Consider the following 56,716-nt stretch of genomic DNA (forward strand, 5'->3'; position numbering starts at 1 on the left):
ATATTAAATGTAAAGTGTGTTAGAGATTGAATAAGTCTGTTTAGAACATATCAATACTAGTATTTCATCCCGAGATGCTATAAAGGTTAAACTATGGCGTATCTGACATAAGTAGTAAATCTCTTTTGTTGTTTTGTTACTAATGGAAGGTGTCAAAAGCGACCTACAGCTCCTGATAAGTTCCTGCTGTCAATAATGACTCAATGCTGCCATCTAGTGTTGGGACACACTTTACTTTAAAATAAGAAGAAGAAAAAAACGTCAGCCTGAGTATGTCTGACATGACAGGCAGCAATATTTACCACTAAATGCTGCAATGGTAAAGATGAAATACTGTATATGATTATGGGATCCAGGGTGGCTTTGCATAATTCATTTTTGTTATGGGTTAAGTGTGACACTGTAGTCAAGAATTGGCTTGTATGTAAAGGTGTAATCAAATGTTGGCTGAAGCTTGAGTCTGTATATATTACTCCGAGTGTAAGCATGATGTTACAGTATGCCCCTGAGTATGTGTGTGTGATTGTTAGCGTGTGTTGGTTGCAGACTCTTCTCAGTATCAGCTCCTGACACAGAAAACCGAGATGCTCTCATTTGCTGTATTTTACACGCTCTCCTCCGATACCTCAGCTCCACCCGTCTAGCCATGATCTCAGAGTTGAAACAGAGTTCAGCCAAGTTTAGAATTGTTCGTGCTTGTTTTATCAGCGACGCGTACTATATATCCCCCATGAAATACTACAGCCAGCAAGAGATCTAGGGAGCAGGGAAACAATTGAATGGGCATTAATGATTTACAGGTACATATCTGCTATAATACCAACACAGGCGGAGGAAACTGAGAGCAGGATCTGATGACATCATTGATGTTGCCTCAGGTAACACCTTGATCATCAACTATGTATGCTTCTGGCAAAAATATATAAGATAAAGTCCAAGTGAGAGTCGACTATTTACCGGCCTAATGAAGACTAGACCAGTGCTCAGACACTGAGTCAGGATAGGTGGGTCACAGACAGTTTCACGTTTATTAAGAACAAAGACTTTATCAAACATGTGTGCTGTTTATTGATTTGTTAATTTGAAACAGATTGTAACATAGAGTCATTAGTATATGTTTCTGATGCAGCTTTTATTGAGAAGCAGTATAATTTATTTAAGACTCAGTCATTAGTGTAGAGATCGTTTAACCTATTGGATTTAACTTTGTTTGTTTTTGAGTCCTGCATTTTGACAAACCCAAAAAGTAAATTGGCTTATACTTTACTGAGATCCATTTTGTTGTTGCCCTAAAACTTAACTTGCAATAACTATAGTTTAAATAATTTTAGTTTTAGAGATTAAACAGAAATAAAGAGGTCATTTAGGGATTAAAAAAAGCTTCCAAGTCTGATAATCTTTGCAAAAAATCAACTAAGGGCAGCAACTGCCAATTATTTACATAGTTGGTTGATTCATGAAAAAGGTGCTTCTAAGAGCCCAAAGTGACATCCTTTATTCTTGAAACCCGAAGATATCGATTGTGTAATTAAACAAAACAGAGAATAACAAAGCAAAGCAAATTTGGGGCAATTTTACTTAAAAAATACTCAAATGATTAAATGAATGATCTATTTTGTGTAGTTGCTAATCATCAGTCCCTCAGTAGTGACTGGTCTGTGTCAGAAGCAATATATAAAGGTCAGAACAGAAGTCTAGTATAAATTATGCAGGGAACTTTGCAGGTCAGTGAATAATCAATCAAAAATACTTCTGTGTCTTTACAGAAAACAAAACATAATCTATTCTTAGCTAAAACCATAATTTCGAATCAATTTTAAAACAATAACTTCGCAGCTGCACAGACATTCAAACAGCTGCAGTTAACCAGGCTGTTTACAAAGGATGTGACGTGCTAGTGTTTTGAATCGTGCAGGCTAACCAGCAGCACGGATAGCAAGCAAACACCATCCCCTTCACACATTTGGGAGTAACTGTGAGCTTCATGTCCCTATAATATCTGCCACAGTAAGTTTAACTCCATTCACATTCGGTCCGGTATAGCGTTAATTAACGAGGTTGGTTTAGCATAGAACGCGTTAGCTTGCAGTTGCTAACAATAACTAGCCTTAGCAACCTACCGTTATTTCTCCTACAGGAAACAATGATATACTGTAGCCGCATTGACGAATGCACAATGATAATGTTAAGTCATTTATGACAGTGCATGGAACAATTGTCTGTTTGTGGTGGATGATAATAACACACGCCTGCAACGGTTTAACTTTAGCAAATTGTAGCTTAGCGGTGTCGTTGTTTATTAAACATTACGTTAGCTAGGTTAGCTGCTAATTATATGTAATGTCCAAGTAATGTGTGGCCAACAAATGATTAACACTAGGAGTGTTGTTAACCTAACGTTATGAGTGTGGGGCAACACACGTGGTTGATGTTATAAGCTACATGTATAATTATCTTTGTAACGTTTGGGTCACTGTCACTTTAATACTTACTTTGATTTTGGAGTGCGTTGAGGGGTTTCCTCGACTATTCAAATGTGTGTTGTAGTTGCATCCAGGCCTGTCGATTTGTGGTGAAATTAATCAAAGCCCCCAAATTAGAAGTTCAGTAACTTTCGGTGGGTCGTAAAAGTCAACACTCACCTATCGCGATAGCGAGGTGTGGCAGCAAAATCTCATCACCAAGCTTTCCTAATAAATGCTTTTGCAACATCTTCATGGGACGTTTGGTCTGAGCCAGAGCCCTAGAGAGATAATCTCTCTAGGGCTCTGGTCTGAGCTAAGCAACATTTGTACAAGAAGGACAACTGTTGTTTTTGGTTATTCAAAGTTTGCAGTCGCGTCTCCTCGGTTGTGGAAAGTAACTAAGTACATCTTCTAATTTATACTTCTTTATACTTTTACTCTACTACATTTTGGAAGCAAATGTTGGTACTTTTTACTCCACTACATTGCTTTTACAGATTTGTTTACTAGTTACTTTATAAGTTGACGATTTTGACACACAATTTTTGGAAAAACGTTTAAATATGATTGTTTTGTTATAAATTAAACTGTCCAACATTATACTTACTGTAAGTAACTAAATCCATGGGTGGCAAGTTTTTTGGCAAAAAATATAAAAAAGTTTCAGCTTTTTAAATGGGAAGATTTGCTGCTTTTTCTTTAACATACTTAAATATTGTTTAAGCTTTTTCTGCAATGATTATTTTTCTTTCAATACTTTAAAGTACATTTTACTCATCGTACTTCAATACTTTTACCTGAGTACCATTCTCGATGCTGTACTTTTACTTGAAATTGAGTATTTTTGCGTTGTTGTATTAGTACTTTTATTCAAGTAAAGAATCTGAATACTTTTTCCACCACTGGTGCTGCTCACTATAACTGCCTTGACTCTCTGTAGCTGAACTCCAGCACTACTGACCCTTTATTTCTCTATTGCACAGAAGGAGAACGCAATGGAACTCCACAAAATCATCCACAGTGTGATGTACGAATTTATTCAGGCTTACATTCCTGACGCAGATCTCAGGTAAACAATTGCCCAACTTTCGTAGAATCTTTACAAAAAAGTCAGTCTTACAATAACCTCTTTTTTGTTACCGCTCAATGCAGCACACTGGATGATGTTCTTCTGTTTTACATCACTGGAGTCCTGGAGGATCTGGGCTCCGAGCAGAGTGTTGAGGAGAACTTAGACGTGGAGGACTTTGCAGAAATGCTAGAAGCTTACATACCTGGCTTTGCTGAAATTGACAGGTAAACAGGCAGTTACACTGTGTTCTATTACATAACTCCAACGTTTGTTGTTCCTACAATTATGTTTTATATTTGCAGTGTCAAGGTCTGTGAAATGATGTTCAATCTAGCTTCAAAACTGGCAACTGCTCGGACCTCAGGTATTTTTCTTTACATTTTTATTATTTCTAATACATGCAGTACTGTGGCAACTTTTCCAAATGGTTTTTTTATAATGTTGGATGGGGATCATCAGCTAACATTTATACTACAGTATTCTGATGTGAATTTGTTTCCTATGAAGAAATTGTTGAGCTTAAGGCAAGGACAGAAGAGATTTCCTTGAAACCCCCCACCCTGCCCAGTGAACCTCCACCAGCGGAAACGCAGTGCCTTAAAACACAGACAGAGGGCGCCACTGCCAAGGTAATCATTTCAGCACAATATTTCCTTTACTTTAATTTTACGTTTTCTCATTGTGTGACCCACTGTTGATGTAGTTAGCAATAATGTAATTTGGAGCTAATACCTTTGTGTAAATGTCCAGCAACCAGTGTCTAAGTGGGAGTCCCAGGAGCAGCATCTGTTGGAAATGTTTCCAAAGTGCAGTCTGTCCGATGCTCGCAGCGCCCTGTGTATTGCCAAAGGAGACATCGAGGAAGCTGTGCGCCTTATCATAGAGGGTGACGTCCAACTCAGCCAAACTCCTCTTAACGTGAGTAAATGCTACACACTGAAACACTGCCACTGTGTGTGTTATGCAGTGTGATTTGATGGTGTTCTGTTGTCTCAGGTAAACCCCGGGAAGAGTATTTCCTCAGTGCCAGACCAAAAACTTAAAGAGAGCATCCTTGAGAAGTGAGTAGGATTGCTATCATCCTGTGGAGAGTAGAGCTGGCCTCACTTCTTTGTTGCTATTTGTATGACTATGTTTCTTCTCCATAGGTACATGTTGGTTGACAGGGATGAGGATAAAAAAACACACAGGCCTTTGCCCCCTAAAGAGGTAAGTTATCCTCCATTTAAAATGTAATTATACCATAGTTACATATGTTTCATGCATTACAACTAGGGCTGCAACAAACGACTAATTTGATAATCGATTAATCTATCGATTAATGAAACGATTAATCGACTATTCGGACTATTACTGTATGCCTTGCACAATTTCTCAAACGCTCTTATTTAGCCACACTTTTAGATGTAGCTTGAGGTTGTTTTAGGCATGTGGAAACTAACAATGAAGACAATAAAGATGAATACTTGATTCAAAAATACATATATTATTAAATTAACTAAACACATTTTGAACAAAATTAACATTGCTTTTTATTTAAATTAAATAAATAATATTTCACAGCAAAAGAAACAACAGTGTTTTAACAAATCGTATTAAATAATCTGATGACAGAACTGTAAACAGAATAGCTGAAACTTTTACTAAATAAATAACTCAGTTTCCTCTAATCATTAACCCATGTTTGTATAATGTAGTTAACTCCGTGTGTTGCTGCTAGCATACATAACACCTGACGTGGAAACGTTACTCGTGGATGGGGCTACAGAGCTACTAGAAAACGGTGCATTTCTCCGTCTGAATGTGGTGCACTTTTGCTAAATGTTTAGACAAATTGCTCGTGTTACCGCCCTTACATGCTAAACTCTTATTGCACTTTTGGCAACGAGCATTGTCCACATCGAGACGGGTAAAATGTAATCACACCTCGGAGCACGTTCTCTCAGCCAGTGTGTTGCTGCATGTAGCAGCTGCGTGTGTGTAAACTGCCCCGCCCCCTCGCACACAGACGGGGGAGAGAGAGAGATCTCTCTTCTGGATTGGAAAGATCGAAAATACATCATAGACGCATTTTTTTGTCTTTTTGCATATTAAAAACGAGTTGGCGACACTAAGACTGCGATATAATGCTTATGTAGCAATAATACATGACATGTATTTTTTAAATGTCTCCGGTACTGATAAAAACACCAATAACGTTGGAGTTTAACGGCGCGTAAAACACACGTGATGACGTCACCAACGAATCGACGACTGAATTAGTTGGCAACTAATTTGGTAATCGATTAAGTCGATTAGTTGTTGCACCCCTAATTAAAACCCTTATCCTGGTGTTTTTTTAACAGGCTCCGAAGAAGCTAGTTCGATACCACGGTAATCAGGTGGTAACCACAAAAGGAGAGCGCTATCAGCTGGTGAAGAAAGATGACGAAGAGGACATGAAGAAGACGTATGTCAACCTGAAGCCTGCACGAAAGTACAGATTCCATTGATGATGAGCACAACAGTGTAAGAGCAGCTACTGACAATGTTGTTTACACTTTTATATTATTTATTAAGTTCATTTGGCTCAAGTATAGGAACATATATTTGTAGGTGTGTCAGTGGCTTATTTTGAAATTGTGTTGCCATTTTATGCCTTGGTTAAAACATTAAATCAGTGTTTCAGTTGCTTGAGAAGCTTTTAAAATGTGTGATATTTTGGTGAGGATGTTGTAACTTGTGTTCTCGTGTAACAGCCTAACCTATCAGAATCTACGTGTTGCCATCTCAGCAGGTCTGATGTTACACTGACATTATTGTCCTTTTTTACCTCTTCATTTATTTATTTTCACTCCCAAACGATGATATAGATTCATTATCATGACGTTGTCGAGGTGGATCTATTATCATTCCTGTAAATAAGATCTTATGGTGCTGTAGAGCTTCTTCTAGACATTTCAAGTCATGATTGCATTTTCATGTAAATATATATCATTGATGCCAATTTCATTTAAAATTATATTTTTACATCATCCAGGAATACAGTGCTGGGAAAAGGCTCGGTCAATCCTTGTGAATGGGACAATTTGTTGTGCTACAAAATGGGTTTTAAATTAAAAGTATTTTCTGAAACTTTTTTTTAATGCCAATTTGTACAGGGGCTATCTTCAGCATTCCTCACCTAAGAATGTATTTATGGTTGCCCTGAGTTAGGGATTTAGTTGAAATGTTACTTAAATTGAACCCACAGTTTATTTGACTAGAATAAGACCATCATTTCAGTACCGAGTGCCGACCTAAAACAACGATTATCTGGATAACGTTGCGAACAAATCTGTGTTTTTTTATCAATTTGTTCCAGATTTTAGCAAAATTATTCAGATAGCTTTTTCCAGAGATCTATGGTGAACAAGGTTGTGTGCTTTGGAGGCGGATAAGTTCAACCTTGAATTGTCCTCATCACAAGTAGCTCTGCTGCTAACACTCGAAGTCCTGATTAAATGCTAATTAATTTTCTAGCACAACAAATTCAAGTCTCAAGAGGTGCAGAAACTGTTACAGCACTATCATTTTTGACATATTAAAATGGAGCACTGTGGTTGCCCGCTAAATGTTAAGCGAAACATGCTGCCGAAGGACTTGATTTTAAAGTTTGTTCCAATAGAATTATCTCTATTTTTAGTAAAGCTGTTTAGAATTGCTAATTCTCCAATCAAGTATTTATTGTGAAGAGGGCCGTTGTGTGCTTTAAGGGTCTGCTAACATGATGTTGGTCCTCTATCACAGCTCCTCTCATCTCATTTGTGTCGTGAATTTTGCTTCGCTTGTAATTGTTGGTTGTGGAGACTTTGATTACGATTGGTTTCTCATGTTATTCTTGTCAATTGTATTGGGATAAATGGGTTAGTCAGGAGTTTTTTTGTGGGTTTTTTCCAAATATATACCGTTGTTTTTTGTTGTGTTCCACTGTACAACTATAACTGGTAACTATAAGTATTGTTTTTGATTGCTGGTTTTTCTGAGGTAGTTGTAATGCAATGAGTGTTGAAAAGATGTGTTGTTACTGCAGCAAACGTGTCTTTAGTTACTTTATAAAACTCCCAAGTCAAGTTTTTTCAGAGTTTGAACACTGCGCTACGAGAAAACTAACGCACAATTTGTAGTAAATAAATACTAATTTTTGTATATCATTCACATTGTGTTTTTTTTAATTGTTCACGCGTTCAAATATTTTAATTCATAGCTTTGTGTATGTAAACCATCACATCATTCAGGACTCGGTTGTGTTGAAGTTTGAAAAGAAACTTTATTCATAGGAACAAGGAGAGCACATACTGTCTGTTCAAACAACAAAACTCTATCTCTATGAACCCTTGTCAATCTCACCTTTAAAGCTGTTTAATACCAGAGTGAAGACAAACCATAAAACAAAAAAATCAAGTCATAACATGTTACGTGCCATGCCATTGTTAAGCGATGCACACACATCAACCTAGCAATAGGGGAGAGAAACATCAGTCTTACATCATAAATAAAAAAATGTTAAGGAACAAGTATTTCTTTTTCATGACCTTGTGATTTGTAAGAAAAAGATATGCACAATGCTAGCACGTGTATCTTCTTAAAATGATGGATGTTGAGGTTTTTATAGTTCACTTCAGTGTCAGGAGGACAAAGAGTTCTGAATACGGAGAGGCTGTCTCCTAGTTTGTTTGTTGGTTTGGCACAATCAGCACAACACGTGAAATTATTGTCCCCTTTTTTTAATGCACATTCTTTAAACATTTCTGAAGTGCACTTTTAACCTGAAAATAAAACAGCCATCCCCGTTGCTTTTACTTTACTAAGTATTTTAAGTAATGTTGCATGTAAGCAAAAAATACGTGCATTTCCAAGGATTGTAAACCGACAGAAATCAAGAGCAAGTACAGGTTTCCAAGTGGAATCAAACTTTTGAACACATGATCACAAGGAGATTTCATTTCAGATCCCTCTGCATTTAATAGAGCACAGTGAATATTTGAAATGCAGCACTATAGTGCATGGACCAGGTAACTAGACAACTTCACCACTAGATGGCATTTCATGTTGCAATGCAATGGCTGATACATACAGTAAGCTACATCCCAGCAGAGGGCATTGCTACTTCAGTCTTTTGATAAGAGACATTAATCAAAATTGTAAGCTGTTCAGGTTAACCACTTATACCATTTTAAACTTAAATAAAATACAAAAAAAGCAAATGCAGGCAATGTTATCTTGCAAATATAAGTTAGCTGTATTTGCAACAAAAATTGCAGTGTCTGACTTTTCAGTGTTCCCTCACCTATTACTGGTACTCGTAAAAACACATTCATAAAGTCAAATAAATCAAACAAGCAAGAACATAAATTCACATAAAGCAGCATTGCTCGGCTTTAACATTTTAGCTGCAAGCAGTCACATATTCTTTCCCACGCATGTTTTTGATCATACTCATCCCAGTGTTTCAAGGCTTTCATTGTCATGCTACAGTGTAGTTATGACAATGAAAATCTTAGATCTTATCACTGTCCTCATGTGTTTTTATTACCGTGCCTATGCTGTCTTCACTGAAACGGAAAATTCATGCAGATCCCTTCCCAAAAAGCATGTAGTAAGGCGTGGAGATGCGTGGATAAATATGTTTTAAGAACTGAGATCTTTCTGAAGCAAATCTGTGATAAAGATGGAGAATACAATATGATCACTCCACCCTTTGTAAGTTTACCCACAACTGAGTTATTACATTTGTATAAGAAATGTACTGCATTTAAGTTTGCATTCACTATTATATTCCACGAATCATCCACTGGTATTTAAAGTAAAGAGGTTGTTTAAAAGGTACCAAACGCACAGAACTTATCAACTGGTTGAAAAACGTGAATTATGAGAATGTTGTGAAAACACTGTTTCACATGAATATGTCTAGACTCAAGCCAAATTAGGCCTGCTATTTAAGGACAAAAGACTTCTTCAAGAAGGGCACATTCTCCTTAAAGTAGTCAGATGGCACTGGGAGACCACTGAAGCAGAATGGTTTTAAAATGTCCGCTTGCCGTGCAATGATATGGAGCTCCAAAGTCAGACTTCCACACAGCAAACCAAAGCTGCTTTCCAAAGTAGAGTGTCTCTAACTGTGATCCTGGTCATATCGCCCGTTGATCATCGTTTTCAGTAAAGGTCCGACCTACAGGGAAACAAGTGGACTCTTGGTTAAGAAAGGCTACTTCACATTGTCACACGTATTGCATGGTCCCAGAATGCATAGATCTTTCTTTTGTACTAAATCAGGTACGCCATAAATATTCACAGTAATTAGGTTGCTGGAAGGGTCAGCATGCCCCGGGGATTTCATGTAATGGATGTTAATTTCATAACAGGTGACCTAAATGTGGATCTGATTTGATGTTCTAGAAAGTGACTTTGGACCATAGTGGGTGACTTATGCAGCTGATGATAGGAAGGAGTTTGTTAAGATGGTATAATAGGAGGTGCTTTTACCTCTTGTGTGTCTCCAAGTGCTTCTCCCAGCATTTTCTCAATATTTCTCATGATGGCCACCTTCTGATGAGCTCGCAGCGGGTACTCTATCCTCTTTGGTGTGGAGGCACCCTGAACAAAAGGAACACATAAGTGAGTGATCATAAAGCAACATGTAGTGGCAAAGATAACACAAAGTTAAAGTGACAAAGGCTCAAATATACGTACTTTGTACCAGAAGTTTACAGTGATCGTCACTCCACCGTTCAACAGGGATTCAATATGATGCCACCTGAGGAAAGAATATAAATATAGATAACTAAATTCATCACATTAGCTAAACTATGGAAACTGTATTATACATTTGACAGCATAAATATCTATCAACAAAAGCCTGAACAACAAATACAAATAAAAAATTGATGAATCATTTTCTAACAGCATGTTGAGGCGTTAAATATAAAAAAGAACATACTGGAAACCAGAGAGATTAAATAAACATCAGCTGGCAGTGCATCCAAGAAAGTCAATGCTTAGAGATCATCATCTGTTATAGAGGTGGAGCTCATTTTTCTACAGAAGGAATACATCATTTCTTTAGAAAGACCATGCAGACGTAGATCTTACCAATACATCGGGATGTAGAGCACATCTCCGGGGCCCACAATAGTCTCATAGCCAACAACATTTGTAAAATTTGGAAACCTCTCAAAATCGGGCTTATCAAAATCAACCTAAGAAGGAAACAAATACGGATAAGTAAACAAAACATGAACATGCAATTCAAAGCAAATGTCGGAAAAGTAAAAGGGAAAGTCTTACTTTTGAATAATGTGCTAGTTTATGAAGTATTTATACATTTTCTTGTCTATGGAAATACCACCAATTTATCTTTTTCACTTTCTTCAATAGTCATAATTTTCTATGAGAACTTTGCTGTGAAAAATCTTTACCACTATGCTATTACAAGTTCACATATTATTAAACCCTAGGTTTGTGCTGCGTACTTGGCTCTGCCGGTCACAGGGGTGGTGCACAGGGTACGGGTAGAGACACTCAAACTGGTCTGGAGGGAAGAGGATGCATCTCTTCTGGCCTTTGATCTGTGCGAAGAAGTTCTGCTGCTCATCGTAATGCGCTGGTGTCACATTGCCTGTGGGGAGAGAATATTCACAGAAAATGTTACGTTTTGAAAAACATTGAGGCCCACATTATACAGCAGAAAATAAGCAACTTGTATTATGTATAAAGTATCCTATGATTATATTTTTTTAGTAGTAAGTTGGTCTACTAATGGTTATTCTAACTTATTATGTATATGTATAGATCTATAGATACTCGATAGATAGACAGTATATGTTGAAATGTACATATTTACTTTTTAATAACATTTTTAAATCATGTATAATGACTTGTTCACAGCTGCTGTAACAGAACAATTCCACCATTTTGGAACAATAAAGTATATCTAATCTAATCTCACTGCTTCCTGTAGGAGTGCTTACCCTCCATGCCTATGAGCAACAGGTTTGATGTCAGCTGTCCCCAGTTTCTCTTGGCTTGCTGCTTGTTGATCCAGTTCCAGTTGAAACCGAGGAAGTCAACAACTATCTTCTTCCCGACTGTGTCATTCAGGGTCTGTTGCAGATAAACCCTTGAAATGCATGAGAAAAAAAACCTTTATGAGCCACCTTGTTTTGCTCTATGAGACATGAAACAAGTCGCAATGCAGCTCATTTGACTCTTAATGTGTCTGCAGGGTATACGCTTGTTTACAAGGCACTTCTGTTTCAGCAGAACATCTCTTTAACCCTCCTGTTGTCTTCGGGTCAAATCTGACCGATTTACTACTTTCATCAAGCATAACTTTTTTGTTTTACATTCGATTGCATTAAGGCTTTATGATATCCCTCACATTAGACATTTGAACATATAAATTGCTGATCACCACTTTCATTGAATTTTGGATGATTTAGTCCACTTTGTAACACCCATGGTGTTCCCGGTCAAAAATGATCGACATAGAGAAAAGGAATTAGTAACCATCCGGATCAGATAAAACACACACACACACACACATACTCTAGATGTGTTCCCCCCTTATGTGCCCAATCCCCCCATGTGAATCACACCTGGCACTCACAACACAAACACACACACACACACACAGAACAATTTGGACACATTTCCTGCTCTTATGTGCCCATCCCCCCACATGGATCGCACCTGGCACAAGCAATACATGTTCAGTGTCTGTTCTTTGTATATTTACTGCAGTTTTTCATGTATACCAGTAGTCTGATACAATATTTACAGTTTGAAAGGGTGTTAAATGACATTTGGTGATGATTAATGGACAGTAAAATTCAAGAGATAAGATCCACTGTAAGCACCAGAGAGCCAAACAGCTTTAGTAAGTGATCTGTACGTGTGCTGCAGGGCACAGTAACAGGCTAGTCCCCTGATTCTCACGTCTAAATGCTTAGTCATTTGCTCCATCTTCCTGTGCCAATTTATGTTTTCAAAAACACCCTTTATTGTTAAGCACACGTGCAACACAGTCACATTTAGTTCCTGGCCTGGCAAAGCTTCAAAGAGACAACTTTGTTGTGATTAAGCATCAGCCCAGGAGTTAATATAAACAAACCGTGTATCATACTCTTGTTCCTATTTAGATATATAAATGTGTCTTACCTTTCCTCTCCTCCCATTTCCTCAGTTTTGTGCATTTTTTCTACAAATTCAGAGAATTTCATTTCCATCCGTTCTGACTTGGGGACAAAGTTCTTAAAGTTAGCCATTTTTTTCTCATCATAGTAGAGGAATTTATGGTTGTGTGCAGTGTAAACAGAGAAGTCTCCATTTCCAATGTTCTCCTGGAGATAGTCAATGTCCCATTTGAGTGCTGGATAGACAAGGTTTGTGTCTGTTAAAACCACTGGCTCCTGAAAACAGATAAAGAACATTTCAATGTACAAAAACATAATACAATAATATTACAAAAAGCCTTTGTTTAGTTTATGTCATGAGAATAAGCCTTTACACAAGTGAATGCACAATGCAGCAAATGCACTGCTGAAAGGGATCACTGGTTTTCCATACATCATTTAAAGGACTGGTTCTTTAATTATTATGGGATTTAAGGTTTTCTAAATATACTATAGTGGCATACACCTTAAATGAATAGTCATATTGTTAATATGGTAATAACAGTTGATAATAAAATAAAATATTTAATAATTTTAAAGAAACAGATATTACTGCGAACATTGTGTAATATCACTTGTTTCATCTAGTTTATGGCACTTTTCTTCACAAAATTCCCAAACTACTGGTAATTATATGTATTTTATAAACTTCTGTGCAAAAAAGGCACATATCTCAACACATGACGACAGAGTCCATCGATACGGCAGTCCATGGCATTGCACACACTCCGAGGACTACGTGACCAACTGAACGTACACCAGCACACATTGACTCTCCACCCCCCTCCCTCCCTCCCCCTCTCTCTCTCTCTCTTCATCTCTCTCGCTCTGCACCGGCTCGGTGTTTCACTTTCGCCGAAAGCGCGCGGACTCTGCGGTTCTAAAGAGTTAGAATGATGTTGTGCTTGTTGTAAAATCAGCATTATGTGTCTTTTTGAACAGGCTAACTCAAATGTATCTTAGGTCTTGATTCTGCCTGGATAAGATTGGATGCGCACAGGAATACGTGTTGCGTTTACCCAGGGTACAAAAAGGATGTTTTTAACAGTTAACGTTATCTAATATGGCGACGTGGACGAGCCATATTTAGACACATCAGTGCTGTTCTTATAGCACTCTCATCAGTGTACTTCCCTGTTAAGTTCGCAATAGAAACTAACCTTTTTTTAAAGTTAATGTGATATCTATTCATCAGTGTATCACAGTTAGTGTTTAGAACTAACCAATGAGATTCCCAAAACAGCGTTTGATAATTACCTTTTCACTGAGGCCAAACCAATAACTGTAAACAAATGGTGAATAAGAGTGCATACATGCATGTGGTTTTATCTTGCACTTTAACTCCTCCATTATATTAGTGCAAATTGCACACAATAACAAATCATTTGTATTCGACCTGACTGATTGTGTTGCTCATCATCCCCTATTTTGTCTGCACATTTCAGTTTACACTTTATTTCTTAACTAGCTTAGCTTCATGACTTAATGAAAGCAGACTTTGAGGACTTAAAGATATACAGTTGAAATATGGATGCAAATTATGAATCTCATTGTGAAAAACAATATCTACAATTAGGTTGAAGGTACAAATCCAGTAAAATCAGCCCACGTTAACGCTAACAATACATAAAAACATGTGTTTAATGCGGTTATGAAAGAACATAAATGTCCTTAACAGTTAAAAAAAATACATATTCTGCCTTCTTGAATTTGGAAAATGCTTTTTACTTCACTTGAGCAATATTGATGTAAATTCAAATGTGGTGCGTGGGTTAAAATTCCATAAGAGTTTTGCTATTCTTGTAAACCATTTGTCAAGAGCTGGAAATAGTAGGTTTGAATCATCCAAAACTGAGTGAAAATACAGAAGCATTTTGTGAAGACAACTGATTCCTATTCCTGTACAATAGGAATCATTAGACAGAAGAGAAAGCTTCAGGTCTGATAATCAAGACAGAATCTAGCTATGCTAACATCTTTGTGCACCTGTATCTGGATAAGAGACACTTTAATAAACTCCTGGCTGTTTCTTTTCATATTCTCAACAAGCACTAGCTTTATTCAAGTCAATAGGATCCTGCATCACAATAAACATAATTGGTGGTTAATTAACATAATGACATGATGTGTACAGCGTAGCTTTCTGCAATCATGAGGAAATAAGCGATTTTTCACCTAACCATAAAATGCACCAACATACCTGTAACGCTATCAATTGATATACTGTTTTATCACCAGCCTCATGAAGCCTCTTCCTAACTTTTTCAAGCTGCTTTGGCCACCATCATGTTAGCCTATCTACACTTAATATGGCACCCCATATTACCCCAAGACAACAAACGATGCTTACAAGTCAACCCTATATTAATTACTACATTAAGTGTGAATATGCATTTCCTTTTAAAACAGGTACAGTAAGAAGTCACAATGCACGTAGTATTGCACGTCCATGAAAGCCATATGCTTTATTGCCCTATCAGGTTGTCTTTGTTCAACATGAAGCCATCCTGGGAAACGTTCCATCTGACTCTGAATACAAAATGATGACATGGGATGAGGTTTGTCACCACAAGTGCAATGGTGTGCGTTTCTTTTTTTACGTCTTCAGGATGATTTGTCATGTTTATGCGTTAACCCACTGATTTTTCACCAAAAAATGAGAGGGGAAAGAGGACATCCACATGAGTTCATATAGCCTACTGGTGACATAACCCACCACGGTATGGCTTTTCTGACTAAGCAACAACAAAAATGTCAGCTCAGCAGGTGAGTCAAACTACCTGATGTGACATCTCCAAGAGGATTACTTTTGAAAACCCCAATAAGCTTTGCAGTTATAATATGTTTCATTATGCATTTCCAAAACTATAAACACTCTAAAGAAAAAGTCAGATTTAAAAAAACAATGTGCTATATTACATGTATCCTGATTTTAACTACTCAAGATCTTCCTTGTTGTCAGTATATTGGTTTATTTTGTTAATAGAAACTTAAGTAAAGAGGTAAGCATTATACAGTATGGTTCACATGTGGTACTACCTTCTCAAGTGCTTCAAATCATTGCAAATGGTAATCTAGCTAGAAATCTTATTACAGGAATAACATTTATGTTTTAACAATTAACCTTTGCAATGGCCAATGGAGTAGGCCTATACAGTATGCAATATTAAAAAAACTAAATTATAGAACAGAATATCCAATGTTAAAAATCCCTTTCTCTTGTGTCTTATTTTAAATGAGGATACATAATAATAATGTTCCCTTGAATGACTTGAATAGCCTTTACTAAGTGCTTCACTCAAAACCAGGCTAGGGTTAATACACTTGTAAATTGTATAGCAACGTTTTACTTTCACATCCTCTCTATATGTTAATGAGATACTGCACACCATATATATATAAAAGGGATTGTGCTGCAGGTCTCCATGCTGAAAAACATACAGATCTCTACATTAAAGTTGAGCTATCTGAGTGGCTTTACCTCGTTGTTTATTAGGATCTCTGCTCTGGGGTCTGCATGAGACAGTCTGGGGATGGGCTTGGTTTGGAAAGAGTATTTTCGGAGCTGAGACTCATCCCAGCCCCGGCTCTGGACGCCAGTGAAAGCCACTCCGCCTTCACTGGTCGCCGGATCAGCCTCCGCGACGGACACCGCTGCCATGGTCCCCGACAAGCTGGTTCCCTGCCTCCGTCCTCCTCACAATGAAACACCCACACACCTCCTCTCTTCCGGACTCTGCTAGGCCACAGAGACTTTCATACAGGCTTTCCCATTCACCGTTATTAAATTAATGAAGGAGAAGCCGTCCTGCTGCAGCCCCTCTCCCCGGCTGTTCCGTGTAGCTGTTTACACACCGTGTTGACAGCCAGAAAGCCAACGAGCCGAGCATAGATGAGAGTAATAAATGCGTCACTTCCGGGCAAAAATAACGGCTCCGCCCACTTTTGGGGGAAAACAACGCTGTCAGTTGAACGGCGGTCAATACAAATTCTGAGGTTTTTGCCAATCCGATCAGAAATTTAAGAAAACCGGAGATTTTTGGATCTTCAAAGAGCCCGATTACAATGGCCAGACAGGCAAACTATTACATTAAATCATTGGAATTGATTGATTGATTGAAAAGTTTATTAACAGCTTGTATATTGGGTACAGTACAGTACAGCTCAAAACATACAATTGTTAAGGGAATGCAGACCAGAGAAAGACTTTCGTCTTGTTTACATCAGGGTCCCCCATTTCAAATTCATCATATCATTTAAGACATATAAGACATATTTGACATACAGATGGCTTATTTACAAATTACATACAGGTGGTTTTTTTACATACAGATTGCTTATTTACAATTTGCATTTTAGATTTCGTTCTAATACATCCTACCCGGACATTTAAGACATACCAAGTCTACAGATATACAGTTAGTAACCGAGTCTAAAATGCGAGTATATAGATGGGGGGGGGGAAGCTGTTTATTGAACGACAGGAAAACGACGATCGGGCTGGTTAAATTAAAAGCAGCAGGCGGGGCTGTCATTTCGCCAGCTGTTACTCTCACGAGCGAGGCGGAAAATAATTGTTTTATGATGCCAAAAAGCTGCTGTGTCGTGTATTGCACCTCAAACATAAAAAAAAACCCGGAGTTACGTTTTTCTGTACTTCCTCTAAGAAAAAGGGACAGTAAAAGAAGAACTCTGTGGCTTCAGGCTATTCACAGAGAGGACGAAAATCACAATCAATGGGACCCGGCCAGTCAATACACACGACGTCTGTGGTAAACACTTCATCACAGGTAAATGATGATGCTAACGAGGCTAATATCAATCGTTGAAGTAAATAGATGTAATGTTAAGTTTAAGAAGTGGTACTGCTGCCTGTACACACAAGGTGACATTAGAGAACAGCTTATTTGGCTCAGACTGAAGCAAACTTATCAATTCATTTAAAAGTTAAAATTGGTGAATATTGAGCGAAATGGGGGGGGGGGCGGGTTATTATCAAAACAGTCATTATGGTAATTATTTTATGATCTACATATTTTATAGGCGCAGTGAACTTAACCAAAAAACTGTCAAGTTTGTCTCTGTATTTGGCTAACACCTACCTTCATGGTTTAAGGATACCATGTGAATGACGGCGAGCATCCAGATTATGTCCCATCCATATTCCCACAACGACCATCGTCAGAAGGCTCAAAGAGGCTAAAGCGATACCAAAGGAGATATGCTGTTTCTCAGCATGAGGTCCTGCCAGCAAAAAGGCAGCGAATAAAGCGAGGCTTCTCCCACTGAAACCCCTGAAGATTTTGATACAGCTTATCCTGAAGCCCCTTTCACTGAGGATTCACTTCCTCAGCCCTCTGATGATTTTGAACTGAGTGACACGCCAGTATTACATAGGCAGCAGGTTTCCATTGCCATAGAGGTTGCCAATCTCAGGAGAGAAAGATATGAGGCAAGAAGAGAAAGAGATGAGGCAAGAAGAGAACTCCAGAACTGGTCTAAGGAGCGTTTGTCTGTTCATGCTATTAAAGGAAACGACAGTGCATGCAGGGCCATGACTGGGCTCAGCTGGTCAGTTTTTGACTATCTTCACCGATATTTAGTTCAGTTCATCAAATCATCACCAAAAGGTTTTAGATTGTCTACCCAGGACCAGCTCTACCTTTGCTTGCTCAAGCTACGCCAAAATCCATCGATTGCTTTGCTAAGCCAAATACAACACAAGCCAGAACCCACCGTCCGCCACATATTCCAACGTTGGCTGAATCTTTTGTATGCGAAAATCACTTTCCTCATTCACTGGCCTGACAGGGAGTGCATCACCCAAACCATACCACCAGTGATGAAGGCCAACTTTCCGCGCCTCACATCAATTATAGATTGCTTCGAGATCAGAATTGAACATCCAAAAGCCCTTAAAGCCAGGTAAAGGTGCCAATATTTATGGTTTAGCCAGGTAGCTTTGACAGTGTTCGTACACAGGTCTGAATAAGTAATACGAATGAGTTTGATAATTTACAGGTCTTGTTTTTTAAATGTATGCTCATTGTACCCAGCCGCTGCATGCATCATATCAAATATTAAATGTATTATTGAAAACAAATAAAGGTCCATTAAAGGTTTGAAATCTTAAACTTGAAAATGAGTCCTGTTCATCTAACCGTGTTTTTGTTTCTTCTTTTCAACAGGGCAAAATCATACTCTAATTATAAGAAGTGGACTACAGTCAAATATTTCAGTGTGTAGTCCTGCAGGAAACATCACCTTCTTGGCCAAAGGTTGGGGAGGAAGAGCATCAGATGTCAAGATAGTTAAGGAATCTGGCTTTATTTCACCCCTCTACCACCATCCTGGGGACCAGCTAATGTTTCATCTTACATAAAGTGCACATATTCTACACTAACAGTTCATCACATGCATTTTTTTGGCAATCATTATGGACAAGTGTTGTTATTTACTGTTTGACTGCAAACATTAAAAGCAAAAGGCCTACATATCTTATGCATTACTTGTTTTAGATCTTGGCTGATCGGGGTTTTACTCTGAAAGATGAGTTTGCCTTACTTGGTGCCAGTCTCGAAACCCCAGCCTTCACTCTCGGCAGGAAACAACTCCCAGGCAAAGACGTTGAAGAGTCAAGAATGAAATCAAAATTTCGGATTCATATTGGTAAGTATACATTCATTATCCACAGCCTGGTAAACTATTGCACATATCAATATGATGGAAAATAAATTAACTCTTTTACTAAATTAAGTTATATAAAAAACAGCACTAACGGACTGTAGCAAATTGTATAACAGTGCAAACAAAGTACTTAACAAACAATTACTGAGAACAATGGTAAAATGTGAAGTTTTATACTTATATATTTTAAAACAACTGATGGGTGAACAGAACGGGTGATCGGTGTGCTGAAGCGAAGATTCCACATCCTGGATGGGCCGCTCCCTGTTTGCTTCGTAAAGACCCTGAGGGACGAGATGGAGAACAGGGATGTAGCCACCATTGACAAGATAGTACATACCTGTGCCGCCTTGGTCAACATGTCAGGTAGCATTGTGTTCAATAAAAACAGACAGGGGGATGTATAGGTCAAATCAGTCCTGCTGTCTTTTCTCTTTGAGTCACTTAGTTTGGGCCATGGCAGCAAAAGAACAACTCTTCAATGACTATCCTTCAGCTTTTTAAATCTACCTTACTGCTCTGCTCTCCTTCCAGGAATGACAGTTGACACCACGTAATTATTCTGTAAATGTAAATAAACGATGTATTAGGAATTGTCTTAGCTAGTATTAACCTAACAGCCACCTAACGACAAATGCTCGCAAATGTTAATGAACTATAATTATAAATAAATGTTTAGGTTTTACCTGAAGCTCCTGTTCTGTGTCTGACACAGCACTGTCTGTTGACTCCTGAAATTGTTATACATAATTTGTGATTATTTGTATTGTTTCATAATATTTGTGTGCCATGTATTACATAGTATAAAGATATAACAGACAGTGTATTTGCAGTCTCTAAGGAAAATGTTTTATACCTGAAGCTCCAGCTCTGTATCTGGGATTGTGGTTCCCGCCAGCTGTGGGTAGATGTGCCTGGCCCATAAACGGCTAATGGTGTCCACTGCCTGACACTGAAAATCTTCATCTTGTTGGACACGGAAGATAACGGTTTGCTTTGGCGTCCAGGTGATGAAGTCTGCATAGGTTGTTTTGCACACAAACATCTGCATCTGCACCTGGAAGAAAAAGTACAGCATAGACTCCAACTACTTACCTGAAATTAACAAAACACAGATAATAAAATTCCTTATGAGTTGTTATTTATTGTATTACCTGGGTGTAGTAGCTGTGGTTGGTCCTCAGCGACAACAAAGTGTCCAGATGTCCTCTCTTGTCTGCTGACCAGTGATCAACTGACAAATCACTATTCCACTTCAAGGGGCACTTTACCTCAACCACCCCCTTTCCACAGCAAACGCAGTGTACATAAGCATCACAGCTTACAACAATGTAGGGCTTCTCTCTGCACACTCGGAAGCCTGCCCGTTGAATACTGATGCTTGTGTGGGGTTTATATATGTCACTGGAGATGTTAATTAAAGTGGGTGCTGTATATGCAGTTGTAAGGCCCAGTGCATACTTGTATGTCTCAATTTCATCCTTTTCGTGTTCCCTACCCCAAATGATGCCTGGTGTTTTCAGCAGATTTTTGCGTGACTCTTTCTGCACAATATCCCTCAGTAGTGATTTTGATGGTTTCTCAAGAGATGTGTGGATAACTCTGTGTGCTGATGTACCTGTCACCCTTCCAACCCTCTGCTGGTGCCAAGATGAACATTCTGCCTGGTCTTTTGTGTCTTCCTCTATTGCCTGTACCTGATCATCTGAAAATTCTGACAGATGTTGGTACCAAGGCTTTGGTTTGAAAGGGTCTGCAAAAACCTTGAAAGTGCTCAGACCAACAGGCAGTTCTCCTGAGGCAGACAGCATTTCCAAGAACTGTTGTTTATTTTCTTCATTCGACATTTGAATGACCCTGCAGTTTGTTCCTGTGTCCCTTTTTTTGGCTTTGTCTCCATAGAAGTCTATATTGATGACCATGTCTGCCTCAACTTTTTTCGTGCAGACTTTATTCCAGGCACAGGCGATGCTGGTTGGTGCCACACTTGTATATCCAAGGCGAACTGATGCCTCCAACTTAAAAAGCAGGGCTCCGAAATGGGAACAACTTTCTCTTAGTCTAGAGTAAAACATATATTTTTTAAATAAATACTTTTTCACCAAATAACAAAAGCATTTCTTCCCTTCTGAAGGATTACATAGGCGGCATTGTGACTGTACTATTAGTGTTATGCAGTCAGCTTACCCTGCCATGCAATCACAGTGAGCAGCTGTGACCTCTCCAGTCTTGTTAACAGCAACCCAGGTGTTGTGGGGTTTATCTGTAACTCTCCATGATGGCTTTACATGGGTCTTGAAGACTGTTGTGTCAGCACAGGGTTTGTGGTGAAGAACCACATCCACCCAGCCACTGTTAAAAAAAAAGGCATGTGCTTCCAGAGACCTGAAGTTCTTCATTGAACTTGCTGTGTAAATCCCTAGAGGACAAGTTAGCAGACACAAATCTCTAAACCTGCTCTGTCACATCTACAAACATTTAAAAAACATTAGTAGTACAAACATGGGCAATCCAGAAAGTTAATTAATAAAGACTGAATTTTGCTATTGTGATGAACTGTGTATGTTAAAATATTGTCGTACTGTGTTGTGGTATATTTTCTGAGATTATAAAGATAGGCTATAACATAAAATCGTCAATTACCAACCCTACCTATAACTAGATGCTATCATTAATTAGCTTGGTAAACCCCCTATTTAACACGTTATTGTATAACACATATTTATAGTTTACACAGTAACGCAAATTGGACAGACTATTAAAACGGATAAATAATGTGTCTTGATGACGTCCTATACAAACTACCTGGAGATTCAATGAGGTAGTTATAGATGTCAGGATATGACACCTCAGGCCATTGAGTCGGATCATTTGTCCACTCGTCCACCGGCAGACTGAATGGACATTGATCGCCTACTGCTTTTAATTTAATCATATATCGAGCCCGATCGTCGTTTTCCAATGGTTTAATGTAATAGTTTGCCTGTCTGGCCATTGTAATCGGGCTCTTTGAAGATCCAAAAATCTCCGGTTTTCTTAATTTTCTGATCGAATTGGCAAAAACTTCAGAATTTGTATTAACCGCCGTTCAACTGACAGCTTTGTTTTCCCCAAAAAGTGGGCGGAGCCGTAATTTTCGCCCGGAAGTGACGTAGGTGTTACTCTCATCTATTAGAAATCAGGACAACACTCTTATGCAGTTTTATGCCTTTAATTTCGGACAGCGACATCTAATGTCCTGGATGCTTCAATAGTCACGTTGTAATAACTTCACTGCACCGCGAGAGGGAGCTGTTGTACTAGGTTTTCTTGCATTAGTTCAGAAAACTGACAAATAAACAGAAAATAACATAAGGAATACATAACAATTCATCATAATACGTTTTGTATAATTATATATTTGTTATATAGCTATATTATAAACATAACTATACGGTTTTTTCTTGATAGAATTATATACATCATTATGAAATTATGGGTGCAATTATGCCATGTGTTGCCCATACAGTGTGAGTATATAGCTATGTTCTTTTATTTGGTTTTTCATTTCTCATATAGATTTTTTTAACTTTTGTCTTTGCTTTTTTGATTCAACAAATGTATTTCCCCAATATGATTAATAATTGTGGTATCCCATTTAAAGTAAATTACTATCGAAAACAGTTTTCTTTACTCAAGTATTTAATTAACATAATGCACTGCATTTCGGAGGGAGGTACTGTATTTTGTATCCCACCAAATGTATTTTACAGAAAGCTTGGTAGCCCAGATAAGGGATGCACAATCTGCTGATTAATTTGACTGCAATAGACTGCAAAGAAAAAGTGTCTTCATACAAAATATATTTGTATCTTTTAAAATGTAAGGCATTGTTAAATTCCGAGCAGTGTAATGTAGTTGAAACCATCTTTAATTCTAGTTGCTAGAATGCCTGAGTATCAATAAAGAAAATAATAAAAAACACAATGAAAGTCGTCTTCCTTTCATTTTTGATGCTTTTCTGTTTTCTGTTTATAATGCTTCCTTTGCTATTTTAAATTGTGGAATTAGTTACTTGACTTAAGTAGTGATTGAGGAAGAAAGTACTCCAACATGAAGTGAAATTCAAGAGGACTTCCTTCACAACAAGCCACAGGGGGCCCTCGTTGGACTCAAACCCACAGCACGCAGTTCACCATCCTGCCTTGTGACTACAAGTCATGTCTAAAGTCATATGTAAAGCTTCTGTTTTTGCTATCAATGCATCACATAATCAACATAATGTGCAAGGAAATAAAGATATGTAATACAGCCCTAAGGAACATTACATTACACTCAGAGTGAAGCTGCAGGCAGGGACTGAAATGATGCATTGTATTAGACAAAGCTGACCTTTTGAAAGAACATACATAACATTTTTATAGTTTGCAACTCATATCATATACATCAATATTCCAATTACTGCATATAGACTATTCCGTACAGTTTATATTATATTCTGTTTATATTATATTCTATTTCATTTTATTTACTTGTACTATTTTATCTGTTTTATTGTGTTGCACTGTTGGTGGAGCCTGTGACCGAAGATTTTCATTGTCATCACTACACTGTAGCTATGCACACATGACAATAAAAGCCTTGAAACTTGAAAGAAAATATAAGCTATAGAAAACGGTTTCAATTACATTAAAGTACAGCAATATATTACACTGTGATGGATAGTTCTGCCTATTGGGTAATTCAGTTTATTTAGCTGACAACACATATTTTGACTTAGTCTGAATATTTCCATCAGTGCTTGTTAACATTGATCTGTACAGTAGGACCATCGAGGACCATCGATAACATTTAAAACAGACCACATTTTCTTCCCATTGATCATCATTGGAAGTCATTCCCTTCAACTTTTTCTCTCTTTATAAAATACAGGGCAAACAGTTTTGAAATCCTGAAAGCCAATATTTACCGATGGTCATCATTGCCTCAGCACTGTATTGATAACTCTTGATGAGATAGCAGTTCACACTGTACCTTGCTCACTAAACCGGTCAGCTGATGGAGTCTGGCTCTGTTTTCTCACGTCATTCTGGTATTGAACTCGATGGAGTGCATCTTATCAATCACTTTGATCATTGTCACTCTGTGGTGTTAACCCTTTTTGTGACAGCTTTACAAGCCACATACAGGAAGAAGTTTATCTCAAAAGCATTTCCTGATTTGTTTTGTAAAAACCTGATTCATCTTCTGTTTTCTCTTAACTCAGGCTTTATCAGCAGATTTCCACTGTGGGGACTAGTTTTGGCTCCCTGGTGGGTTCCCATGCTCTGTGTTTCCTGTGCAGATCAGTGAGCTGAGCTGATCCCCCTGATGCTCCCCTCTCCCCATTCTTTGCAGACAGAGCCAGGAGATTGACCACCCCGGTGAGCCTCAAGAAGCTTGTATCTCAATCCTGCTGATAGCAACAAACATACACCGCTGCTGCCTTCTCCCCAGCCGATGGACTGCTGTCAAAACAAAGACTCCATTGAGGAGATAATGTTACAATGAGACAGTTTACTGATGAGTGGAAGCGTTTAATGTTTCTGGAGGTTATACTGCAAACAAACAGACCCAAAATGTGTAACAAGAGAGTTTGGAGGACGTCCCACTCATCTGTACTCATCTGTGCTGGCTTTCTCTCACATTCATACTGACCCTCGCCCCTGTAGGTGTTGTAGGTCCAGAACCCCTAAGCCATAAATCCTATTAGTCAAGGATTCTCTGAAGCATTATAAGTCGTTTTCCCATCTTTCGTTGATTGCATTATCTCTTGCTACCTGAGAGAAATTTGACTCTGTGTTATTCATATAAAAAGTTCTAATTTAAAGGAGAACATATATACTTTCAAACAAAACTTAAAATGTTTGAATTGGTTTTCATGCTAATACTCTCAAATAAAATGTTTTTATGTCCAACATTTATATTTAAAAAATCTGATCCCGTAAAGGTTTAATTGATTTTTCAAGCTCTGTGAGAAAGCTTAAAGCCTCACTCTTCCTCTGTGGTGTCCCCCTCTCCCTCCACCACCTTCAGTCTCAAGTGTTACGGCAAATTGGACATGGCAGGGCTGGCCCGAAAGACGGAAGTTCAGACCCCTCGGTCGGAGGTCGTGTCACTCTCTGGGAAATGATGGTCATGATCGACGTTTTGTGCTTTTTCACACGCCATTATAACGTGTGCCCCATCCTGTTCACCTTCCTTCCTTGTGGTTGTTCATTTTAGGGGAAAAGATTGACATAATGCTGATGATTATTAAGGTGTTTGCCTCAAACTGTGGCCCCTGGTTGTTCATGTGACTCTCATAGCCCACTTATAGTAGTCCACAGTGAAAGAATCCGTCATTAAAGACAAATTAAGATATTATAGTGCAGCAGGGTAAAGGGTAAGTGGCTATTTGGGCTATATAAGCATTTACTATTTCTCTTTGAAGCTGAGATATTTAGCTTCTCCCGGTCCAACACCTGACATTAGGTCTCCAGGTTAAGCACATTATTATGTTCATGTACTGCCCACCAGAGCAATGCACTCTCTTTCATCTCCGCTGCTGATGCACAACTGATCCTGGCAGAACAAGCGAACAGTGCCCCAGGTGTGTCAAACTGCTGAACTCAAGAACAGTTAAACATGTTTTTCGGTCTGGCTTTTTCCCACACTTTAACTGACTGGCTGTGTTGGCAGTTTTTTCCCTTTGTGTGATTTATGTTTACAATTTTCCGCTGATAGTGAGCCAGAGCTGACAGCATGACTCACAAACTTAACTGCAGAAAAAACTCTAAATAAGAATGCATTCTAAACACCGAGTTTGAAATGGCTTTGTTAAGTTTAATCCAAAATGCATGTGCTAATTATAATTTTGCATTCAAAATCTTGTGAATTGACATTTTATGTGCCCCTTTACTATTCCCTATCTCAGTAAATTGCAGAGCTTCCAGAGAGCCGCCGGGCGAAAGCTTGGTATGCTGGTTCTTTTGTTGGTGACTGGGCTTCCCTGCATGCCAGGCAGAGCAATCCAGCAAGCCCACAGGGGTCATCAGGAGGGAGGAGTTTTGATTATGATCATTATTTGGTAAATAAGATGTCAACAAGGTGTTTCCTTGACACTTTATTAAGTAAAAGGAGGAAGGTGCAGAAATGAACGCCCCCTTCTCAATGGGAACTCTAATCTCCCTTTTCATGTCCCATCTCGTCTGAAGGGTTTCGGCTTCGGCTGCCATGTGCTAGTCTGCCTGGGCCTGGCACTTCTTACTTGCAGGTGGGGTGAGTCTCCTGGCAAGCATGTGTTTATAAAACCCACTTGTTTGGGCACAATACTTGAACTAACTTCTTTTGAGAAAACAGTGTGAATCTGTGCAAAGCCTTTTCCCAAAGTCCTTTAGAAGGCGACAGCCCATTGAGAGTAGAGAAGAAGGGATTACCTTCCTCGACAGTGGTGCATTTCCGAGAGAGCTGATTAGCTCTGCATTCATTGTTAAATCGAGCAAAGGAAGGCCCTAGAGGAGTGAAAGGATCCAAATAGGTGGGCCCAGAAATAAAACAGCCGCAGGAAGCCCTGCACAGGCAACCCCAAAGTTTTCCCAACATTTCTTTCACCCACTCCTAAGGAGGTGCGGCGTGAAAAAGGAGATTAGCATACAAAATTAGAGGCGGGATGATTTTTAAGGGCAACTTGCCTCATGCCCTCCACCCCCACGGCCCTACTCTGTCTGGACAAAGTTAATTAAACTAGTATTAAACAGTAAAGAAACTTCCAAGCGGTGGGGAGTTAGGGGGCTCTTTGAGGATTACCATGATGAGTGAGAGGACGGGGAGGTATTTGTTGAGGCGAAATTGAGAAAGGCGTGATGGAACGAAGAGAACGCTGGAAAGTTTACAATTCTTGTTGATTTGCCCCACGGTGTCCTCACCCTTATGTGAACAATGTGAAGAGGAAGGTTGTGTTTACTGATTCAGGAATCACAAAGAGTAAAGAACGATGAATGCTTTCTTCAGGCTGAATGATATATAAGATGGAAGGATTTATTCTTTTATTACATTTTAATAGAAAACAAACCATGAAGGTAACTAACAATAAAGCAAAACTAGGAAATGCTGTGCAATAAATTAACAATGTACAGTACAAAGTGCTTCATTTTATATACAATTAAATACATCAAGAGGGCAGCAAAGGTCAGGGCGGGCCAGACTTTCCGAAAGAAATGTCTAAATGTTCCTGAATAAATGTAAAGATTGGCTATGATAGTTGAAATATACGAATATTACTGCTAGGCTAACAGTATTAGGCATTCATGGGATTACATCCTGACGGGTTCTTGAAAATTGTGTTTTCAAAAGCTGATTATGCCATTGTTAAACAATCATATCATCCACTGATCAACTGTTCAAATGTTTCCCAAGGCTCATGTGTACGTATGAAAATAAATAAATCATGTTGTGGCAAATGTGGCAGTCAGAAGTATGCTCTTCAAATGCCCAGTGACTTTTGATAATGTTGTAAAAAGTATAAAAAATATATCTTAAATACATTTATACCAAAACTCTACAAAGTTGTAAACTTCTCTACCATGTAACTTTGTGCACATCCCACAATCTTTAACTTTTAATAGAAAAAAAGACAATGAAGATGGTCTGAAATTGTATTTTTTGCTAAGCTTTTGTCCAAACACACACTATCTGAACATGCACAGAGAGTCTGCAGTGACATACATATTATGACACAAGTGATAAGGGTGCTCAGTGCTTCTTCCTCAGTCTGAGGTTCTTCCGGCGGCTCCCGGCACTCTCGTTCCTTCCCCTCTGACCTCCTTTCTTCACACAGAAGTATTTAGTCACTGTCTTTCTGCACTGCTCACACTTCACTGCGCAACACCAGTGGAATTTACAATTACAGCTTGACACCATCTCCGCTTTGCGTTCCTCCACAGCCAGACCGCACTCTCCGCAGAGCCTCTTGCAGCTGCGCTTCTCCCACTTGCTCAAGTTCTTGCCCTTCTTGAGGCACTCGCGGCCCTCTGTGCCCGGCAAGCCCAAAGTGTGGTTTTCCAGGCAGTAATCGGGGGAGTCTTCGAGGTGGACCAGCTCCTTTCGAGAGATGGAGCTGAAGGTCTCTGTGACGGCCCCTCGGCTGGCCGCGCTGTTCCCGGCTCCTCGGAGGAGATCCACCTTCAGAGCCCTGTGGTACTTCTCCTTCAGGTAGTTCCCCACCTCCCTGAACTCTGGCAGCTGCAGCCAGCAGGTCTGGGTGGTGCAGCTTCCCGACACCCCGTGACACTTACATGTCTTCTGCATGGTCCCCTTCACAGCCTGGAGATGCAAATAAACTTTATTAAAATGTATTCATAGTTTACTGTGTTGAAGGATGTTAGTTTCGTATGCATTGACACTCTAGTTCATGTCTATGTAATTATATGTGTGTGTTAAGACAGGATGTCCATTGTCTCTTGATTGATGTGTTGTCAAATTAACTAATTGTATTCTCAACGTTTTCCAGTTAAGTATAAAAGGATGAATACACTGAAAAGAAGAAATGATAGCTTCAAGGTCCACAGTTGAGTTTCTTTGTCGTCCTCAGTGTTTCCTGACTTTATCCGACACAAAAACAGCTGTCGGTTGAAAGGGACGTTTTCTTTTCTTGAGGAGGGGATGAACTTTCTGTTGAAGTGAGGCTGAATCAAAGTTTCACATTGAGTCCTATTGTCCCCCCAGAAGAAATAGAAGTATTTATTTAGCATGTTCATTATCAACATGTTTTCTAGTGTGAGGAGACCCAATGAAGAGTCCCATTGAGTGGAGAAATGAAAAAGGAGTTTTTCTCTCTTTCTATCCCCATTTTTTTCTGTTACAATGATGCTCCAGGTGCCATGGGGATCCTAGGGCCTGACAGGGGGGAGCAAAGGCATCGTAAACAAAGAGCACTTCAGCTGCACGCCTGTGGTCCCCTCAGACTCCCTCTGGGCCAAACAAAGACCAACATAAATGTGGGATCCTTATTGCAAGAATAAAACTAAACACTTATTTTAAAAAGCAGCATAATACAGAACGCTGTGCAATGTCTGGCTCCCCAGGATCTCTAATTAAGCTTGCACCAGTGATCCTGAGATTTTCGGGTTGAGGTATTGTCATAAGGGGCTTTCAGCACTTGTAAATAGGCCCTTCTGGTACACCGAACACACTGTTATTATTGGGGACGAGTGGCACCTCACTTATAGCGACGTGAAAGGGATGCTTGGGTGGCAGTGTAATTCTGGAAAAAATATTCAAAAGGTGCTTTACACTGCACAATCAGTTGGAGGAGCAGGAGAGAATCTAGAAATGTCAAGCAATCCAACACTACTCAGTTTAAATACTGTATAGCTCAAATTAAGGCAACGACATGGTGTTACATCTTACACCAACGACTAATATCTCATTGTGGATGGAGTGAATTAGGAGCACCTACTGTACCTTGCGCCCGGCCTCGTTGTTATGGAGATTCATCGCTGCCCGTGAGTCCTGCCCAGTCTCCAACGCATCCACAAACTGTTTGGAGATGGCCTCGCCAAAGCCAACATTGTCACTGCAGCCGCCCCAGAGCCAACCATGACCGCCTAGCAAAAATAATTAAGTTAGAATGATCCGTGCCTTTTTATTCAAACTTATTTTTGTATGCACACATAAGTGAACCTTTCTGACCTCGTTGTCCGTTCCTGCTGTCGTCGCAGCCACAGTTGTCAAAGTCTCCGAGGCTGCAGTTCCTGGTCAAAGTGTACATGACTCCGGCCGAGCTGATGGCATGGACAAACGCTGTCTCCCGATTTGCTGTGAGCAGAGAAAACTCATTTACTGGCATGTCTCATTACAAAGGACCCTCAGGAATTTCATATCACCATCTCATTCCCTTAGTAAGAGCTTTTAACATGTTTCAAACTAATGAGTCAATTACCTATACTCCTTTCAAGACACAGTGGTATCTACATTTCTAAATTGTGACTACATTAAGCTTTTTGAAAGAATGAACTGCCTTACATTTGACCCTTTGTCAATATTGCATTCATCAGTTGCAAATAGAGGCAGTGATTTTGGGGGGTATTAGGAAATGGATTAGTTTGTTTGTTTTGCCTCTAAGCAACCATGCCAACTATATCCATCCCAAAGGGTGCTGAATGTTTCGACTGAGCAAACATCTCTATTTCACAAAGGGAAGAAAAACCTCCCCTCGCGCACAAAAACTTGCAATTACAAAAGACTATCGAGACATATTTTAAATTCCATTAGCAATGTTTCTTATTTAGGCTCTCTCCTGGTCTGGCTGCAGTGTAGAGATGTGTGAGTGATGTCTGGGGAGTCTGGAGTTAGTGATGTCTTACCGCTGCGCAGGCTGCTGTGGGTGGACAGCTGCAGAGCTCTCTCGGGGCAGTTCCAGCGGTCCCATGCAAACTGGTATTTGCACTCCTCTATGCCACTCTGAGCTCCTGCTGCCACACTGCTGGAGTAGATCAGGTACGCCTGCAGCAACGGGGAGATATTTAACATATAAATCGACACCACACATTTTGCAACAGTGATAACATAAATTGAGAAGTTGAGATTTTTTTACAGCAACTGGTTTGATTTGATACCCAGTTTATACAAATTACCATTGTCTTTTGGGAATGGTGACCTGGTACTTAAATTTGAGTTGTTGCTTATAAGCCATTTAGAAGAACATAAATATCATTTTTAGCAGACAAAATTGAATAAATGACTAAAGCCTGAGCCTATGAAATGGTGAGGAGTCACAGCTCCAACAAACCATGAGAGCACAAAATCAAATGTTAATATGAAAACTAGGAATAATGATGTCCAATAGACTTTTACATGTATTTCTCCCTACTGGTGTCATTTTGTACCCCTGAATGTGTTTTGCCACTTTCTTTCTCAAGAATGTCAAAGTGGGTATGATATGGAATATCAACAAGCCCTTAATGTCGAGTATATGCTTGTTTTCAGTTTCATGACAAAAACAATGTGAACGGATTTCAACATTATACTACTTTTTCCACTCTATCATCCCCGGTGAATGAGCGTCAATTGTTGAGCTCTCTCAAACCGGTACGCTGTCCTTGGCTTTCGCTCGCCTCTCTTCAGCTTGTTCACACTGTGTGAACGATAATATAACTAATATGTCTCAAGTGGCCTTTGCTGAGATGAAGTGCCACCTCTTTCACAGGGGTCTGGCTCACTAATGATGACCACCCACTACAGCAATGCCTGCCCTCGCCCCTTAAAACATTCAACCCGCAGATACGCAGAGCCTCTGAATAAGGTCAAGTGTACGATCAGGGGGGGAAAAAACACAAAGGGCCAAGAATATTACTGATATATCATTAGTGCCATTGTTGGATACATACATGAACAAGATACACTTGAGCTGAGATATCACAAGGACAACACATAAAACCTGTTTTCGTTCCCTCTTTCTTTTGGGAAAAGGAATCTGAGAAAAGATCAAAAGAAAGTTGGCTTACCTTGGGTCCAGTCATCAGGAAATTATTCACTGACCTGGAAAAGGAGACAGCTTAATCACTCAGGGAAGCTCAGTGTCCTTCACAAATTCCTCTGCTAACATCTCTCATTAGTGCGCCTTGTAACATGTTAAACTGTGACACCAGTATGCATACAAATCTCAGTGAACAATACTACTGAATTTGTTAAAAAGTTTCTAGAAATGTAAGAACGGAAGGCAATGACTGAATGATTCAATGTTATTAACACTTGACTTCAAATTTGCCGTTGCCAGGTTGTGTCAATCATGTTCAACCTGTCTATTTGAAAATGAACGCAGCCAAAAATATTGGTCCATTTATACATGTCTATTGGTTTGTCCGTTGTTGAAAATGTGGTTCTAAATGTTTATTAATCTCTCTTTAAAAATGTCTTTAACTCATCAAGTCTTCAGTTTCAAGTGATGATAATTGAATACATGGATTTTGGTCTGAAGCCATTCTTTTTGTTAAAAGATGTTAAAAATCGTTCTTTTTACACCCCAAAACTTGTAGTGGATAGCAACTGATCTATAACTGATGTTGTATTAATAAAGCCATTAGTTACAACTTGTAAATCCTTAATTTAAAAAAAAGTATAATTATATTCCTAAATTATAATAAACATAAACAATTTCTTCATTTTACTTTTCCTTTATTTCCAATTGGCAAATTGTTACGGTAAGTGATTTATTTGGCCATGTTATGCCTTTTGAAAAAGATCATCAGGGGATGAAACTGTGTTTGCAGAAAGTATTAATATTTCATGATAAATGAAACTCACCAGCAGCAGTACGACCTCATGTGAGCCACGAGAATGAAAATGTAATAGAAAACCTCCAAATGCATGAACATCCTGACAGGTGAGGGTGTGACGGTGACTCAGACCGTCCAAAGCCTGCACACGGTCTGACGATGGAGAGGAAACTGAGCTACCAGCACATGAAGCTTCACCAGAGCTTCCAAGATTCAAGGAGGGGGCTCTGAAATGGAGCTGCTCTCGTCCCAACAAGAGATTATCTGCTTAATTAAAGATTTTCCCCCTTTTTACTCTCTCGGCCAATCAGAAGTTTTGCACCAAGGAGAGACTGAAACGATCAAAAGGGCACCCTGGGCCTTCAGGGCCGGGCAACGGTAGGTTCCCTGCCTCCATTCAAGAGCCAAGGAAGATCTGTTTAATCCTATAGCAAAAGTGTAACACTGATCCCTTGAATTTCTAGTAGGAGAAAAAAGTTTATTTAAACTATCTAACACGCATCTGATTGTCAGGGATTAGTGGAAGATAGTCCTCTGGGTGACGGATGGTTAGTTTGATATACATATATTGTTTGTTCTTGAGGAAGTAGTTCATGCTATTACAAAGATGTGATTGGATCAATGTTTATCACCCTCGCCTCAACACAAGGACTATTACTCACACGGAACACGACAACGTGTCCTCTGATCATTTGATATGGGGTCAAACTGCCTCATAATATTTACTAAATTAATACGTTATTTCCACATGTATAGCCTAGATGATTTGCAGGTGGCTGCGAAAACGACTTTTGGAGAAAACATCATTTAATATCTCTTTACAAATAAGTAGGCTAATGGCACATGGTATTGTGTATTTTACATGTAATCTCTTAACGTCGACGATGTCATAATAAGGATCAATAAACAACCACGTTTTATATTATGTTCCGTAAAATATCCGTTTTGTGTCGTATTAAATTACTTTAACATTTGTTTATGTGTATTCGAGTGTACCTGTTAGCAGTATCCCGTTTTCCTGTCATATTGCCATCCTGACGCCCGTAGATATAAAAAGAGATAATTTCTCCGAGTGATGATCCCTAACAGAAAATAAAAGAGAGATTGAGAGAGAAGGCCTAGCCATTGATCAGATATGGGATATTTGCATCACTAATCCAGACGGTCCCTACCTAACACTGCATGCAGGGTTATTCCCCAATAACCCCGTCTGACCCTTAGGACCCTTTCCTTTGGCGCAGGCAGCCCTTTAGCAACCTTCTTGTGTGCAAATTAGGATTAGAGAAACAGTGATTTGAAAGGAGGGGGGACTTCTGAGGGATGTTTTTGGATTAAGATTTAAAGTGGAATGACAAGTGAAATGAGACAACAGCAGAAATCCCTCCTGTTGTGTTTTAATACAAGAGAAATGATCGTCACCAAAAGTGCGCAGTTAGGCCTACAATTCATCGCAACACGAAAACAAGTCGACATCAAAGTTCCATATTGGTCTATAAATGTGAAAAATAGCGGCATCTAGCTTTACATGAGCATAGTGGAATTTGCATCTAATTGCAGAACATGGGATTTTTCTTTGTATAAGTGTGCAAAACGTATGGGTGGGTAACATTGTGTATCTGATTCATTCTGAATTGACTAAATTGGGACCTCAGATCCCCTGAAAATTAGCTTATTAGTAAAGAACTCCTCTGTGGTGTGCAATAGCAGAGCTGAAAGTGTCTGACCACTGTGGTGTCCGAGCTCGGACTGGCTGTGTGACTAACACCGAGGTGTTGATGCAGTGAAGAGGATGGCCTGACAGTCAGCAGCCAATAGACAGAGGGCTGATGTCACATAGAGCAACAGAGATCAGCAGTTGTGGGACCACTTACATGCACATTTGGACCAGACTCAGGCTTGTGACTGCTCTCTGAATGGAAGCTTTTATGACAAAACCACCAATTGCAACAAGGTTATCACATGTTATTGCGTTAACACATCAGATGGAGTTCTTAGCTGTTTGTTTGACCTGCATTCAAATAATTCACCAGCAGAGGGAGCAAGTTTACAGATCCTTCAAAGGGAGGAAATATGTTGATAACTAAATTCTCTTTAGAGACAACACTAAATAAACTATTTTTGCTCAAACAGCATGTTTCAGTTTTAAATATGTAGGCTTGAACACGTGAGGCTGAAAAGCAGTATGCACTACCTAGATGTCTGTACTTTATGTTCAAACAATATCCACAGCTATTTTAAATATGTATGGTGGTGTTAAAAGTGCAGTAATCTTACAATGTTAGATGCCTGAGACAAGTGAACTGAGCTTGAACAGCAGAGAGAAGATCCCCATCAGTATTGGCATGTAGACAGGAGACGATGATGTCAATTAACATGTCCAACAACAGGAGGAGCAAGATGAAGATAACATATTTTCAGATTCTTAACCCGTGTTGGACGTCAGTGACGAACATGTTGTGTAGTTGGCGACAACTGCCAGACTAGTAATCAAGGTTTCCAAAAATGTGAAAAATGCTTACGTCACTGCACTATTTAAATGTGTATGAAATAATACCCAATGAAAACTGTCTTTACATACCTAATTTCTCATGTGAAATATATTTTCAATACTAAAATATTGTATGTCACATAATGTATGTCAGAATAGATTGTGGTTGTAATATAAAACATGTAATAACATAGCTCCATGTTTCTTTAACTTTTGACATTGTTTTAAAGTATAGTTGATTTAGTAACTTTATCAATAGTTCATTATCATTTTAAGTAGTGGTTATTATTAATCTATCAAAATCCACTGATAAAGAATGTAACAGAAATGGTACGATCATATATTTTTTTAATTCAGTTTACGAATAGAGTATTACAGAATTCCAACAAAAAACATCAAAAACATATTTTGTCGCAAGTAGAAAATTTGGTTTATTTACGGTACATAGAGTGGGCAAAAACATTCTTTGAAAAAATGTGCCATTGTTTTAAGGCATTCAAACTTCAAGAAGTTAACACTGTAAAAAAGTGTTGCTCTGTAAATGTGTGACAAATATTATAACAACATTATCAATAATGATAAAAACAAGTTGGATCTTGTTTTAGAGGAAAGTATTTGTTTGGTCACACAAAAGTTAAACCATAGCATTTCTTTAAGATTAGTTGAATGGTCCCCTCTTATTCATTGCAAAACAGGGATTTTAAGTTTTAAGTTTTTCTTAAAGACAGACAGAAACATCTTTGATTAGACAGAATATTCTAATGTATTTTCATAACTTGCACTTTTAACACTTTTTTTTTTTTAAATCAGGTGTGCAACCCTCATAAGGCATTTGGGCAAGAGTCCTGACACATTTCAATAATATCACACAGCACAAAAGGTAAATGCAGCCTCTACACATGCCTCATTGGCCTTATCTGAGGGAGAGGGTTACCTTGTCCGAGTATATTTAAAAATAAATGCTAATAATAATTTCTTTTTGTGTATCGAGTGAGAAGTCAGGTTCCGTGTTTCAGTCTGAGGCGTTTTCACTACTCAAGAGGTATAAACTGCATTGAAACAGAGAACTTAATCCTCATAAGAACCCTTCTGGTACAGTTGGAGACAATGGGTGTGAAAGTATCCCAAAGAATAGCACATCTGAACTGCATTCGACCGAGGGTTACTCCGGTATGATAAATATGGAAAGTTCAATAGAGTGTTGCCTGTCTTTGTGTCGGCATTGAACACAGTAGCTTATGGTTTAGCAAGACTAATATCTTACATAAAATAAAGAAAACCTTAGCTTATCACAGACAAACAATAATCAAGATGAAACTCCACTCCCTGTGGAAAGAGACAAAGCAGTACTGAGAGAAGTTAGCGCGGAAGGCCCTTAACATTGCCTGAAGACAAACCTCACTGTTAAGGGTTTCAATGAAGCTTCCAAAGTGCCAAACACAATTAATAAATAGCACATTAAACAAATAAGATATACAGTAAATCATTCTGTAATCACTGCTTCAACAAATCACTAACTTGTTTGGTTGTCCTACTCCTGCCAAACACGACACAAATCCTAATTAGCCTTTTCATTATGTTTGTGCCCGGTTTTAAATATTATGTTGAAAAGCTGTGCTTGCACATGTAGTCAAGTCGCTGGCTGTGGCGAATAGTTGGCGAGGACACTTCAAAAGAGGCCCAAACAGTTTATGGAAAAGTTTACAACTCTTTAAAGCCAAAAATATGTCTCAGGAGAGGGTTTAACTTATAATCAGAAGCACGGTAATCACGCCCCCCCCCCCACCACCACTGATGAAATGCTGCTATACCTGTTGCTACGTTCGGTCTCGGTTCGACATGTTCGGTTTCATTTGCAAAGTTCCTAGCTATTGTGACTCAGCCGCTTTTGTGGCTGCCCTCACCCGTCCGCTTGACGCGAGCCATGATTACTTCCTTTGACACGCTCTTGGGGTCCGTGGCCAATCCCATGAAGCACATGAGATCTATAAAGGCAGTGGTGATGTTGAGCTTGACGCCAAACTCACTCGTTGCATAGTCAAAGGGGAACGTGTGGTGGTAGTTGTGGAAACCTTCCCCTGAAAGACAAAAAAGAAGGACTTTAGTGTGTTGCTGAATGTCAACAAGTTAAATACCAGAATTAAGATATGCATGCAACAATCAGATGATACATTTCTGCTCATTTGAACACATAACAGGACAGTGGCACAGGGCTTTATACACACAGCTGCTGGTAGCATGTGACTGGTAATGTGATTTGGAGAAAGTGAATTGGCGACTCGGTAAAATCTTAGCGGTGGACTGTCATGGAATGTCATTTACAAGCTGCTGAAATCAGATTTTCTAGATTAGTCTCAGTAGTCAGTATAACACTGTTTGGTTGTCAGGGTAACAGCCCAGGTGTGCCCAAAGCCTTCAGAGATACGACACCTCATGTCCCATAGGGTACTGCAGTAGGAAACATCCACTCCACTGTGTGTGTGTGTATATATATATATATATATATATATATATATATATATATATGAAGCCTATGAACCAATTCTGAAGTTCAGACTGAACTCTGTAGAACGTGTCGGATAAATTGAGATTAGTACAAGTACTAAACAATCCAGAATGCTTTTTTTTCCTGTAGATGAATTTTGAGACAAATTATCACAAACGTTCTAATTAATTTAAAGTAAGGTACTAAAGTTGCTTCATTTACGCCGAATGCGTTTGCTACAGTTGCTCTAGGTCAGGGGTGCCCAACCAATCGATCGCGAGATGTGTCTAAAAATAGAACAACATTCTGTTGTATCGTTAATGTCCTGTAACATAATCTTCCTGTCCAGAATAATGCACTTGAACGCATCAAAGCTTTGTGATTGGCCGGCGTGACCCCATGTGTCGGGGCGTGGCTGGTGGGCAGTGGGCAGTAGTTCGCTGACGTTGTCCGTGTCAACAAGAGTGACAGTCCACACGCAATTATGGCAGAAGCAAAAAAGCCCAAAATATATAATTTTCACTCCGAGTGGGAGGATGATTATTTGTGTATCTATTCCAATTCAAAGTCCATCTGTCTCATCTGCAATGCGAGCGTGGCTTTATCGAAGAAGAGTAATTTAGGAGCGGCATTTCAAAACAGTGCACAAACGCTGCGAGACGGAATTCCCTCCTAAATCTGCCCTACGCTCCAAAAGGGGAGGGGCCTGAAAGGACAGCTAAATGCACAGCAGTCCATTTCCACCAGGCCCAACAACAAGAGCAAGGCTGCTACCATAGCATCTTATCGTGTCAGTCACGTTCTTGAGAAACACATGAAGTCTTTCAAAGACGGCGAAGTTGTGAAAGAAGCTTTCCTGGAGGCTGCGACGCGCTTTTGGGGACAGTAAAAATAACAGCAGAATTTCAACAGGTTTTTGATATAATAAAAACTCAAGTTAGATACCGTTATTAATCAGCTGTAAGTTTTAGTTTGTTTGAACTTATTCATTATAATTATTGTACAAAATGGTATAAGAATGCAAACATTAAGATCTGTTCAGTTTAAATTGATTATAGTCTATTATCAATTCAGGTTAAGAAACTAGTGTTGCTTGCATCCTATTTTAGCTTAAAAACAAGAGTAAAAAAGCTATCTTACTTGTCATAAAATGGGGAAGATTCTGGTAAAGCTGCATGGAAATACAGTTGAAAGCCAAAAAAAGTCTGGCAGAATTGTCTATTTTTGTGCAATCACAAGTTAGCTAGTGAATGAAATTAATGCCGTTAGCGGCTAACAATGCTCAGCGCTGTTTGCAGCAACACAGCCCTGTGGTGTCAGCCACCGCAAATACATTCTTGACTCGTGGGAAACAATGATACTGAAAATAACCTCACTGTCCTGCTCTAAAGAATGACTAAACACACAGCTCGAACACTGAACACCTCTAAAGTTCAAAGCTGAAACGGGCAGAGCCAGGACAAAGTCAACACCAGCCGCTGGATTAGCAAACTGTTCCAACTACAGACACCAGACTGAATCAGCTTTCAGAGAGCCCCTACTGTGGTTGACTTTACAAGAAAAGCCTTCAACAAGTGATGAAAAGATCATTCAAATACCCCTCTGGCACGTAAAGGCATTCAATTAAAACAAAATGCTTATGTTGTCATAATACAGAATGAGCACGACATCACTGTGGGACACAATATAGTGGATATTGAACATGCCGTTTCCTTACCTATGGCACTGAAAGCAACAAACGGGTTTTCCCTCGGGTTGATGGATTTGTCATAAGGTCTGTTGCCGTATAAGTGCGCGGCGCTGTTGACCAGCCAGGTGGCGTTGAGCATCACAGCGTATCTCAGGAGTCCAGGGACGAAGTATGCCAACACCAAGGATTCACCCCAGAAGTACCAGGGCACCATCATGGGCACGACGAAGCAAAGCATCACCACAGAGAGCTTGTAGTGCCTGAAATAAACAAAAATAAATCATTTTTAACAGATCACTTGGCAATAGTTGAATCTAAGAATAAATTAACCCAATGTTTAAATAGTCATTTTAGAGTTAACAGACATTAAAAATGGTTTTGATCTGATAGCAAAAGTCACATGATATATCAGGTATGACACACTCTTAAATTCCACATGTGTTATCTTATAATGGTATGACAGCAACTATAAACATGATTAACTTAAGAGCAGAAGATAACCAAATCTGGGTCTGGTGCCAGAAGACTAGACGGGGGCAAGCTGTGATTTGATCCTTGGTCCAAAAAGAATCCCTTATCAGCTGATCATGGATATCAAGTGTTATCTTGGTCAATATAACCCAGAATAAAACATCCTGTAGAGCTTGGACCGGAAGGGAAACAGTTTCAATAACTAGACTCTAAATAAACCGTGCAAATACACATATCTATTTTGTTTCATATCCATAACTTCAACCATGAATTAGTTGACATTTTTAAAAAAAAAAGGGGGATTTCCAGATATAAAGTGCTGGCAGTTTTGTAGACAGGTTTGCATTGGCATTGTTATACGTTATGGATTAAGAGATATTTTAAAGGCAGTATGTCAGGTAGCATTTCATTTTGCGCAAAACACATATTTTGCAGAGAGAAAATCGCTGAACAGGTGATGACTGTGAAACAAAAATGTAGTTCTGATTTCATGTGGACTCTCATTAATGACAATTAGTAGTCGGCATCTTTGAGCTTCTTTTACATTTGAACGGCAGTAAACAACATGAGTTTGCTCACCTTCTCTGAAACATCACCACTTTATCTGCCTTCAGGTCAGACAACTCCAGCTTTTTGCCCTTTTCAACGACATCCGGATGTTTACGAACCATCAGCCAACCGACGTGGGAGAAGAAAAACCCCCGTGTGGCATTGTGGGGGTCTGCGTCCGTCTCTGAGTACTTGTGGTGGACGCGGTGGTCCCTCGCCCACTCATATATGTCATTCTGCTCACAAAGAGACATGAAAAGACAGATTAGAAGATAGCTAGAAAAGGATTAAGTGCAGCACGCATAGATATGCATGGGAGGGTATCAGATCATCAGATTAGGGTCAGAGATAACAGTGGTAACAAAACATGTATAATCATTAAAATTGCTTCATTCCAAACTGAAAATCCTACTATTGCTACTTTATTTGTAATAGTTAAAGCTAAAACAAATATAAAAACGTAAGTACAGCTATACCATTAAACCAAGTGTCTGTGAATATTCTGATATAAGCACTACTTTGTGTTGTTGTTTTTTCCAAAAATGTCATATTACACTTGTGTGTTAAATGCATATGACAAAATCATGTTTGTACACCCATGTATAAAACTTAGATTTTAAAAAGGTTACCACATACATTTTCCCACTTTAGCATAAGGATGTGAAAACAAAAACACACATTATTTGGGTGGAGGCTGACTTAAAAGAGGAAGTAGCACTTGCCAACTAATACATGTAAATACACATGGAACCAGTTGTGCTGTTGCTGCAGACAATTTGCCCGTGGGGATCAATTAGGCGAATTTAAACTTATTTTTGAACTTATTCCTGTTTTACCTGAAACGCCATGGAGTTGCCGAGAGCGAGGAAGACCCGCAGAGGAAAGGAAGCCTTATAGGATCTGTGGCTCCATAGTCTGTGTGCACCGGCAGTCACACCGAGAGCACTGATGAGATAGCACACTGCAGCTGGAAGGAAGAGAGGTGGAAAGGACACATATCTTAGGGGAAACTGTCATCGCTACATTGAGATACATTTTACACCCATGAGAGCGGGAGTCACTGGGACACCAAGTTCTTTCCATAACACCCTGGCCTCTTTGTTCAGCGAAAAGTCATGTATATGGGGAGATGGGACAGTGGCAGCGTGCATGTCGGCCCTCACACTTTTGTTGTTCTAAAACGGCTCAATGTGTTTCTATGTGAAGCACAGACAAGACTACGCAGGATTTGAGACCCGGGGGCTTCTCACTGGCATTCTGTAGTGGTGCCACACTGCTCACAATGGGATGTCTATGGGAATGGTGATTGTGCTTTGTCTTCCTCACTGAAAAAATATGCAGCTCAGCATTGTAAAGAGAGGGGGAAATTATGCAGTAGCAGTGTGGAAACAAAGTTGAGACTGTTCAGAAATCCAAGTCATGCCTCAATAGTCTACATATAGAACATAAAGTGTAAATAATCAACTAACAGTTTTTCTTTTAACACTCAGATTCAAATACTAGTAGAGCATGATACTAGTTGAGTATGCAACCTATTCAAACAATCCCAATTAGTTTGCCACCAGCCACAGATTTGAGCTCTTTAAAAAAAAAAAAGGCACAAACATACATTTAGATGGATTTTTACAATAAAATGACAAGGCCAGGTTGACTCATTCTACGATATTCCCATAGGCATGACCCCCCCCAGGCTGGATGTATTGTAGTTAGCAATGATCTAACAACATCAGCACATTCTGTTCTGACTGTGGCCTACATGGAGAAAGAAAAACTAACAACTAAATGCTGCGTAGCTTAGCCTGTTATTACAATATGGTAAATACTTACTCCATGCGACAGTTGAAACCGAGGCAGAAGGCAGGAGAACCAGTCCATAAAGCGCTCCTAGATGAAGGAACGTCATCAGGATGATATTTCTCCACACCAGCATCCTCGGTGGTTTTGGACCCTCTTTCATTTTATAGGTATCGTCAAAAACATCCTCCACCGACGTTTCTGCCACAGCAGCTCCGTTCTGTAGCTTGACATCATGAAGGGTTCTGGTTTCCGTCATCTTTGCTGAAAAAGGGGGTTCTGTAACAACAGTGCGCAGCAGGAAAACACACACAGACACAGAGAGAGAGACACAGACAGAGAGAGAGAGAGCGATAGGGCGAGAGAGAGAGAGAGAGAGAGAGATCTGTTAAATGCGTACGGTGGGATGGAGAAACGGGGAGGAAGGTACGGCGGCTGGCTGTGAACATGCAGCAGTCTGCGAGCTGTCCCTGTTTTGTGAGCCGCTGCCGCTCCACTGGTTCATATCAAATGGTATTTAACGTGAGCGCGTGCTCAATTGTTACACCACTTCCCACCGGCATACACATCCCAGATAGGATTTGAATATGGTTCGTGTTTCACCAGAAACCACTTTTCATCGACCAAATTCCCGTTATTTGTGTCACATGCCGAATCTTAGAGATACGCCAATTTGAATATATTTTCACCCCGCATGTGGCGCATTAAAAAAAGAAAAAGGGACACTCCTCTTTTATACATTACACAAACACACGACACACCTCTTTGCTTTCCAGCGGTTTATAAGTCTAAAAAACGTCACGACAATTGTGTAGCACCGGAAGATGCTAATGTGCTCACGTGTAGCATATGTCCAAGTTGTAACATGAGTCAATGTCATAATTATGATAAAACTACACTAAAAGCTAACCACTTCCTGTAGGGAACTGGATGTTAAACTTTTCCAGGGGCTAGCTAGCAGGGCTAACCCTATGGTGGACAAAGTTTGTTTAACGTTAGCTACATACAAGTGGGCATCAGACCGTGTCGTGTATAGATGTAATGACTAAAACAAAGTTATTACACAAATGTAAGACGTGATATAAGCCAGTGGCGCAGCAGTGATATGCTGCGTAGGCAGAAGTTACAATATGTCTGCGAATTATCCCTGCGGGCATCTGCCACACCACTAGCCAAATACCGCTTGCAATTTGCATGACACTCGGCGTCTCTTCAAAAAATTTCCATTCAAATTCTTTTTAGATAATTACGTGCTCATGTTGCGCTTACGTACCGTGTAGTCGACAGGCGTTTTTCAGTACAGAGGAAGACACAAAGCTGCAGGAGATCCGGGTGCAGGGGAGATGTGGGTGAAGAGGAAGCGAGAAATGCGTTCGGTAATACTGGGTGATGATCCCCGGTTACTGAGGATCTCTTATTGCATATTCTGAGGTCCTTTTAAAGCAATTGGTCGATGAGGAAATGGATGCCACATGTTCTGGGTATCCTATTGGTTGTTTGCTTGTGTTAACCACCCTCCGTTTTTTTCAATCCCCAGACATTCTTATCATACGTTTGTATGCGATCCAAAACATTTCTCAATCTTTCAAATCAACCTCTCGATCTTATTATCTCTCCTTAGTGTGTTGAATCATTGCAAGATGTGGCAAACAAAGGTCAGTATATTTGATAGCATTATGTCATACAGCAATGACAGTCTCAGTCAGATGAGGACATCAAGAAATTTGCATTTGGCTCTGTCCTTATTCCCACTTGCATCTTGTCACGTTTTCCAACAAGTACATATATGTAGTGTAAATGCAATTGTACTGTCTAGTCTAGTCTGCCATCATCATGGTTATGAAATGTGAAGAAAAACGTTGTACACAGTACATTTCTTGACTGTGTGAAGGCTGAAGCACACTGTATTTTCTTGGAGATGGGTGCATGGAAGGATAAATCCAAAGGCAAGAGAAAAGGGAATTCCCACAGCACCTGACAAGAGTCTAAGGACCGATGGTTGTGTCATGTGTACATTTCATTGCAGGTAATTCAGAGTGGGGGAATTCCCTGGCCTATTCAGATGCAATACTGGTATCATTTAAGTACAATATGTTAAAAAGTGTGTTTTCAAATGTCCAAATCAAAACACAAAGATATAATATGATGAAACTACTTATTAAAAATGACATGTTTGTGTGAAATGTTGAAGGTAAGATGTGATTATTATGTATAACATATACAATAAACCGCAGAAACCTAATGTGAAGTAAACACAAGTTCTTTTTGTAAAATTAGCAAGAGCAGAGTTAGTAAACATGACTATGATAAGGGCATGTATGTGCCTGTTTAAACCATAGACTATGGTTTAAAACCCTATACCCCGGGCAGTGTAAAAAGGTTAATTTCCCAGCTTCATGCTAACCCCTCATGAACATCATCATCCCATGACTTCACCCAAGAGATCAAACAATATCCTATCTAAAAGCCAAGGACGCCCTGATACAATGTATGACCTCACATACACCCTGGTAAACTCTGGAAAAAACGTGGATCACTCACTGTACACTCATTATGATATTGACCTTTAGTCAACTGGAATGAATGGGATGTCACCAAATAGGATGGCTACTAAAAAAGTGGTTATAACGCCATCTGTTGCACAAATTCAGCTACTGCAGGGCAGACAAAGATAATCACTAATATGTGGACAAAGATTATGAACATCTTTCACAGAATTGTGAATCCATTGTAACACCTCTTCAGCAACTTTTAGGTTTGTGACGTTTATAATGGATAAACACTGTGTAATACATTTATTGACTCAACTCTGTAATGTAATCATATCCTACTTTAATATTGTGTCAGCTGTAATTTGGCCCTTAGTGTTTTATTTGTTAGATAGTTCACAGATTTGTATCTTCAGTGTCAACTTTTATATTTTCTTCTTTTTTAGTTCCATTTAATTTTATATTTTGAGACTCTATAATTGTTTATATTATAATTAGGTGCGATGCCTTGTTTTACGTGCTGCTGGGACAAAAACATTTTCCAATTTTGGAACAATAAAGTACATCTTCTTATCTTATCAATAAAGTACATCTTCTTATCTTATCAAGGTGAACTCTCATCTGTTCACCTGCTGCAGTAAAAGACAATCTGTCAGTGCAGTACAACACAAAACAATAAGATTAAAAAAGGTGCACGCTATCTAAAATAACAGAAAATTAGCTCATGTAGTGAAAATAAGTTGATCTGCAGAGGCTTTCATTTTGAGAGGTCACAGGTCTCATGACAGGGTTTGTGCTGTCGCGGTCACTATAGGAGATGGCCTCTTCTACATGTCAAGCCTTACATTTCACTATCTCCACACAACTCAGAGACTAAATTACCTTTTGAATTTGTCCAAAGAATCAGCAACAACATTTGCTGGCTCTAACTGCTCAAATGTGAGGATTTGCCATTTTTCTCTTTTCTTTATCATTGTTAATTGAATATATTATGATATTTGAACTGTTGGTGGACGAAACAAGCAACTTGAAAGCATCATACTGGACTCAATGTAAGTATATTGTATATCCTAAAAGATTTATCGAAAGAATAATTAAGTGCCTGTTTTGGATATTGTTACTATGCAAGGACAAGTACTTGAAGTGGTTACCAGTTATAAATACCTAGGTATCTGGCTTGATGATTGTCTTACTTTTAAACTTCATGTCAATAACCTGCTTAAAAAGCTGAGGGTTAGACTAGGTTTCTTTTTCAGAAACAAGTCCTGTTTCTCTTTTGAAGCCAGGAAAAGGCTAGTCACTGTGACCTTTTTACCTGTGCTGGACTATGGTGATATGATCTATATCAATGCACCTGCCCATTGCCTGGAAAAGTTAGATGCCGCCTATCACAGTGCCCTGAGATTTGTTGCTAACTGTAAAGCACTTACTCATCACTGTACCCTGTATGCCAGGGCAGGTCTGCCTTCACTAACTGTACGGAGGCTCAGTCACTGGTACATGTTCATTTACAAAGCCATGTTGGGTAAACTACCTTTTTATATCTGCTCTCTGATCTCTCGACGAATTGAAAGTACATATTGCCTGAGATCTCATGATGTTGTTTTATTAAATGTGCCAAGTGCTAGGACTGTCTTAGGGAAGAAAGCTTTTAGTTGTGCAGCTCCACTAAATTGGAACAGTCTGCAAACATGTTTAAAACTGAGCACTTTGGTTCCCCTGCATCATTTTAAAACTCAGCTGGCTGACATGCTGTTTGATATTCATGGTACCTGTCACTGTAAATAGAGTTTGTAAACTGTACCCTGCACATTATGTTGTATGTCATCCTTATTGTTGTTCTGTTGTTTTTATGTTACATGTGTAACTAATGTCCTGCAGGTCACCCTTGAAAAAGAGATCTTTTGATCTCAAGGGGCTTCACCTGGTTAAATAAAGGCTACAAACAAACAAAGTATTTGTTGCAGCCCTGAAACAAGGTCTAATCAAGAAAATAAGTGAAAACATGTGTGTGGGTAAAGATAAGCCATTATATTTAGCATACAGTGAATTATTATTTGATGCCACATTAGAGTTACAAAGAAATTAGTGTTGTTTAAAGCTCAACTCTGAACTAAATCATCTGCTACCTCTCAAATAGTAGCACCAGTTCACAATGAGGAGTGTGTGGAAACATGTCTACAGGCACAGCCAGAGTTGGAGAAAATGCCTCTCCTGTGAGTTTCTTCATCGGGTCAGGAGCACAACAAAGCTCCCTGAAGTTCCTCATAGCATCCCCATCCGGTTTGCAGGACACATAGACCAGCCTGCGGATATTAGGTTGGTTTCGTAAAGCTCGGACCACTCGGTAGTGGAGGCCAGCTCGCGCAGGATTCACCACAGCAGCCACAGGCCCTCCACCTGCAGAACTCAACTGTGACATAACTCCAGGAAGCACCACCTCAGCCTTCCCAGGGATAAACTCACAGTTCAGTACATTATTGAGAGCTGCGTTGTGTCGAGCATCTTCCACTGCCTGTTCTATGAGCTCTATACCAATAATTCTGTCCACTCTGGGAGATGTAATAATGCCGATGGCACCTGTCCCACAGCACACATCCAGAAGAGTACCACCAAATTGTGTCCTTTCCCCACCTTCCTCTGGGTTTGGGATACACAGTTGTCTCACTGTGCTATACAGCACCTCAGCTGCTGCCTGGTTCACCTGGAAAAAGGCATCGGCAGATATGCGGAATTTGAATCCCAGCTGCTGTGAATGACAAAACAGCAATTAGGAAAATAGACACAATGAAGATATATGGATTTTGTAATGTCAATTTTCCTCTGTCTATTATTATACAAAAATATTACTTAGTTATAGGACTATTATAACAATAAACACAAATAGCCTGAAAGTCATGGGAATCCACTGGGGGAGGACGTTTTAATTGAGAATGCTATCACATTGCATTATGGAAACATTAAGATCCAATGTTTCCAGAACTTGGCCCAATTCAGGATATCATGGTTTGGGCTGCATCAATTTTGACCTTTTGTGCACGTCCCCCAACTTTATGGAAGTCTGTTATTGAATCCTTGGAGTGCTTTTGAACATTATTGTTTTTACTGCTGATGATTGGCTGATTTTGTGAAACACTTCCAATGTCTTTGTCATTTAATGCAACTATTAAAATAGGAAACAGAGTAAAAGTATCACCATCTTTAAACATGTAAATAAAGTTAAATTACCATGTGCTTATAGGTATATAAGCACATGGTATATCTAAATGTATTAACACAAGAATGTACCAGAATAAGTACTGCTTCAGTTGGACAATTACTACGTTGCAATGCTGGCATACTACAAAGTTTGCTGTATGCGATGTGAAGTCACTTAAGGATTCCCTGTAATGTTGCCCTATGGTTTGTATTACCTCCTCGTATATGTGTGGCTGACCATGCAGGAGCTGGTAGGGTGATTGCTCATGAGTACAGCGAGTCATGGCGCTCTCCTGGAAAAACAGTGAGTGCAGCTGGCAGACTGATCCCGGCCCTCGTGTGAAGTAATCCAGCAGCTCAGCCTTATGGACCACCACCTCTTCTGGGGTCAGCGTCTGTGGATGAAAGTACACTATAGCCATGGTGTGGCCCTCTGCATTGGTCCTCACTGTGACCTCTCTCCAGTGACCCCCAGTGTAGAACAGCAGGCAGGGCTCGAGAGAAGAGAGGCGGATAAAGTCCTGATAACATCTGGCCACCCTTGTGTGCTTCTCTGGCATGTTGAGAAGGTGGTCTCCATTGACGCAGACAATGTTTCCCTTCTTCCCTGTGCCCACGTAGAATCCAACCGTCTTTGGATTTCCATCCACTCCTCGGTTAACAGAAAAGGTAGACTTGTTGCGGTAGCCATCCCTAACTGGTGATGGCAGAACAGGCAAGACAGGGAAACTGAGTTTGGTTCTGACAGGTAATGAGGACTGTGATTGTAGTTCACCTGAAAGATACCCAGACAGCTGAGACATGATCCTTTCCTGGTGCTTTAGCTTGAGCTCAAGTTGCTCATCATAACTCAGCCTCCATAGAGGGGTGACCACATCAGACAGCCTTTCCTCCCAGGACAGATCAGTCAAAGTAGTCTTCTTTTGACTTTTTCTCAAATGTGTTTTCGGTGGTGGTTTCCTCTGATCAGCTAGAATCGTGTCATTCGTTGAAAACCACAGGCAGGTTTTCCTCAAAGCATGCAGATATTTGCGTTTGATAAATAAGACTGACCTGGTTTGTGCAACTGCGAGAGCCATTTTGACTTTCAGAGAAGTGAATGTCGTAGGGTGCCTCAATTGTCAGCTAGTGACACGGTCACAGCCAGTGAAGCTAAATATAGCAAACAAAAGAAACATCTGACCTTAAATATTGCAGATTAAAGACGTAGGCCTACTGCCCGACGTTAATGAAGTGCATGCTGGTGGTTTCAAATTGCCATGACGTACTATTTACGAGCCAGATAACGTCTCGGCGTCATTTCTGTGCGTCCCAGGGCAAGTAAACATTTCCGCTGTGTCGCGATCATCGCGATGGACTCAAACAAGGACGAAGCGGAGCGGTGCATAAAAATAGCCATAAATGCCGTCAACAACAACCAACGTGATAAAGCCAGGAAGTTTCTAGAGAAGGCCCAGCGTCTGTTTCCGACCAATCAGGCAAAAAGTACGTCGAATAAGCGTCTGTTACGGCGGTGGTTGGTGTCGGTTAGTGGGCCATCGCTTCGCTGTGAAACCAGCTAACGTTAGCATAACCGTCATATCGTTACACCAGCTGCTCCCACAATTGGTATTTGTAGTTTTTAAGGACCCTACCCGCGATCCATGTAACATATTTGTTTACTTAACTGTCTTAGATGTGTACGATCTTATTGTCACTGGCTATTAGATCATTGCTGTCCTTGTTAGCAGCTTCAGTGCTAGCCGATAGCTAACTGTACTAGTGAATTATCAGGATCAGAATCAGTAGGTCTACACATACATAGGAATTGGCTTTGGTTTAAATGGTGCATACAAAGACACAGATAGAAAAGAAGCAAACAATTGTACTATTTTAAAGACTATTGTAACAATATAAAAATAAAGGCAATATTTACACAACATATAAATATGTAAGAAACTGAGTACAGTAAAAGAAAATATGACAAATACTCTATTGAAACTGCAGAGCTGTGCACATTTAGAAATATGAAGTATGGAGCAGAAATGTGCAACATGTTCAAAGGGTTGTGCAGGTTTCAGTATTAAAATGTGCATTAATGTAATGCATAATGTGTTTATGGGGTGGATAATAGTCACTGTGGGCACCAGGCCCTGTTAATGTGGATATCTGATTATGAACGAGACTCGGGTGTCATCCTTACATAATATTGCCCCACTTTTTTTTCTTCAGACTTATTGGAGTCGCTAGCCCAGAATGGAAAGCCCCCAGATGAGAATGGCAGTCCTGTGAACGGAGACGGGCCCACTATGAGGCAACGCAGCCACGGAGAGGAGCCTGATGTCTCCGCCCGGGGGGCCTCAGAGTCGGCCAAACCATACACTGCAGATCAGCTGGAGGCTGTGAGAAAGTCAGTGCAATGTGGATCTGTTCTTTTGTCTTAGTTTAAATGTACAAACCACACACTAGAGCTGATCAAATTAAGACATCAGGACATGTTTTACTCAGTTCCTTTACATCATTCAATAGTGTGACATTTTAGTCTTAGAGAAAAGCTTATTTAGGTGTAGTAGTGTGTTTTCAGAAACTAACTATTACTAAAAGTGTGTGATTTACAAGTAGCTAGAGCCCCTTATGTTCATGACACTCAACTGAAAAAGTCGAATGTATTGATTAAGTACTGCCTTTAGTAGCAACAATACATGTTATGGCAGTCACATGAAAAACTAAATCCAAAGTATTTTTTCAGACAAGGAATGGATTGATTGGAATATTTGTTATAGTATTTTTGCATTTAAGCCCCACCAGTGACATAAGAATATTAAAAGGAGCAAAAATCAAGGGCAACAACTAAAGCCGGATTACACTTATTATATTCAGAATGATGGCTCTTTTTCTTTTTTCTGACTATTCAATGTAAGTCTACAGTTGTCTTGTGTTTTTAAAGAGCAATCAGCATCCTCAGAAATAATGTTGAAATAACTGATTGAATGTCACGATTCAAAATGGTTTAAAATGTTTTGTTTATAATGTGAAAAGTGTTTGTGTGTTATTAATATTTGTGTGATTCCATTTTCCCCTTGCAATCTGCTAACTATCTCTCTGGTTGGTGTTTTTGTTGCTGTACTGCAGGATTAAGAGCTGTAAAGATTATTACCAAATTCTGGGGGTTGAAAAGGCCGCCTCTGAGGAGGATCTTAAAAAGGCTTACAGAAAACTGGCTCTGAAATTTCATCCAGATAAAAATCATGCACCTGGAGCCACAGAGGCATTTAAAGGTAATTTAAAAGTTATCTCCTGTGCTGTTCTATGGAAGACATGCGAATGGGAGCTTACTTAAGTCCACATTTGTGGGGGCCTTTTTGTGTGTTTTTGCAGCTATTGGCAATGCCTATGCCGTGCTGAGTAACACTGACAAACGAAAGCAGTATGACCAGTATGGAGAAGAGAGAACAAACCCAACCAGACAGAGACAACATCGTGATTTTGAAGCAGACATCTCACCTGAGGACCTCTTCAACATGTTCTTTGGTGGAGGCTTCCCATCAAGTAAGTAGAGGCCAGATAATAATAATAATAAAGCTTTATTTTTATAGCACTTTTCCTACAACACATACAGCTCAAAGTGCTTTACAAAATGACACATCACAAGTTAAAAACAAACCACAATGAATCGAGGGTCAATCACGGATGTTGTACTTGTGCAGTGCGAGAGAGCCTTTGGTTTTTCTCTGTTTTTCATGTTTGGAGTAACATTTCTCAGGAACCCATTCGAGAGCAAGCCTTATCCTTAACTGTGTTTTGCATAACCCTAAGCGTTGACTTAAAGGTAAAGGCTGATGGTTTTGCCTGCTGACTTTACTCAGCCCTTATCAGCACACATTCTCTGAGTCAATGGGATATGGCTGTTTGTCCTTGTGAATCTCCTTATTTTTTGCCCTGCCTTTGCTTTCTTCTTCAACAAGCCAACAAAAAGGAACAGACAGATCCCATCTTTAGTGATTGCATTCTTATGTTGTGTGTATATATATATATATATATATATATATATCCTTTCTTACTGGTCTTTAATGTTTGTCTGTTGATTTAGCAGATGAAGCTGCTGTGATTTAAAAGAAACATGTCAGTCTTTATTTAACAATAGAGTACCTTAGTCATAGTGCCATTATCTACCATTAGTATTTTACTGTAGGAGCATACAGCAACACCTTTTAATGTGTTTCACAGATGCATGCATGTAGTGGACTGCTCAGTAGTAGCATTTCTACATGCTTCGCACTTGAGTGTATTGTATTGTCTGCACTATTTGGAGCCTATAACCAAATAATGTATTGCTTCCTTGATCAACCTTGGTAAAAATGTTACTCTGCATGTAAGCCCAGTCACACTTCCCTTTTTTGTTTTGTTGAGTTTGTAATGATTATCAGGAAACCCAGCTGCTGTGATTGGATATTTAGATATTATTGTGCCTCAATTTCATATGGCTAACAGTTGTAGCACTTCAATCTTTATTTTCATTTCTTTACAGGTAACGTACACGTTTACAGGAATGGAAGAATGCACTTTGCACACCAGAATAGGCAAGAAAGACAAGGAGAACAGCAGAGAGATGTAAGTCCCGTCTCTAATCCTTTAATTACACTTGAATTTGAAACCAGCTGATGCACTGTGTTTGCGAAACAGTTATTAAAGGTTTTTTTCTCTCTCTTGACAGGGAGGTCTGGCTCTGTTTGTCCAGATGATGCCCATCCTAATCCTCATCGTTGTTTCTGCTCTCAGCCAGATGATGGTCACGCAGCCTCCCTATAGCCTTAGATACAGCCCGTAAGTGTTTTTCCACTCAAAGCTTTCTGATGCTGTGGGAAATGTCCCATTCGTCTCACTCTGTTATTATGTCTCCTCTATACAACAGATCAGCTGGATATATTCAGAAAAGGCATACATCGAACCTGAAGGTGCTTTTCTATGTGGGAGACCGCTTCAACGAAGAATATTCTGGGAAAAATCTGAGGAACGTTGAGAAAAGTGTGGAAGAAGACTACATCTCCAACCTCAGAAACAACTGTTGGAAAGAGAAGCAGCAGAGTAAGTCGGGCTGCACACAACAAATGTTTAATTTATAATGAAATAAATCTGCACATGTTTTTGTCTGATACTGATCCGATACTCAACAGTACTGCATTTGTACAGTGTGGCACCATGATTTTGAACTTTTGTGACATTAAATGCCACTGTGTTTTAAAGTTAACAAAGGATTTACTTAACATGTGATATTTAAAGAATAGTTGATAGAGACCTACCGTACTTACACACTCTCCTCTTGTTCTTTCAGAGGAAGGATTACTGTATCGCGCTCGTTACTTTGGAGATTCAGAGTTGTACCAGAGGGCACAGAAAATGGAGACTCCAAGCTGTTCCAGACTATCTGAGATTCAGGTTATACTGGATGGCTAGAAACCACTCATGGGTGCACATATGGGTAAGTTGCCACAACCACCACAATGACATTACATTACAGTACATTTACTACTGTGTCTGGATTGATTTCCACCTTTCCACATTGATGTTACCACTCACCATAATTAAACTACTCGCCTAAGGCAGTTTTATTTTTGACACATAGTAAAGCAGTTCCAAGCAGGGACTGATACCTGATATATGTCAGCTATGTTGTCTCGGATGTCGGGGAGTCCCCACAAGCACTTTGCAGCACCGACCAAAACAGTTTTTCAAACAGGTCAGAGCAAGTGATGACAGACGTTTGAGCAATAAAAAGAAACGCCGTCAATTAAAGCAACTAATGGATCACTGTGATTAGCCATCTTTAACAAGACTCTGCTAGTTGATTTAAATACTGACCTGAACAAAAAGCCAAGGCTGCCTGCAATGTAGGAAAGCATCCAACACATATAGTATAATTTAAAAAAAGTTGCACAGCTATGAGAAGTTTGAAATTATAGTTGTTCATTGGCTAAAACATGCATAATTGTCGGTATATTCAATTTCTTCTTGTGGCTGTTCTTTGATACTGAGCTTTGCACAAGTGTTGGTGTTAATGAGTGATCTGTGTAGAGGTCATCTGTGCGTGTATAGGAATCCAACAGTTCCTCCCATGTGGATAACTATCATTTATTCTTTTTTTTCTGCAGGTTCTCGGTACTTGAATCTAATTAGAAGCAATCGGTCTGAGCCTACTGAAATTGGAGCATATTTCTGCAGCAAACCAAGAGAATCAAAAATGCCTTACATGCAGTGGGCAGCAGACCTCATCGGGGAACCTCTCTGCAACTTGGTGTAGATTGACTTCCTGTAGAACTGTGAGAAGCTTTGAGTTGACTGCTGACATTTTTCTTACTCTAGTGTCTTCAAGATGGTGAGAGTCCGCTGGGCGTCACGGTGGAAAGTAAGAGCCTAGTTGTCTATTTGAACGATAAACAAAGCGGCTAAGATTAGCTTTCTCTGTCCCAGTCTTTGTTGTTGTCCTTAAACATTTTGAGAAACCTCATGGCCTTCTCATAGACATATGTCTGAGCCACTCACAAGGAAAGTGTGTAATTTTTATAGTTCTTAACCAATGTAAATATTCATTTTACTTTTAACAGTGCAGGGTTTATTGGAGTTAATATCATTTACTATAATGTTATTTTGTGGATTTGCTTGTAGCCTGTTGGATCATAAGTATTGAAATTGTTGCACAAATAAAAGTAAACCATATTTATTAAATTAACATGCTAATATTGTATAAAAGTTTATTTGAATTAAATTTGTCCGATAATTGACTTGAGCATCTTTTTCCCTTAAAACAAGCCTTGGCTAATGGCAGCATGCTATCATGCTAACAGTGACAATGCTAACATTCTAATACTAAGTAGGTGTAATGTTTACCATGTTCAATATTTAAAGGTCCCATGTCATGCTTTTCCGGTTATTACCCGTCCCCTTGTGTGTTATGAAGGTTTTTATGCATGTAAACGGTGTGCAGAGTAAAAACCCTCAAAGTACACCCTAGCGAACAAATACCTCCTCAAAACGCCTCGTTGAGTATACGTCATTGTCCATTGTTTACTTTCTGGGTATTGTGACGTAGGAATGGCCAGTAGCCGCGCCCAGAACTATGACGCGATACGGTCATGCGTTACCCAATGGACCAATCCGTGGAGCCGTTACGTTAAGCCCCCGCTGATTGGTCCTCCCTGGCTGCAGGCTGATAACAAACAGTTGGGATCGCGGCGAAATTCTCTCTGCAGACCCATTCTCACAGCGTTTATCAACCTTTTTCTTACTCAATATCAAGCCACACTTATTGTTTTATATGGGCATAAATATGTCTCATAATTTGTGTGAACATAAAAATAATTTGTGTGTAAATATGTGATTTGGAAATGTAAAACACCATCCACAAATGCATTTAAAAGATTTGCAAACTCAAATAAATGTGCAAGTGTAAAACGGATCTGCAAATACGCTAAATATTCTCACAAATAAAAAAAAAGATCGGTGATTATCTCTTTAACATTGACAACTTTCGATCAGGCATTTGTGAATCCATTTTGTATTTTGCCGACCAAAAATGCGCTTGCGGATCTCAAATCTCTGCTCGTGGATCTCACATTTCTGCTTGTGAATCGTCTTTTTACACACACGGAATTTTGAGACATATTTTCCGCCGGTCTCGGCTAAAATCTACTCCTGTCACTCGTTGATTTTCGGAAACCACGTGATGGCCTGCTGATGACGACATTTCCGCATGATTTCAAAGTAAGAGCATGATGGTTTGTTTAATGCTGTGTTTTTTTAAATAATGAACAGCAGAACGTTAGATGCATTCTTTATCATCATCATCATGTTATAGTGATACAGTTAGTTTGTGTTAGTTTATTGGCTCAATACAGCATATATCGAGCACTTTCGTTGAAGTACAGGCTATACCACTTTCGGGTCCCGGGGGGAGCAGCGAAGCAGCCCAGATCAAACTATTTCTTCATTGTTTGTTGTGTATTCAGTCAAGCGGGTCAAAGTTACAATGTAAAATTGTAAGTACAATGTAAAGTCCTGTACTCTGCAGGTGCCAGTAAAGAGCAATACAATGACAAAACCTTTCCAAACAAAACAACTAGTAGGTAGGCATGCAGGCCGGTATAGGTAGGTAGGCAGACAGACAGATAGACAGGTAGATAGATGGATAGGTAGATAGATAGACAGACAGATAGATAGACGGATATCATATATAGATACTTCATTCATCCCAAATTGTGAAATGTGTGGAAACAAGTATAAACACAATAACATTAAATACAAATGAAAGCAATAGACAGGAATATATGCATATAGTAGAAAGGACACAATGAATATTATAACATTTAATGTAGCCTACTATGAAGGCTGACCTAAATACGGTGCTTTTCTACAGATTACTTTATTACTGCACTGGTAAAGTAAAATTAGGCCGATTAATAAAATGTGAAGTGCTTTGTAACTTTGACCCGCTTGACTGAATACACAACAAACAATGAAGAAAGAGTTTTATCTGGGCTGGTCGTCATCAGCGGGCCATCACGTAGTTTCCGAAAATCACCGAGTGACACGAGTAGATTTTAGCCGAGACCGGCGGAGAATATGGGCCCTTCTCACTTCTCTTATTTTTCATTTCCTCGCTCCTCGGTCTCGGTCTCACCGGAAGTTGATTTGTCTGCGCCATCTTGAGTAGCGTCCCAATGGCCTTATTTTTGCCGGAGGACCGAGGAGCGATAACGGAGGAGCTATAACCGAGGAACCACCAGACCATCCTCCGATGAAATCCTCAGACACTCGTCCTGGGCCCAGCCCCTTATCGCTCACTGATTGGACGAGGCAGTGCATGCACTGATCTGATGCTTCTTGACAT

At 39.5% G+C, this 56,716-nt stretch overlaps 7 protein-coding genes across 10 annotated transcripts; 2 read left to right on the plus strand and 5 right to left on the minus strand.

Moving 5' to 3' along the window:
- The first annotated feature begins 1,873 nt into the window (after nt 1-1,873).
- Nucleotides 1,874-7,711, plus strand: cuedc2 (CUE domain containing 2). Its single transcript, XM_034203731.1, has 9 exons — nt 1,874-2,007; nt 3,449-3,534; nt 3,618-3,761; nt 3,840-3,901; nt 4,045-4,166; nt 4,288-4,455; nt 4,534-4,598; nt 4,686-4,746; nt 5,883-7,711. Exons 2-9 carry the CDS (start codon nt 3,461-3,463, stop codon nt 6,027-6,029), a joined length of 843 nt encoding a protein of 280 aa, XP_034059622.1. The 5' UTR covers nt 1,874-2,007; nt 3,449-3,460; the 3' UTR covers nt 6,030-7,711.
- A 94-nt stretch (nt 7,712-7,805) lies between these two features.
- hif1an (hypoxia inducible factor 1 subunit alpha inhibitor) lies at nt 7,806-16,605 on the minus strand. The gene is made up of 8 exons (XM_034203730.1): nt 16,210-16,605; nt 12,715-12,965; nt 11,526-11,674; nt 11,028-11,173; nt 10,648-10,754; nt 10,249-10,312; nt 10,042-10,152; nt 7,806-9,727 (listed from the first exon to the last, which is right to left on the minus strand). The coding sequence occupies exons 1-8, from the start codon at nt 16,387-16,389 to the stop codon at nt 9,671-9,673; spliced, it is 1,065 nt and encodes a 354-aa protein (XP_034059621.1). The 5' UTR covers nt 16,390-16,605; the 3' UTR covers nt 7,806-9,670.
- Nucleotides 16,606-19,036: 2,431 nt separating this feature from the next.
- LOC117538221 lies at nt 19,037-22,563 on the minus strand. Of its 3 annotated transcripts, XM_034203806.1 has the most exons (5): nt 20,570-22,563; nt 20,272-20,472; nt 20,102-20,146; nt 19,926-19,977; nt 19,037-19,699 (listed from the first exon to the last, which is right to left on the minus strand). In XM_034203806.1, exons 1-4 carry the CDS (start codon nt 21,488-21,490, stop codon nt 19,927-19,929), a joined length of 1,218 nt encoding a protein of 405 aa, XP_034059697.1. In that variant the 5' UTR covers nt 21,491-22,563; the 3' UTR covers nt 19,037-19,699; nt 19,926. The 3 variants fall into 3 exon arrangements, with proteins under 3 accessions (XP_034059697.1, XP_034059694.1, XP_034059696.1); XM_034203803.1 differs by lacking the exon at nt 19,926-19,977; XM_034203805.1 differs by lacking the exons at nt 19,926-19,977; nt 20,102-20,146.
- A 4,893-nt stretch (nt 22,564-27,456) lies between these two features.
- wnt8b (wingless-type MMTV integration site family, member 8b) lies at nt 27,457-35,337 on the minus strand. 2 transcript variants are annotated; one of them, XM_034203750.1, is made up of 6 exons: nt 33,686-35,337; nt 31,919-31,952; nt 30,779-30,917; nt 30,105-30,230; nt 29,877-30,019; nt 27,457-28,736 (listed from the first exon to the last, which is right to left on the minus strand). In XM_034203750.1, exons 1-6 carry the CDS (start codon nt 33,712-33,714, stop codon nt 28,167-28,169), a joined length of 1,041 nt encoding a protein of 346 aa, XP_034059641.1. In that variant the 5' UTR covers nt 33,715-35,337; the 3' UTR covers nt 27,457-28,166. The 2 variants fall into 2 exon arrangements, with proteins under 2 accessions (XP_034059641.1, XP_034059640.1); XM_034203749.1 differs by lacking the exon at nt 33,686-35,337 and adding an exon at nt 32,718-33,674.
- A 246-nt stretch (nt 35,338-35,583) lies between these two features.
- On the minus strand, nt 35,584-43,730 carry scdb (stearoyl-CoA desaturase b). The gene is made up of 6 exons (XM_034203751.1): nt 43,440-43,730; nt 42,200-42,445; nt 41,209-41,339; nt 40,403-40,608; nt 39,380-39,612; nt 35,584-37,255 (listed from the first exon to the last, which is right to left on the minus strand). The coding sequence occupies exons 2-6, from the start codon at nt 42,423-42,425 to the stop codon at nt 37,056-37,058; spliced, it is 996 nt and encodes a 331-aa protein (XP_034059642.1). The 5' UTR covers nt 42,426-42,445; nt 43,440-43,730; the 3' UTR covers nt 35,584-37,055.
- Nucleotides 43,731-46,665: 2,935 nt separating this feature from the next.
- On the minus strand, nt 46,666-49,182 carry trmt2b (tRNA methyltransferase 2 homolog B). Its single transcript, XM_034203820.1, has 2 exons — nt 48,069-49,182; nt 46,666-47,404 (listed from the first exon to the last, which is right to left on the minus strand). Exons 1-2 carry the CDS (start codon nt 48,930-48,932, stop codon nt 46,781-46,783), a joined length of 1,488 nt encoding a protein of 495 aa, XP_034059711.1. The 5' UTR covers nt 48,933-49,182; the 3' UTR covers nt 46,666-46,780.
- Nucleotides 49,110-54,611, plus strand: dnajb12a (DnaJ heat shock protein family (Hsp40) member B12a). The gene is made up of 9 exons (XM_034203822.1): nt 49,110-49,338; nt 50,065-50,242; nt 50,965-51,110; nt 51,211-51,381; nt 52,361-52,443; nt 52,547-52,656; nt 52,745-52,917; nt 53,165-53,311; nt 53,982-54,611. The coding sequence occupies exons 1-8, from the start codon at nt 49,206-49,208 to the stop codon at nt 53,284-53,286; spliced, it is 1,116 nt and encodes a 371-aa protein (XP_034059713.1). The 5' UTR covers nt 49,110-49,205; the 3' UTR covers nt 53,287-53,311; nt 53,982-54,611.
- The last annotated feature ends 2,105 nt before the right edge of the window (nt 54,612-56,716 follow it).

Source organism: Gymnodraco acuticeps, unplaced genomic scaffold (genome assembly GCF_902827175.1).
Source record: "Gymnodraco acuticeps unplaced genomic scaffold, fGymAcu1.1, whole genome shotgun sequence".
Lineage (NCBI taxonomy): Eukaryota > Metazoa > Chordata > Actinopteri > Perciformes > Bathydraconidae > Gymnodraco > Gymnodraco acuticeps.

Bases quoted from the DNA above. Each gene is read 5' to 3' on its own strand.
- trmt2b (XM_034203820.1), bottom strand. From the start codon at position 48,932: ATGGCTCTCGCAGTTGCACAAACCAGGTCAGTCTTATTTATCAAACGC. The intron at 47,405-48,068 runs GTAATACAAACC...TGTCATTCACAG, and splicing joins AGCCACACATATACGAGGAG to CAGCTGGGATTCAAATTCCG.
- cuedc2 (XM_034203731.1), top strand. From the start codon at position 3,461: ATGGAACTCCACAAAATCATCCACAGTGTGATGTACGAATTTATTCAG. The intron at 3,535-3,617 runs GTAAACAATTGC...CGCTCAATGCAG, and splicing joins ATTCCTGACGCAGATCTCAG to CACACTGGATGATGTTCTTC. The intron at 4,167-4,287 runs GTAATCATTTCA...GTAAATGTCCAG, and splicing joins CAGAGGGCGCCACTGCCAAG to CAACCAGTGTCTAAGTGGGA.
- wnt8b (XM_034203749.1), bottom strand. From the start codon at position 32,788: ATGTTCATGCATTTGGAGGTTTTCTATTACATTTTCATTCTCGTGGCT. The intron at 31,953-32,717 runs GTGAGTTTCATT...CTCCTTTTCCAG, and splicing joins ATGAGGTCGTACTGCTGCTG to GTCAGTGAATAATTTCCTGA. The intron at 30,918-31,918 runs GTAAGCCAACTT...CCGTTGCTGCAG, and splicing joins TCCTGATGACTGGACCCAAG to GCGTACCTGATCTACTCCAG.
- scdb (XM_034203751.1), bottom strand. From the start codon at position 42,425: ATGACGGAAACCAGAACCCTTCATGATGTCAAGCTACAGAACGGAGCT. The intron at 40,609-41,208 runs GTAAAACAGGAA...CTTTGTGAGCAG, and splicing joins GCAACTCCATGGCGTTTCAG to AATGACATATATGAGTGGGC. The intron at 37,256-39,379 runs GTAAGGAAACGG...TTTGTCTTTCAG, and splicing joins TGTTGCTTTCAGTGCCATAG to GGGAAGGTTTCCACAACTAC.
- hif1an (XM_034203730.1), bottom strand. From the start codon at position 16,389: ATGGCAGCGGTGTCCGTCGCGGAGGCTGATCCGGCGACCAGTGAAGGC. The intron at 10,313-10,647 runs GTAAGATCTACG...TTCTTTCCTCAG, and splicing joins CTCTACATCCCGATGTATTG to GTGGCATCATATTGAATCCC. The intron at 9,728-10,041 runs GTAAAAGCACCT...GTTTCCCTGTAG, and splicing joins CACTTGGAGACACACAAGAG to GTCGGACCTTTACTGAAAAC.
- LOC117538221 (XM_034203803.1), bottom strand. From the start codon at position 21,490: ATGTTTTACTCTAGACTAAGAGAAAGTTGTTCCCATTTCGGAGCCCTG. The intron at 20,473-20,569 runs GTAATACAATAA...TTTTTCTTCCAG, and splicing joins ACCACAGCTACTACACCCAG to GTGCAGATGCAGATGTTTGT. The intron at 20,147-20,271 runs GTATAAAACATT...TAACAATTTCAG, and splicing joins ATACAGAGCTGGAGCTTCAG to GAGTCAACAGACAGTGCTGT.
- dnajb12a (XM_034203822.1), top strand. From the start codon at position 49,206: ATGGACTCAAACAAGGACGAAGCGGAGCGGTGCATAAAAATAGCCATA. The intron at 51,111-51,210 runs GTAATTTAAAAG...GTGTTTTTGCAG, and splicing joins AGCCACAGAGGCATTTAAAG to CTATTGGCAATGCCTATGCC. The intron at 51,382-52,360 runs GTAAGTAGAGGC...ATTTCTTTACAG, and splicing joins TGGTGGAGGCTTCCCATCAA to GTAACGTACACGTTTACAGG.